At 37.3% G+C, this 72,089-nt stretch overlaps 2 protein-coding genes across 2 annotated transcripts; one reads left to right on the forward strand and one right to left on the reverse strand.

Moving 5' to 3' along the window:
- Positions 1–17,223: 17,223 nt before the first annotated feature.
- Kap3 (kinesin associated protein 3) lies at positions 17,224–32,235 on the reverse strand. The gene is made up of 15 exons (XM_019055382.2): positions 32,053–32,235; positions 31,309–31,426; positions 29,956–30,121; positions 29,149–29,346; positions 28,267–28,403; positions 27,164–27,413; positions 26,621–26,743; positions 25,731–25,909; positions 24,812–25,075; positions 23,800–24,021; positions 23,186–23,351; positions 22,330–22,449; positions 21,760–21,944; positions 20,567–20,838; positions 17,224–19,075 (listed from the first exon to the last, which is right to left on the reverse strand). Exons 1-15 carry the CDS (start codon positions 32,082–32,084, stop codon positions 18,895–18,897), a joined length of 2,613 nt encoding a protein of 870 aa, XP_018910927.2. The 5' UTR covers positions 32,085–32,235; the 3' UTR covers positions 17,224–18,894.
- A 225-nt stretch (positions 32,236–32,460) lies between these two features.
- LOC109039750 (uncharacterized) lies at positions 32,461–42,712 on the forward strand. The gene is made up of 14 exons (XM_019055383.2): positions 32,461–32,653; positions 33,375–33,419; positions 33,583–33,627; positions 34,162–34,206; positions 34,670–34,714; positions 34,998–35,042; positions 35,706–35,750; positions 36,194–36,238; positions 37,042–37,086; positions 37,626–37,670; positions 38,198–38,242; positions 38,529–38,576; positions 39,479–39,754; positions 40,580–42,712. The coding sequence occupies exons 1-14, from the start codon at positions 32,562–32,564 to the stop codon at positions 41,064–41,066; spliced, it is 1,353 nt and encodes a 450-aa protein (XP_018910928.2). The 5' UTR covers positions 32,461–32,561; the 3' UTR covers positions 41,067–42,712.
- Positions 42,713–72,089: the final 29,377 nt, after the last annotated feature.

Genomic DNA, 72,089 nt, shown 5'->3' on the forward strand with positions numbered 1-72,089 from the left:
TTACTTTACGAATGCCCCTCGTAGACATTACTACACTCTCAGGAAATGAGAGATTGTGTTGCCTTATCTCGTTTGTACTTTTTTTTCTGAATCCGATTTTTTTTTATACCTACATTTAAAAAAATTGCAAAATTTGCCGCCCCCTAAATTTGCCGCTATGGGCCGCGGCCCATGTGGCCACCCCCTAAATCTGGCCCTCACGCTAGATTTAAAGGAGGGGGACGTTCCTCATAAAATCTGAGGTAAATTTTTAATGAAGCACTGATTAAATGGACCTATCAAAGGGTCCAAGACTGAACTACAATGAACTAGGTAGGGTGTGAGATACCTACACCATGGTCAGATCTATTAGCCACCCCTTTTTCATTGGGGGTAGATTCGAGATTTACCTGCTTTTGGTCAACAAAAATTTTAGTGACTTTTTTCAGCTGAGTCTGTAGACACCATGTTTATGGGAATCAATGAGACAAAAAACTTGAAAGTTTCAGCGAAGAAGATAAACCTAGCTCATGAGAATTAATGGGAAAAAACTACTGTCTCCTCATGTTAATCCCCAAATTTTTCCTTCTATACTTTTGTCATCAATTAAAAATTCATCGTTTGTTCCTGTCCAGTTTACCGTTTTAATAACCGCTTTGTTGCTAATTTTTTTTGCAGAAACGACTCTGCAGTCAGCTCAAATAATAATGACCTGCTCTCCGTACCTGCTACAGGCACATCATCAGTTAGCAATAGTAATGAGAATGAAACCTCCCCCACTAGTCCAAGTTTTGAAGTAGATTCTCATCACCCAGATAATGCTTCAAGAAAATTAGGTACAGTATTTTTTTGGTCCATTTCTTTGCTTTATAAACTACTAAACTCAATAGATGGATTTGCCAAAACATTATCATGAACTTGGTTTTGTCACTTTATGGGATCAATGAAAAATCCTGTAAAGTTGTATAAATCATTTGGCTAAGCACCTGCAACCCGGATGATAAATATTAGTTGTAGCTCAGTGGTTACGTTAGTGCTGGAATTAAATGTTTTACAGGGACCATTTTATAGCTATGCAAGACTGGTTGTGGTCTAACTTGCATGAAAATAAAATTATTTTAAAATTGCTTTAATTTTAATCAAAAGTATTAGCTTAGTATAAAAATCAGCACCTCAAGTAAAAAGTCCGAATATAACTAGTGTGATTATGATGTTACGTTTTTAGTAACAATCTGATGTAATTTTAAACGGTAGAAACTAGCACTGCCACAACTAGCATTTTCTAGCACTCTTCTTTTGACTTAACTCTCTAAGTGTAAGGAAAATTGATAAAAACAAACCTGATATTATGTTGAATCAAGACGAATGAACATAGAATAGAATCAGGAGAAGAGTTTTTAGCAACATCAGTCTAATGAAGCAATATAGTCAATTTTTAGCGAAATCCCTCTTACTTGCTTACTGGAAAAAATGAAAAAGTATTTTATATTTTCACTTGCTTCTGTATATTATTTGTACATATTTATTCATACATACTTGGTTGAAATATATCTGAAAGTAGACTCATTAAAATGTTCTGCAGGAACATACCCTTGTCTATAATAGAATAATTGAAAATGCCTTTTCTATTTATTCACACATTTTTTACTCTCGTGACCTAAACAGAAAGAAAGAAAAAAAAATGAACAAATGTCATTGTTTCATTCCTGTATCATTTACCATCAGTATTTTCTTAATGTCATTTTTAAGAAATAAGGGCAGCTCCTTTTGTTTCTTCGATTTCATTTAACAGAAGTACGACTCATTCATAGTAAGTTGAAACTCAGAGGTCAGAGGTACATCCTAAAAAAATTTAGAAGGTTTTCTCTCTCTGAGTAAGTTTGTTTGATACCTAACACATGAGCTCACAACTAAAAACATCATCAAACTTGATTAACTTTTGAAATTAAGAGACTTTTATTGCTTAAAAGCTGTGTGAAAAATAATTTTAGAAACTGCATTGAATCCTGTTGAGATAATAATCAAATCCCTATCCTATTTCAGCTTTTAAAGGAATTTATAGTCGTATGATCTATGACTGACAGTGGATTTTTTTATATTACGCTGTAGGCAAATTTTCGCAAGTGGATTTGGTCGACTTTTTCAACTAATCTCAGCTGCTTGGTAAATTTTGGTCAACATTTGCCGTTCATCCACTTTTTGGTCATCCACTTGTCAATCCTCCTTTGGAGGTGGGTCGAGAATTTTGGATGTGGTCGTCAATGCTGCCAGCATGAAAACCTAATGTTGTAGGCGCACCGGCACCTGGAGGGAATTTTATTTTGTTGTAACGGAGGTTGACAGTTCGTTGAAAACTTCAAGCAAATCCACTGGTGAAAATTTGCCTAAAGTCATGGCTTAGCCTTCGTAAAATGAGCATTTTTGGTGTATGTGCCTAATTTATGGTGATGGGTTATAGGAAGCAGTGTTGCTGATCCTTTGAGATTAACCGAGGAGCAGAACGAATTAATTCATCCTAACCAAGTGATAATCTCGCAGAGGTCGGTCCAGACTGCAGAACCTATACTAACACCTTTAGGTATGAATTGGGTTTATTTCTCGTAATTGCTTGTTTTGCCAGTCTGTGACAAGAGGTCATTACTGGGCAGTTGTCTCTTCAATCCTGTAAATAATCTTCTTTTATTTTTTAGCTTTTGAAGGTTGTATTGTAAAAAATGTCTTAAAAATGAAATTCTTTTCTACGAGAATATAAAATCTGGAGCATTATACCTGGCCTAAGGTTTCATTTATTTAAATGAAGCATGTTCTTTTCATTTTTCTCTTTTATCTTGCGTATTTATTTTTAAATATACATTATTGGCTACTAAAAATTCGAATCATCCTATGAGAAGGATAATAGCTGAAAATTCTTCATTAGATGATGGATACATAGATTCTAAATTTTGCGATTTACCTTTTACTTTTACTCAATGGAAGTGTGCAATTTTTTTAAGTCCCGAAAAGTTTGATTTTTTATTGTTATGTGTAATTTTTCCCACAGAAAAATTAAGACGGCAAGATGACATGATAAGGCAAGCGTTAGCAGAAAAACAGAAGCTAGTGGCAGATATTTTGCATGTTCCTCATGATCAGTTCGAAACATTTGCTGAGATGGCATCAGAACCTGCGATGGACAAAGAGGCTGCTGAATTAATTTTAGCTGCTGTAAATCAAGGTTTGTAGCATGATATGATTTTTTTATATTAAATAATAAAGCTTGATTTTCTGCTCAGTAAGCCACCCCCTCTATAACTATGCACCATACAAGGGGTCCTATGAAAGAGATTTTTGAAAACTGGAAGTATTTATTTAAAAATTTACGGAAACCAAGCAAGAAAATTAACAATGCAAGGTGGGTTACTAAATCAATGAAATCACGCGTCAACGAAAAATAATTTTTATGTTTCAGATTTCTTCAGCCTTACTATTTTCAGTTTCTAAAGGTACTGCTGAAAAAAAGGCAATTTTTTTGAAAATTCAAACTGTTTTCATCAGACTTTCTCCAAGACTCAAGAGAATCTTAAAAATTAACCAGTTGAACTATTTTCTCTTTATCTGTATTTTAATATAATTAATTTGTTGTATGTTACAGCTAATCAATTATCAGCAGCCGTGAGTTCAGCGCTGTCTGTAACAGAGGAAGATGCAGTTACAGCTCATTCAAAGAGTGCCAAGTTCCCCAGTGTATCAACAACACAGTTACAAACAATCGCAACTAGTTTAAATAATCACCTTTCCCAGTTACTTGTAAGTAATAATGGTCAACTTATGAATAACTCTATTCCAAGTCAAGTTTAGAATCATTAGATTGTGATCTCATGAGTGCACCATTCTTTAATTTTTTAATGTTTTCTATTGAGATGAGAGCATCGTATCTGTACGCTTTTGAAACCACCCGAAAGGAAAACGATTTTCTTTATTCTACCTGAAAGGAGTTACATCTCATTTTGTTCATTTTGATGTAATGGTTTCCTCGTGTAAAATTAGACATCTTAATAATTGAGCAGTATAGAGAATTAAAAAGGACTACTAACGGAATACTGAGAAATTAAGCGCTGGCTAAATTCGTTGTTTTTTGATAATATGTTCACGACTCTCTGAGCATACTGAGCTTTTAAAATCAAGCTCTCCATGTGCCTATCTGGAGGAAGGTGGAGCTGAAATGTGATTTTTTTGGAACTTTTACATGCAATACCTAGTAGGAGCGTTGCAACATGGTATCGGTGATGGAGAAGATCTTTTGTTACCTTGCAGGCTGGTAAACAGACAAGAAAAATCGAATTCCTCTAAACGACGAAAGCGTCTACACATGTACATAGCAACAGTCCCACATTTTCATTTAAAAACACGTTTATACGTTTGTAGGTACTTTTTTCAGCCCTGCTTTTCTCGAAAATAGCACAGAGAATGTTCAATTTTTAATTGATAATCAGGAGATTGTGAGGAACACTGTTTTAAATAATATCAAAATTTAACCTGCGCCAAACTCTTGAAATTCTGTGCGTAGTCCTTTCTATCAGATTTTTTTCTTTTTTTCCCATTTTTCTATTACTAAAATTTTTTTCTTCTTTTTCTTTCTTTTTCTTTCCATTTACAAAAGTGATTCTGTAACAAATATCACTATTCATTTTTAAATTTTTTATCTCTGTCCTCTTTTTTGCAGAATATAATGACCGAAAGGGATGAAGAAAGGGAGAAGTTAAGGCGGGAAGTTCAAAGATCTAGGGAGCAGTTACATGCAATGCACGAATTACGACAGAAGTTCCAAAATTCTCAAGGTATTTATCAAACTTTTTCAGTTTTGAACTTGTGTTAGCTCAATGCTTCACAGTGAATAACATGACCTAAAGCGCCCAGTTATATGGCGGAGAGAAGCCTGAGCCCTAAAAAATCTTGCGGAGAATCATGAGAAGAAACGCCCGTGCTGTTACTTAGGGACATCGGTCTCTTGCCTCGAGATTTGATGAAAATATTTCTTTTTATGCTTATCTGTTTGAGTTATTTAATATATTGTAGTTTTGTTTTTCTGTTGCAAAATACTGATAAATTTGGTTCAAAAAACTTTCCTCCTGGAAAATTAACAGTTGAGAAAATGTTGTTCCTTTCAAAGAGAGATTTCAAATAGTTTTGCATTTCGTATGTCAACTTTTTTCACAAGTGGACTATTGAAATCAAATTCTAGTTTTAATACAAAATATGTGCAGCATTACAAGTCTAGGTATCGCCTAGTGTGTATATCCATTCGCTCTCGGAACCTTTCTAAGGAGAGTATACACATCTGCACGGAGAAAAAAACACGGTTATTCGACGGTTACCACGGTAATAATGTCACACGGGATTCCACGGTAGTGGAACTGTGGATTTTGGTAATATCATTGATGAGCACAGTAGCATAACCATGCTCATAATAGTATGTCTGTGCCCACAGTCATATTACGGTGAACACGGTCATGTCTCCGTGCTCATCGTTACAAGAATCAAAATCCACGGTTCTACTTCCGTGGAATCCCGTGTGACATTACTACCGTTGTAACGGTAGAATAACTGTATTTTTTTCTCGGTGTGGCACCATGGAGACCTTTAAAATTAAAAAAAGTGGCAGCAACTTGGATGGAAGAGATCTTGTTGCCAATTTAGGATGTCCAGCCTCTGCTGCTCTTGTTGCCAATTGTGTAGTGTTGGAGGTCCATGTTGACTCAAGGTTTCTTCAAGGTTATGCGCACAAAATTGGTTTTTGAACGGAGTCAACAAGTCTTATAGTTTAATACGAGTTGTATTCTTAGTGCTAGAGGCAAATAAAACCATTCTTGCCGATATTTCAAGTCATCTACCATTTTTTTTTCTTGGAGCTCAGAACTTCCATGAAATCTAAAGTAACTGAGCCAATCATCGATACATCTCTGCCTGTGTCTGTTCTCTCCCTTCAAATGCGCTCTAAATTTGCCTGGCTGAAACTTTTCGAAATTATCCATTGTGTTCGTCAATGGATTGCTGTAATTATTGTAAATATTCCCAAAACAGCCTTCAAAAATGCTCAACAGTTGGTTTGAATTTTCTTTGCATGCCGTTTTCTTGCTCTAAACAAACCGGATGCTGTGATAGAATAACATTAAAAACCGTGCAGATTCTGCTACTTGGGCAATGAAATTAGGGTTAAAACTTCATTTTATAAATAAAAATAGAAAAAAAGATGAAGTAAGAAAGTAAATAGAAAAAAATCTTGGCTTTAAGTCAAACTTTAACTTCCAAAATCTAATGGTAATCTTTGAACCCTAATTTAAGAAAAAACACTGTGCTATCATTGCATCAAAAGTTGCAATCTTTTGTTAAACATGACCCCAACATGATTTACCTTTTGTCAATATTTTGTCGTGAAAAAAAAAAATTGAAGCATTAAAAATAAGTATATTATTGAAATTCAAGCTTACAACAATAAATGCTTAAGATCTAAAGTCATCTACTTCTTCCTCTTCTTCTCAATAAAGCAGAAATTGCACCCCTGATTTTGTTCAATATTGATTGCTGCACGCTTGTGAATGCTTTGCCTCTTATGTTCCTAGGTGATGATAGTTTCGGTGATTCAACTCTCAACTCGCAACTACTAGATTCTTCAGCATTGAATGAGGTATTGCATTTAAATTAATTGACACCTCCCTTGTTAGCACCATCTTTTGTAAAAACAGCAGGCTGATAATTGAAAGTTTAACCAGCACGATAAGGCATCAAAATGCGATATATTGTATGGTTAAGATAGGACTTAGTCAAGTCTTCTCAAGCTGACATAGTTTTAATAATCAGGCCACAAGTTTCTGAATTTTTTTCTGATCCGGTTCTTTTTAGCAATAATATAACATCCATTCCTCATACTTAGATCCAAACCATTTGTATGGTCAGTTTTCTGCCCGGTTGAGAGAAATTAGCTTCTATTCTTGCTTTCGTTTGTTGTTTTTGAAAACTTCCTTTTGATTGGGTCACCCGTCTCTTGAAACCGCCTCAGCAGTTAGTGCAAGGATAAGCTTGCAATTTCTACATGTAGATACGATGTAGCTGATGGTGTAGGTTTGCAGAACTTATGCATTTTATGCTATGCAGATTGTACTTTTTTAGCTTGTAGATTTTATTGAATCCTTTTTGCATACTTGACTTCCGTGAGTTTTTCATTGTACTGCATATCTCCTGATAAATACTGCTCATTAATGCGCAATCAAAGAGGAAGCTCAAGTGAACTGAAATCATACAGAAAATTCGAGTATTTTAATTTTTTCTTTTCCTCTACAATTTTCTTCAACTTGGAATTTCCTAACGTGCCTCTGATCATTATTATCAACATCACTTCAGTATTGAGCATGGAATCCATAAAGTCTAGTTGGTTTAGAAACTTCAAATTATTATTGTTTTATAAATCGTCGAAAAGTTTTCACCATCCTGCTGAACGAAGACCTTAGTTCCTTTTCGAAATGGTATGCATTTGCAAATAAATTGTTTCCCTGTCAGAAATCAAATTCACCCTCTGTGTATCAGATAGGATTTTTGGACTCCCCCTTTCCTCCCTGTAATGCATTCTTAACAAAATTCTGCAACTCTTATTAAATGAGGCAACGCTTTCCTATTTGTTCAACCATCTGTTCAAGTTGGCATTTTGTGTTGAATTTTTAACAAGAATTGTCCCCCTTGCGCCAATTTTTTTGCCTAAATTTGTGAAATTCAATGCATTGCGCCAATTTTAGAATTATTTAAAGCAGCCCTAGACTCTCCCTCTGTCAGAGCTTTCGATATTTTATGAACAGTCTTTTACTACAAATTTTTTTATCCTTCATGAAATGTTAGGAACATGATCATTAAGTGATTCAAGCACAATAAATATTTACTATCCTAGTATTCAAACAAAGATTATTAATTTCTACAGACTTAGCAACATCTAAACAGTTGTCATTGGTTCTGGCTTGGTATAACCTAGAATCAGAGCAGGTATTTGCATTCCCTTCTTAAACGGAGAAGCAATTGACCAATAAACAAATGGACTATCCATTTTAATCGACCAATAAAAAAATGGACTATCTATTTGCTGATTAGTCTCGCGATTTGAAGCTGAAGCACGTGAAAATGCGTCCATAAGCGAAGCATAGGAGGAATTCTAGCGGATTTTAAAGGTAAATATCTCAAAAACCACCAGTGCAATTTTGCTGAAACTTTAAATATTCAAAGATCAGAGCATCAAAATGCTAATTAAATCAATAAAACTTAAAAAAATTAACTAAAATTCAAGGAAAAGCAGACTAACAGCAACAGCATCGCCCATTTAAACACACTAAGTCCGAACGATCTGGATGAGGGGATAGTCCATTTTTAGCAATGTGAGTACCCGCTTTGATTCTAGGTTACCCTAGCTCTGGCGCCTATGAGTTGTAAAGTGCAGCCTTGAGTAGCTTTTGGTTAACATTGATGTGTTTGTTTCAGAGCCCAGCTGATATTGATACGAGCAGCGGAGTTGAAGACAACCCCGAAGCCAGTGCAAAACTAAACCAAGGAAATAAGACAAAATCATGCGAAAAATTAGACGATACAACCTGAATGTCAGAAACAGTGCCATAGTATGTTGGTAGAAAATTATGCCTGAAGTTTTTCTTCTTGGCAGCCGCCGCATATCACTGTTGATTGCATTGATTTGACTCAGCGCCGTACTGTGCAGAATGATCTGCTATGTTGAGCTTTCTTTTTTGCATCAAGTCTTGTTTTGGCAAAAGATTACTGTGATATCCCTTGAAACTTCTAACAAAGTTTGGCATTGGCCTAAGTTTCCAATCACTATCACCACAGGTTTTTTTGTTGCTTCGAGTTTGTACAAATGCATTTTGGTAACATTTCTGTGCGTTTATAATACTTCCATCATGCATGATTTTTGGAATGTTATATCTTATTTATTTTGTACAATTTTAGTCGGAAGTCACGATCATTGTAGAGCTTAATTTTAGAAATTCAGAAAATTCAGAAAAAAGGCTTGAAATTCAGGTTAAATAATAAAATTGGAGCCCTGTCAGAGGCTTTGTTTTCAATTCATGTTTTTCTTTCAGCCCAAGATAATTTTAGAAACTTTAAAAGAAAAATATCCATATCTCAGTTAGATGTATGAATGAAATTTTCCTCACCAAAATATCAGCAAGAACCTTCTAGCTGTAGTAACACATCATTTCAGTCCTTAAAAACAGATCATTATTTCAATCCTTCTACAACATAGGACTTAGTAAGCCTCAAGTTTAATACTGTGAATGTATATTGCAAAGTTTCCAATAAGGTAATTTTTACATACAAATTTCTGCACATCCTATAATATCATTTGATGCAGTATATTTTTTTAAACAGTTCAGATAAATTAAAAAGAACCTTCATGTATTGTATCAATAACAGTGTCATTTTAAGCGCAACTGTTTACGAGCCTTCATTCACGGAAGCTTCTTCGTCCATGGATGCTTCATAGGAGATCCAAATTTTTAAAATAGATGTATAATCGTGAGGAATTAAAATAAGCTTCAATTTCAGCCTGTCCCTTCAATTGCGAAGAATATCTACGACATATTGTAAGGTCTTAAGTGCCTGCTCGAAATCTATTTTCATATGTATTTTTTGTCTTCATTTTCTTTCTTGAATGAAGTTTCAATTGTTACTTAAATTATCTGTTATCTATATTAATCATCAGCTGTCTATGAATGCATTTACTCAAAAATTTTAAGTGAGTAGTAAGATTTTACGCTTGTACTGTATATCTGCCTCCTCCCTTAAATTTTTTAAGACTGCGTCTAGTTTAACCTTTCCCATGGTTTGTTCTAAAAATGAGTTGAATCAGTTTGCCCATGATTCAACAAGTTGATACTTGTTACATTGATGTGTTAAAAGCTTTTATGTTCTTTCAAGAAAAAAAGGTGAAGATCAAACGAAGAAAAAAAGGTTCACTTCTCTCAAGGTATTATAGTTCTCTTTACTATAACTTAAATTCCAGTAATCTCTCTACAGATTCATCATTACTTAAATCACTTCTTAAAAGTTGATTTTTACCTTCATAGTCTCAATTATTTCTTCCTCTTACATTCTCAGTTTAATTTTACTTTTAACATTGCTCTAATAATATAAGAATTAATCGTCCAAGATTAGGGTTTCAATACTCTTATTTTTCATTTGTTTACTCGCAGCAAATGTACGAGTGTAAAATCCTTATCTACGAGCTTGTATCATCATGGATGAGTCAACACTGTAAGCCTGGATAATTCTTTTTTTTTCAGAAAGTACCAGACAAGGTTTCAATTACTAAAATATATAACATATCTTTAGTCTGGGACAAAATTTCCTTTCCAATCCGACATGTTTGAGCCATAAGTACCTGACCATTATTTGGGATGCGACTCACAGATGATGGCCAGCTACTTATGACCAAAATGCATCCAACAGGAAAAGGAATTTGTCTCAGACTAGTGAGTATATATGTATGTTTTAGTAATCTAAAGCCTTATTTTCAAAACTTTCAATCGCAACTCTCCTAGTAGTTATTCAAACCTGATTAAATGAGGCCCAGTCCAAAATCTGCCGGTAACTTGATGTAAAATTGACGGTTATGCAAAATTCTCCTTTGGGGGGCACAGAATATGCGGTTCTTTTCCTGTGAGTGGATGTCTGAAGTCCTGTATGATACTAACATCAGCCTCTGCATTTATCCACTCATTTCTAAAATTACCCATCTTGTGATTGCTGTATGTTTTTCAATTGTTTTATCTGTGGTGGCATCAGTGATTTGCCATCTGGTCCGTATAAGTGTGGTGGAAAAGAGCAGAAAAAAAAAACCAACTTCTCTCTAATGTATAATTTCAGCCTTTTGGGGCTACTGTAAATTGGATCCCACAAACTGGAGTCCTCATCAGCCCGCAGTTGATTTGATAAAATTCGAAGTAAAATCTGCAATCCAGTCATAACTGCATCATTCAAGTTTATCTGATATGGGACCAACCCTGCTTTGATGTTCAGGTGGCTGAATCCCTGAAGTCCCCACTATAAAATATAGTATTATTCATTCATCCATGTTTTTATTTATTTATTTATTCATTGTTTTTTTAAATCGAATCCAATGAAACACCTATTTATTATCACGCAGTTAGCCAGACTGTTCCATTTTAATTAACGCTGTGCTTTGTTTTCACCCAAAGTATATAATTACAGTTTTTTCCAATGTTATATCAAGATTCAACAATCAAACTGATAAGAAGAGTATCTCTTAGATAACTAAATTTTAATTGTCTCCTTAAGGTAGATCTTCCGCTACTTCTTAAGGAGAAAGGGAAATTAAAACCTAACATTGTGGCTTTTTTGTTCCGTATTCGGTAACTACTCTGAACATATCTGGACTAAAAATATTCCTCTTTGCAATGGTAAATATATATTTTTATAAAAATTGTAAACTATTTTTTGTATCGTTTGATACCTGTTTTATTATTTTAGCCTTTCTTTCTTGTTAAGCACTTGTTGTTTTAATTTTATTATGTTTTACTCTTTCTGTTAATTAACCAGTTTAATTTCTATTGAAGAAAAAGAGTATACCTACTCACTCTGTACCGTGTCATGTCAATGTTTGTAAGTTTTGTCCTTTATTTTACCTTTGAATCTTATTGTGCCTCCCGCAAAATTTTAATCTGTAAATCCCGAGTTAGCCGTGAAGGCACTCAAGTTTTATTTTGGTAACTGTGAGGTCTATGTCTGGCACATAACCTCATTGTCTCATCAATTTTAAAATATTTCCAATTTGTATCCAGCATAAATCCATATGATGATTTATACATTAACCAAATTACTCGTATTTTAGAAACAAAGCCTGTTCAAAAGAGAAAAAAATGATTTTGTAATTTTTTTCTGTTTCTGCCCCTTTTTTCAAACTTTTAAGCATCTTTTTAATGGGTTTTTAGTTTTTTCAGTGTATCAAAGAAATCCGTTTTCACTGAATATAATAGTTTTAGCCAGTACCAAACCAGCCTCCTCGGTTTTAGAGACTGATGGACAGGCAGAAGATTGGAAAGGACAAAAATTTAGATTGAAGAGTTCCAGCAGAAGAAACGTGCAGCAGTCATAAGAGAGTAGGTGACTAAGTATTTGTACTTAAAATAAATGCAGATCCTCGAAGGAGTGTGGAATTAGACCGTTCTTACAGTATTTATTTTTTACCTGTAAATAGTCCGAATGTATTTAATATTGTACATATTGCTTAGCAAGAAAGAATTGTACTCAAGAGAGGGTTTGCAATGTCTAGCGTCTAAATTTGTAATTACTTTTCCAAGTAACCCTCCTATTTCACTGAAAAACTAAACATTTACTCGGCCTAAGGATTAAAATACAGTCAAAATTTTATTACACACAGATTATTCAATCTCTTTGTTCATCTTACCTATTCTTTTTTTAGTATCTTCAAAAGCAAGTAGGTAAACCAGCACCTGATAAAATCAAATTGAGCCTCAAATTTAAAACGACTTGAACTTCTCACCGTTTAATTGCCCCGGAAAAATAATTTTTCGAAAGCTGGACATTGCACTCACTTGCATATCATTGCCTTGTTCAGTGCCTAGATAAAGACTCGAAGACTTTTAGCAATTAAACACTTGAGCAGAGTTGAATCACATTATTATCATCGTTAGTTGTGTGTGCACATTGCATTTGCTTCCATGTAATTAATATTATGATCAGAAAAAGTAAGAAATCGCGGGTTATGTCATTGTTTTCCGCAAGTATAATCGAAAATAAAAAATTTAAGGAGAAAATTTGACATGTCATTGACGGTGGCTATTTTTTAACCTCTGTTAATTAGCCGAAACTTGATACCTTGCGAGATATTGTCAACAAGTACGTATCCTGTGCTTTTAAATGGTGTATCTACAGGGAGCAATCACCTTTTGTTTTTGGCGGTTATCATGCTCATTCGACCACAAAAGCCCAAGAACAATTTGTCAATTTCCGGCCAAAGTATCACAAGCGCCATTTTCACTGAAATTGAGTTATGAATAGTTTCGAAATAATGAGATGCATTTATGTACGGAAATAATACTTTTTCTTTCGAACAAAAATGTAGAAATATGAACAAAAATCGATTAAAGTTGATGCACTTTCATATCACAAGCGCCATTTGGCAGAGGAGTATCACAAGCGCCAAGTTCAGCAACCGCTCACCTTTCTGATTGTTTACAATTTTTGTCACAGCAACCCTTGGAATGACTTGAAGCTAAATTATTTTCATATGAAAGAGTATCTCGTCATTTCAAACATAACATTTTATTTCAGAATAAAAATAAATCAATATGGAAAATGCTTTTTTGAAGTTGATGAACTTTTGTATGACAAGCGCTATTTGAGAGGAAAGTATCACAAGCGCCAAGTCGGATAATCGCTTATCTTCAGGACTTTGCTTACAATTTCAGTATCAACAACATTTGGAATGACCAGGAACAATTCGTCACTTTCCAGTCGGAGTATCACAAGCACTATTTTTATCAAAATTGAGTTAATGATGGTTTTAAATTAATAAGATGCCTCCATTTACGTACAAAAATAATATTTTGTTTTTGATTGAAAAAGAATAAATATGGAAAAAACTCCGTTAAGTTTGATGAACTTTCGTATAATCACAAGCGCCAGAGGTTCTCAGAATGCTCCGAGAACGTCGTATCTCAAGCGCAAAAATGTTTTTTTTAAAGAAATTACATTGAAATTCAAGGCAGGAAGTTGATCAGAATCCAAGTTTCAAGTCGAAAGTCCGTCGGACGTGGTCGCAAATCAGATTTTCGTGTCTCCTGAAAAGCTAGCGAAGTGGCCTTTGTTATACTTTGGTCAGAAGGTGACGAATTTAGAAGAGCAAAAAAAAAAATCCGCCACAATAAATTTTACGTCAGAAATGAAATGCACAAAAACGGAGGCTGAATTTCTCTCAAATTCCCATAACAAAAAAAGCTCACCTTAGCCATCAGAGAGGAGTTGAAAAAAGTTGCTATTGAGGTAATAATCACAAAGGCCGATGCAGATCAGGATATTGTCTCAACTGCCATTTTGAAAAATGAGAGAGGAGAAACAGTTTTGTTAGTAGGGATGGACAAAGACCTAATGGTTATGAAGTGAACATTACCTAAAAGTAGGAAACTTAAAAGATTTTTCAAAATTCCCCGAACTTCAAAGAATGGCAAGTTCCCCCTCAATCCGGGTGGCGGCCCTTCCTGTATTGTGAGCTCGACCTCTGGCCGACACATCTTTGTAGAGTTTGTTTACGCCTTCAACTCAAGTGATAGGCGTGTGCCGTGTGCTGTGGGAGAAATCCTTGTGACGCCTTTCTCCGTGGGGCTCATTGGCGCCTTCTAATCAGACGATAGGCAATTATGTACCGTGGGGAAGATCTCAGTGAGGCTTATCTCACCTGAAAGTTTGTAAGCTTAGAGTCTCTAGGGAAAAAGCTATCAAGCTGTTCGAAGTTCAGCTTTAGGAATGAACTTGAAAGTGAAAGTTGGATTGTGGGGGAAATTTCTGTTGCGCGTTTCAACAGCTGTTTAGTGACCGATTTTTTATGTTGATCTCAGCCACAGATTTGTGGAGGGAATCAACAGCTCTTCCGCGGTATTCCTCTTACCCGATAAAACGGCGTAAGTGCTGTTGATTCCACCCACAGATCTGTGACAATGATCAACAGCAAACACGCGTTTTCGGATTTGGAAAAAATGCTGTTGTGTGGCGCCATACTTTGTGGATTCATCTCAAAGTTCAAGTGATATTAGAAAAAATTTGAAAAAAAACAATTTTCCTGAAACTTTTTCTAGGCCTTCACTGCATACCTAAGAATGGAAAAAAATTAAAATCGAAAATCGTAGGGTAAAAAACTTCGCACACAACAAAAACCCCCCTGAAAACTGGGAGTTTTTTCGGCGCAAAGAAAGTCTTCTACACGACAATTTTAATTTTTTCCCTGTCTCAGGTATGCAATGGTAGCCTAGAAAAAGTTCCAGGAAAATTGTATGTTTCGAATTTTTCTAATAGCATTTGAACTTCGAGGTTCCGACGCGAAACTATGAGTTGATCTGATTGAGGTTTTTCCCGTGGCAGATAAGTTTTCTACACGACGATTTTCATTTTTCCTCAGTCCCAAGTATGCCGAGAGAGCCTAGAAAAAATTACAGGAAAATTGTATTTTTGGAATTTTCTCTACAGTCCGAAAAAAACGGGGTTCCGGCATGGACAAGTCGACCAAAGCGCCGATCTGATAGAGGTTTTTTCGGTGGAAGGAAAGTTTTATACACGATTTTCATTTTTTTCCATTTCTAGGTATGCAGTAGGGGCATAGAGAAAATTCCAGGAAAATTGCATGTTTCAAATTTTTGCTACAGTTCGGAAAAAACCGGGTTCCGGCGTGTATCAGTGGAACGAAGGGCCGATCTAATGGAGGTTTTTCCGGTCAACGGTCGAAGGAAAGTGGCCTCCGGGTTAATTTTCTTATGGATACTTTTAATAAGAAGGGCATTGGGATTGTAGGAATGGGTGTGCGGCAAAGTGTTGGGTAGATAGCGCTGCGGCGGCGGTGGCTAGAACTAGTTAAACGGCTCCCATTTCTCGCATATGGTGGGAGGCCCAGGTGCCTCGGTCCAAACGGTTCGTCGGATATACATTCACCCTTACCGTCGCAGCCAAGTGGCGCGCAATTTTAAATATCTGGTATAATTACTGGTATTTGGATACGATATTCCCATACAGTATTAAAATAGTATAAATACGTATTTGATGCGATATTTATATGTATTTTTCAGAGACGAATTTCAGTGGAGACATGGATACGTATTTTTGATACTAGGATCTGCGTACCTAACATTAGTAGGATTTCTCGCACAGTTTAAAATAGATTCATCATTTTTTTGTAGGTACCTCATTTATGCCTGGGCGATCTGAATATTGATTACAAATTTAGAATGACTTGAATTTCTTACCGTATGATTGCCCTGGAAAATTAATTTTTTGAATGCTGGACATTGCACTCACTTGCGTATCATTGCCTTGTTCAGTGCCTAGATAAAGACTCGAAGACTTTTAGCAATTACACACTTGAGCAGAGTTGAATAACAATATTATCATCGTTAGTTGTGTGTGCACATTGCATTTGCTTCCGTGCCAGTATGTCTTTTGCGTTCCATTGTATATATGTACATCTCTATTGTTATTTATGAGTTATGTATGAAAATATATATATACCTATATATATTTTTGTGTTACCTTTAATTTTATTGTACGATCTGGAATCTTCTTTTGTTAACGGTGCTCCCATTCCAGATGAAAGATAACCTAAATCTATTACAGGTCAACTAATTGTATAATACAAAATGTCATATTTATGTTAAATTATAAGTATAATATTTACACTGAAATGAGTTGTTCATCTGATTTCATTTTTCCTATTTATTATCCTGAAAAAAATAAATAAGAGCTTCAAGCATTCTTCCAGAATAATTGGCACACATGCTTTTAAAATGAGAGAAAATCTAGCCGAATTTTGTTTGACGTAACAATTGTAACTGTTTTGTGACCATTTGAGACATATCTATCTTGTTTGAGCGTTACTGATTATTAGGGATGTTTAGTTGAACTTTTTGGTGCAAGACATCACAAAACTGTCAACAAGTAGATACGTTTTGGTGCGCAATAATGGGACCATGTTTGAACAAGTTTCAAAAAAGGTTACAAATCATCATGGGGTTAACCTTTCTCTTTCTGACTATGTACTTTCTTATGGGTTGCTCCTTGATTGTGAGAAAGGGACAATTTAGTGGGAAAACATACTTTTTGTCACGTCAGACAAAATACGTCTAGTATTAGTCATTCTGAGGTTTAGATTCATATTAGCAGAAATTAAATTGTAAATATTTCAATTTTCTAGTCGTTGGGGCCCTAGACCCTGTTGCAAATGGTAAAGTAGATCCAGAGTTTCAAGAGGGCTGACAAATTTTGCCGATTCTATCTACAAAAAACATTATAGGAGCTATTCTCATTTTCTGGTAAAAAAATGGATCCATTTTCATCTCACAAAAACTTAGTAGTCCTAAATTCAAGCCACTGTGATAAATTCATTTTCGTAGTAATTTTCTATTGAGTACTATTGTTTGTATGATAGAAAACCTAATCAAACAAAATAAGGGAAAAAGAATTGTACAGATATGAGTGAAAGTATGCGTACGTTTTATTGATATGGGAACTGAGAAACTAGGTTTATTTTTAACAATCCAACAGTTGACAGGGTGTTTTTTTTTTTTTTTTTTTTTTTTTTTAAATTGTACTTGTTTACAACAACATAAGATGAGACCAAGGTGGAACAGAGCTAAGTGATTGGTTGATAATTTTTTGGGTTATTCGCAAGATGCCTCTTTGGTAACTGACAGGAATACAACTTGATAAGCACGACAACAAAAGCAAATAATGCGACAAACCGATCCCACTCTATTTCACCTTAGACTTGTTCCATTCTGTAGGCAAACAAACAATCTGCTCACAGAAAAGACTATCTTAGCGACAAGTAATTGAACAACATAAACGTTTGAATTGAAATGTGATCAGATTTTGTGGTAAACAGAAATGATAACATGGGTGCTCTTCAAAAATGTAGAAAGGTAAGAGGAGGAAAGAAGCTAATCAACCATTGTAATTAATGACTTAAGAGAGCAAACTGTTCCAGAAAAGAAAAATATGAACAAATTTTAAAAAAGTACAGATCAGTACAGATTTATCTAAATAGACTAGATAATTACAAAAATATAAATCCTCGGTAATTTTTTTGAAGAATCAGATCAATTGGTTAACTTAAAAATTAATCACACTCAAAAAATAAAGCTGACTCTTATACCACTGCACAATGGAATAGGAGTAGAGAGTAGAGAAAGAAAGAAGAAAAAAAGTCTAAACAAAGAGTTTGTAGGATGGTTCCTGACAAAAAACCTTCGGCGTCTTTGTTACATTTTCTATGTCTACTTAAAATAAGAAAAAGAAAAAACAAAGTAAAAGTATGCAAGTTCATTTTTAAAAAAAAGAAACTAGAATAAGACATAAAATCACAGATAAAAATAAAAAAGCTACACATGTTTGTTTAAGTGATCAAAAAGACTAGCAATTATAAGTTTTTCAGTCTAAAAAACTGATGGTTTCCAATTTTTTACTACTAAACTTTGTGCACAAAATAATAATGCTGCCTATGATGAATTTAGATGAGTACTCCTAAGATATGGGTGGATATAAATTGTGAAAATGCACTGATAATAAAAATATCACAACAAAAACTTACTACGCATAAGAAAAATGAAATAACGATGGATACAAAAAAGTACCGATAAAATAATAAGAAAAAACAAATGACTACATGTGAAATCGACGCGCTAAAACAAATGACTAAAAAAATGTATAAAATAAAACACAGAAACAAACAGAATTGAACTAGAAAGGGTGCGCCAACAAAAAAAAACTCCCTCCTTCCACAAAATTAAATACATATTGAAAAAATTTCATTCAAGTTCTATCACTCAGAAAAGGATTGCATTTTGTTCTAAAAAATCACATCAAATTCATAAGAGTCAAAAAAAAAGTTTCCTAGCCACGAAAAGCTCTTCTTTTTTATGTACTTATACAAGAAAAAGGAATTAAAATAAACTAAAAAAGCAGACTTTCATAAGTTTGTTGCCAAAGCACATAGGATCTAATTTCTTACACGTGTTACCCCTAAGCCGTGCTGATACATAGTGCAAAATTAAAGAACCTGCTGAATTAAGATGTCTATTCAACCAGCTTCACTCTAAATATGAATAATTTTGGTTCAATAGATATTCAAACTTCATGACAACTTCAACATTCATCATCATCTTCGTCTGTTTCATCGATTTCATAACGAACCGCCTCAACACCATTGAGCGAGGACTTCATGATAGGCGTTTTCTTCCGCATGAATTGCAAGTTTTTCTCCATTTCAGGACGCTGTGCTTGTGCTAGCTCTAAATCAAATTCGTCAAAATCACTCGCTTCATATCTGCAATCAGAAAAAGAACCTGTCAACTCTCTAAGAAGTATAAGAGACATACAAATAACTTCCTCCAATGAGGAACCTGGGTGCTACTCACTGGTCCCTGAATATTTACAGCCTGGAGAGCTTAACTGCGTCTTGCTTCTGAGGCTTTGAGGAGCAACTAGACATGGTTTGAGCTTGAGGGAACTATCAGAAGCTATCCTTTCAAAATTTCACATGAAAAACGATTTACACGACAGGAAGTTTGGAAAACAACTCCTGAACAAGATAGCAACAGGTCCTGTCAACACAAATCGCATATAAATTAGCTGATACAAATTATGTCATTTGTATTTTTGCACCGATGTTGATGGCTCGGTTGCGCTGGTCACAGAATTGTTTTGGTGCTTGATTCTTGTTGATTAGCTAAAAATAATAAGGTCTGTCCGAATAGCAACTTTCTACATTGAATATTAACCAAGATATTGCGCTTTGAAAAGTTCGGTTTAAGACTCCACCGCAATAGTGACACTCTTGGTTTCTCCCGCCTTGCTTTCATCAGTCAGGGTAACACATATTTGCACTGGTTACTCGATGTGTAACTTGAACAAGGTAGAAAAAACCAAAGGTGTCACTACCTTGGTGAATGACGTCATAAACCGAATCTTTCAAAGCACGATATCCAGATTAATACTCAACGTCGAAAGTTGCCGTTTAAGAAGATCTAATTATTTTTGGCTAATCTATAAGAACCACACATCAATAAACGATTCTGTGACCAGCGCAACAGGCCCATTGTAAACACCTAAAATCTTGTTAACGAGTTAATTTCCAGACTTCCAGAAGTGTAACTTATTTTCCTCATGAAATTTTGAGGAGAAAACGTGTGGTGTACTGTTTTAATTCATACATACATATCAAGCCGCTAACTCAGCGCACTAGAGCGCTCTGCGACTCCAAATCGCCACCGGAATCGATCCTCCCACAAATCATCGGGCAGATTACACCGTCTGATCTCCCCCTGTACTCCCTCCCGCCAACCTTTTACTGGACGTCCACGCCGCCTTCTTCCGGGAGGAACCCAATCAAATACCTTCCTGGGCAACCTACTATCTGCCATTCTCCGCACGTGTCCATACCAAACCAGCTGCCTGGTTTTGATATCGTGCACAATATCTTCCTCAACTCCCATTATTTCACACACTTGTTCATTACGAACGCGCTCTCTCCGCGAGATCCCTGCAGACCTTCGCCAAAAGTCCATTTCGGACTGTTTTAATTCATAAAGGTTAAAAGGCTTTAGGTAGTTCAGTTCTCTGTTAAAAGGATAGAGCATGAGAGAACATTAGGAACCGTGAAATGCAGTCTGGCTGAATCCGGCCATTTAATTGTGATTTTTTACTTGCCTAGGTTTCTTTTTAGGTTAGGCTTTTTTTTTGATCACAGACATATCCATCTTTATCTTTCGAGGACATACATTACTAAATAATTAAGCAAATGATAAAAGTGACTTACCTACTGTTCGGCCGACTATCCTCATCAGAGAGAGGATTGTTGGACAAAATTTCAATGTCATCACCGGTAACACCAGGAATTGATGCATGAGAACCAGCATTGAAGAGCATTGATTGCTGGAATAAGTCATAGCGAGGGAATATTTCACTATCATCATTCATCAACGACGGTGAGCTCTCTAGAGTTTTGTTTTCGACCACCTCCAGCCATTGAGAGTTGTGCCAGGTGAATTTTTCAATTTTGATTTTCTCGGCCCATTCTTTATCATATAACTAAGAGGGGGAAAAAAATTAACACGATTTTACTTTTCATTTATCTCGAAATATTAGAATTCACCAAGCAACTAAAAGAAAAGAAGAAAGCGAGTGACATCTTACCAGTGCTTCGAGCCCCCCTCCACTGCAACAATATAATCCCACTATATCGTAATTATGCTGAAGTTGTGGTCCAAACCCTCACCAACAGATATTGTTAGTTAAAAGTCTCAAACCATTGACAAGGTAAGGCCCAGCGTATACTCAACCACAAATTATGTTAAATTTTTGGTGGCTCACAGTATGAGATGCAGCTTGAGCGGAGGAACGAAAGACTCATCCATGAGAAGGAAAGAGTTGGCCTTTGAAACTGATTCTTCATTGAAAATTACATTTTAAAAATACAACAGCTGTTTCAACCAAGAGGACATCACCAAAAATTTGAAAAATCATAAAACCTTCAAGTGTCATATTAGGTGAGATGATCTTAACGGCAGAAAACTTGAAATAAGTATGACTACGTCAGTAACTTCAAATTGCAGATTAAAAACGCAGATTTCTTGTGTGTGATACAATTGATTGGCTTATTTAAAAAATAGCCCCACTCAGGATTTTTTTTAAACTCATATTTCCGCGCCAGTGACGTCAGTGGTGAAAAACCCGCCTCTGCATGGGAGTCATTGACTCATGAGCCTTGTGTACAACACTCTTGTCACATGCCCATGGCTCATGAGTGCCGCACTCAGTTGTCACATAGTTCCGTTTGACAGAATGTAAAATCCCGCTTTCCTATTTCTCCAAACGGAATCATGCCCACTAAGATTGTTTCATATGCAGCTTTAACAAGCATGCCCCACCTTTCCCACTCGTCTACAGTTCTGTGAGGCAGAAAAACGTCCAACTGTGGTGAACTCTGATTGTTGAGTAAAAGTATTTTACCTTGATAAAGTTGAGACAAGCATCACACACACGTCGAATATTCGGATTGTTGTCATGCATGAGATCAATGAGGTAGGCGGGTGCTTCGGTTGACTTTATCAGCAGGTCCCGAGTGACTGGGTGACGAGACATCTGGTAGAAAACGTAGATTATTTGAAGCACCATTTCATCATCCTCTTGTTTGGCTAAAAGAATCGAGAGTTCAGAGTTGAAAATATCATATGAAAATCATGTGACAAAAAAGAATCACATACAGGAAGATAGAGAGTCAAGAAGAGGAAGAACAGAGTGCTTGAAGAGTTACGCATAGAATATTGTGAAATTCGGTATGAAAGTTCGGCTTATTGAGATTTTTCGATTTGACAATCTTCATGATTTAAAACTGACAAAGATTAAGATGCGTGGCTTGATGATTTTACTGTAGTTATGATAATTTAATACTTTCTTGAAAATGCATTGTTTTAAAATTCTAATATTTTCCTCTCACAAATTTTTAGCTTTTCTTATTAGAAAATATTGACTTTGAGGTATTAGAACTAGGTTTAACTATTACATAAATTTGAGAATCACCTTTTAAGATATCAATAAGAAGAGTTAGAATGTTCTCTCTACAAAGAGACTCCGCGCATGAATCATCAACAGCAGCAGTCCCAATAAAAACAATGATTTCTAGGATCTTGTCATCATTATCTGTAAAAACAGAAAAAAAGTGAAAAAAAAATAAGTATGAGAGGGGAAATTTTTCTAATCAAGCCCTCCTGGCAAGCAACTAAGCATGAGAGTTACATACTGACTAAAGAATTCAGTGCCAGCAGTTCCGAATAAATTTCAAGTTCACTGATTGTACCTGCAGCCTGAATATTGAAATTTTGTTTTTGTCTACCAGGCATGACAAGACTAAGGAAGAATGAAGTTATTTCATAGGTTGGCTCTGCCAAACGTCCTCTTAACTGTAACTATGTTGGGTGAAATGGCAAGAAACTAAAGTCACTTTCTGAGTTGCCGATACTTTAACGTTGAATTCACCCAACGCAGGCTAAACAAAGAGGGCGACATACAAAACCAACCAATCACATAACTTCATTCCTTTTTTAGTTTTACCTTGTTCAGTTGGCAATTATTACAACAATCTGGCTGCTACTTTAAGAATACTTTTCAAAATTATACAAATTGAATGATTGAATTATAGAGGTAAAATTTAAACATTTTTACAATCAAGCACCATAGGTGAGAATTGCAAGTGATGTGATAGAATCGCAAGTTATAAAATTTCCAGATGAGGATGCAGAAATTAGAGTTAGCAACTGAAGAAAAGTAATCAAAACCAGGATTAAGAAATTAATGGGTAATGCTTTGAGATTCTAACAGAGAGGATACAAATAAAATAAAATAAAAAGATCATCGAGAAATCTTATAATATTGTTACCTGATTTTAAATACTTTTTTATCCATGGAATAAGATGGTATTGTTTGATCAGCTGATCAAAGTCTAGTTCAGGAATGATCATGTTACTTAAAATGCCACAGCAGCTAAACATAAATAGTTCATCGCTACAAGATGTCAATACTTTCGCCAGATCGCCTACATACTCCTAGAAAGAAGCATAACAAACAAGCTTGAGGATGGATGAATTTACGAACAATCGTGCAGCAATAGATAAAAGTAATTCTAACAAAACTAGAAAATCATATATCTCTGCTTTCAGCATAAAAAATTTCCTGTTACTTATTATATTTTTGAAGAATGACTGAGCAAGATTATCCCATAATTTTTTTTGGCATTCTTCTTTCCTCTTTTAGAGGTCTAGTACAAACTTCCTAGCAGTATTCTCTAGAAAAAAAAGAAGATTTTGACAAGGAACAATCAAGATATGTCTTTTTGTCACCGTGAGATTTTTTCTGTCTAATTCAGGAAGGAAAATAAAACTCATGTATTTCATCAGTACCAAACCTAATTTAATGCATAGGATGGGGAGAACAATTGGGCCGTGAGGTTTCATCGTAAGCATTTTCCGTTGATAAGGTATCTTTGGTACTCACAATAAAATTATGTTTAGTTGTGGAATGTTTGGAAATATTTCTAATCAATTGCATCAGTAATCCATTTTGGTATTCAAATGCTTGATGCATTAGTTTCTTCAGACGACCATTCTCTATCATAATCTCAGCATTGCGTGTGTTGAGCGCTAGATTGATACATAAAGCAATCAGCAAAGTGTCAGGTGGTTCATCAGGTTTTGCATTTATCAGCATATCAATTATCTGAAAAGCATAAAAAAATAAGATTTTAATTATATACTGAGCAAACCTAGAAACTCTTTAATATTATAGAATAGAAAAAGTAGTGAAGATGCTGCAGTATCACATTTCCTCTGATAAGTTAGATTTTTAGTAAGATTTATACTAAAGTTGAAATAAAAAGCCTCCCAAAATTTCCACCCTTTTCCGGTATTCGATTCGACCATCGAACCAAGGTTTAAGTGGAAGCTCATAATAACTGAAAACTCAGGAAAAAATTTCAAGATGAGTGTCGGAATCGTTTTCGAGTTATGGGGGGGCAAAGTGGTCAAACTCCGGCCTTATTTTACGCTATTTTCTTGTTGAATTGAATTGTCTACAGGGTTGTTATCATTGTTCACACATGTTATACACACTGGTTCTTACATATTTTTACACGCAAAATCGAGTTTTAATGTTGACGAGTCAATATGTCGATCGGTTATATCGATTTTTTTAGATTCTTTACGGAAAATCGACAATTTTTTGAGATTGAAATTGTTCATTTTTGATTCATGGATGACTAAATGCACCTAATATGACTGTAGTGCACCGACACCTACGCATTTTTTCTTGTAGAATCAATTTTTAACGTTAACGAGTCAATATATCAATCGCTTATTAATTTTTAATTTAATTTTTGCGATTTTTCAGGAAAATCAATGATATATCGGCATTGAAATTGGTTATTCTCCATCTGAGAACAACCAAATTTTGGGTTGGAACATTTGAACATAGTTGAAAATAGAGAGAAAAATTAAAATATATTGATTACCAAAGGCACACAATTAGTGTAAGCAAACATTGCTTTAACGCGATCATCAAGACTCAGATGATACATGGTTCCCATAACAAACATAGCATGTTGGGAATCATTGAGTAGAGTCACCAGTTTTTGCAAGAAACCATCTCTTATCATCTTCTCCCGAAGAAATGAGTCAAAAGATAGGTTGTACACTAACTTGATTGTTGCACTTTCAAGATTCTTGTCTCCAATCATGAAAAGCCTGGGTAGCTTATCAATAATGTTTAGTTCCGCCTAAAAAAAACAACAAAAGGTTGTTCAGTATTAGTATTGGCACGTACTTAGGAGAATTTCAGCACATTTTGGTACAAAAATCCAACTATGTTGAACCCTACTGAAGTTTTATACTTTGCAGTTCACATTTAGCAGTGAGGAGTACTATATGAAGTTTCTATTTGCCACAAGCAAGGCTGAAACTTGCCAGACTGTAAAACAACTTTACACCTTCTGCATCCACAGTTCCCCAGCCTGTATAGGAATGAATGTGGAGTATTAGAACTTAAAAAAAAATATATTAAATATTTATGTGGAAAAATGGTCACTTCAGAATAGACTGTGAATAAATCTGCAATATGCCAAACGTTCACATTGGAATTAACTATTTTTACCGTTGAAATGTTAATATCATTTAGGTTCCTGTGCAACCATTAGTGCCTGCTCAAACGAAGGGAGTAGCAGATGAGGAAGAGAAGGAGAAATGCGAGAAGATTTCACAACTTGCCAACAAAATTGTCGTGTGTTTTGTTACTGTGGCCCTGGAGGTTCCATAAGTATTTATTCCACAAAATATTACCTCTATAAGATTTCTAATGCATCTAAATGACTCAAATAAAAAGGTTGATTATCATTTAGCCTTCTAACAAGATGCTTGGGCATTCAGGGCACTTACCATTTTGTCTTTGTTTTCACGATACACTGATAATTTCATTAGAAACATGACCACCAAAACTAATAGCTCGACTGTGTTTCGATCCAAAGTTCGGATCAACAGCCCCACAATGTTCTTTTTGCGCATCTTATCCTCCACTTTAGTGTTTTCTGAGATGTTAAGCAGCATATAAAAACTAACTGAAATCAAAGAGGTAGAAATAATGCAAAGAATTAATGACTGTTCAATATCCAAATTGACCTGGTAGACCAGTAAGATTCATTTTTGTTTATTCAAAATTTTATGATGCAAGGTAGTGTTCAGGTAAGTAGGAAGGGCTTGTCTTTGATAACTTTTCTTTTTCCTTTCTGGCGAGTAATAAATCGATAAGACTTGCAGTTAGTTTAGTTTTATAATTAATTAAACGATTAAAAGACAAAATTTTCGTTGCTAAGTTTCTGAGTTAATAAAAACCACAAGTATTATTTATTTATGGTATAATAGTCATTATTAACTTTGTTTTTTATGTTGGACCTATTAGGAATTATCAAATGATTTTTTAGCAAGGATCAACTCAATATTACTACTAATTTGTATCCATATGTTTCAACAAAGATACTTATAAAAAACAAAAATAGATGAACAACAAAAGACAACACACAGCTTACACAGTCAAAAATTGTGCTGATTTTTTCATAAAATCAGCAGAAAAATTAGACATTTTCATTTAGAAATTCTGAACAGATTAATAATAAAAATTACTTTTGTATAAGGAAATTTTGTAATTTTGAAATGAAGTTACGTTTGTTCTTTTGAGAAGCAATGTTGTACCGAGTGCATATTACGAGGTCAATGGAGTTTGAAAATGGAAAATTCTGATAAAACCTACATGTCTCTCAAAAGGAACTTACTTCGGAGAAGTTGGTCTTGTTTCCGAGCTAGGGCTTCAAACTTCTGAGCTGATCTCTCATTTTTGTCCCCTGCAATTTCCGTGACTGATGTGCTGAGTTTCAGACCTTCACTTTGCCGCCGCTCTGCAAACAAAGGGCAGAAAAAAAATTAAGATCTTCATTTAACCACAGTAAATCTAAAATGATAAATCTTAGATATCTTTACAAATCTAGATCTCCCTTTTGGTTGAGCAATACTGCTCATTGCACCAATCAAAAGGAAGAACTATTGAAATTTATTGACGGAATGTTTGATCCTCATTTTGCTCCATGCAAGATGCAGATTCTTTTGAAAGAAATTTGTCCATTAGAACCTCCCTATTAAGTTTTTCAAACTATGAATGTGCTCTTGGATGAACTAAGAAGCATTCAAGCACTCTCCGGCTGCCTCAGACCTGCTACATAACATGAATTCACTGAGTCCCTGAAGCCAATACTATTTTGCTATATATAGTTTGATTTTTCAATCAAGAAAATTTAGACGAAAAATATAATGAAAATTACCTCCAACTGATACAGGAGAGTTGGACCTGGATTTATCATCTACATGCAATGAGTGTCTTCGTGGGTCTGTTTTCATGATGGGAATACCGGAACTTTTCGGTCGTTTTGTATCGATTGCGGATTTGGTCATTCGAACAGGCAGACGGGATGGTTTGGGTTCATCCTTTTTCTCTTGGTTTTCAAGACTTGACTTCCACTCATCATACCGTTTCAGTTCGTAATCAATTATTTCAATACACAAAGAGCCAACCTGTGTCAAGAAAAAAAAGAGAAATCTGAAAATTCTTATTTTTTAAGTTCTATAGTTATATTACTTGAATTTCTGCTTTCATAAAATCATAATTATGAATAACAAAGGTTCAAGTCCTCATAATTAATCCTGTACATAAATATGCTATTTTTTTTTTTAAAAATTAGGAGAATCAGGGAGGTTTTAAATTATAAATAGTTTAATCAATTCAAACTTACTAATCTTGTTCCAGAGGTGAGACAAGGAAGAGATTAAAAACTTTGTTAATCCTTTCATTAGAACGAACGCATCATATGCGTTCCGCAAAAGCGTATCCTTCCCACAACATTTCTGCCTCAACTTAACAGCCTCAAATCGGTTGTGATCACGTTTGTAACTCTTTCTGTCAAAGAAGATCTCAACTACAACTTAAGACACAGCCTGACAGAGTGCACTCCAATTCATTTGCATGAGAACCAATCTCTGTTGCAATAAATCGGCATGCAGAATCTAGCCTGGTAATGAAAGGGATGATGGAAAGGACATTTGATACCTACTTTGATTACTCATGGGAGAAAAGAGAATTCAACTCATTCTTTCAAGAAAGTACACTTTTCTCATGCAAAGGAACTTGTGTGTTATCTGCTGTCAGCTCTGACTCTTGAGTTTTTTCTACATATGTTATCAGTTTTGGGAGGGATAGTGGACCCAGTGGAGCATAGAGGCTAGCTCAACAAGAATAGCACTCTTTGGAGTACTGTAAATGAAGTAATTCAATACGTAACAAATAATGGAAATTTCATACAGCTAGTGAAGCATCCAAGATTACTTGTTTCATTCAAAGTTCATTTCTAATAATAAGAGACGAGCATACCTTAAATTGCATGATGATAGGATGAAATATGCTGTACGTAGAAAAGCAGAAAAATATATAAACAATATTTGTGCTGAGCTCAATGCTTTTGCGCCAGTCTTCGCGAAGGACTCGAGAGAGAGCACTCAGGACAGAATCTGTGGATAAAGTAGATTAAACAGCATTTTTAGATATGATACATACGATATTTAATAATTATTGATTAATTTATATCTGACCATGATTTAATAGCTTCTGCACAGTAGGGACAAAATCCAACTGGAAAAAGTTGAAAAAACTAAATGAAGTTCAAACACATACATCTAGTGTTCCACCCCTGAAGTCCAAAGTCAACTTGGAAAGTTACAGATCAAGGATCGCAATAGTGCACGTAAAAAATATCTTTCTTTTCATAGAAGTTGGCCACTATCTACTATAAGGGTGTCTATAAAAATATCATTTTGGATTTTCCAGAAATAATCCTGCTTTTTCCTGATATTTTAAAAGAAATTTTTTGTGCAAATAAATTAACATTAGATTGATTGAATGAACCAACATATTTAATGAACAAAATCAAACATTTCACTTTAGCATGTGCCAAACAGTATGTAGTTGAAAAATGCTTGATTTACTCAGAATTTCCTGATCCATGACCCACTTTTCTGATATTTTCCTGATGAAATCAAATTTCTTAATATTTTCTGGTATTTCTGGTTTACATTTACAGTAGACATTCTGTACTTGCAGAGGACAGAGCTTCAAAATTAGTGAGAAATTTTGAAGCGGAAACATAAATCAAAATGCTTAAAATTTTAACTGGTCTAGTGGCCCATTGTTTTTTTGGAACTTATTAGAAAGAAGACATTCTACTTCTTTCCATTAAAGCACATTGATCGCAATTACCTCTGTTAGACAATTCTTCAAGGTTGTTTGGCTCTTTGGCAAGTTCTAGAATAAGCGCTGAGCCACGAACTTTCTCTTGCAGATCCTCATAGAGTAACTCTAAATAGTCTTCCATATTGTTAAAGCTGGGTTTATCACCTGGACCCAGTTGAGAATTGATGGACATATTCCCTTCTGAGTAAGTTGCCGTGTTTGAATCTGGCGGAAAGAAAAATAGTTTTTAGACTTTGAATTGGTAGCTTTCCAATTGCACTCTTCATTTTCTTTTTTTCTTTTCTTCTTTTTTTACTTTGTAAGACAAACACAACTCGATAACATTTTTCCATTACACTTTTTGGTTTCTGATATTGTAAAAAACGCAGGGAGAGGTTACCTATCCACTTCTCACCCATAACCTCCAAGAGGAGTTAAAGTCAAAGAAATTCAGACAAAAATTTGACCATCATAATTATTTTTTATTCTATTGGTTACTCTAAAAAGAAATTGGGAAAAGATGAATACGTATTCTTCATTTGTAAACTTACACTCAGTTGATTTCTTTGCATTAGATTTGACTTTAAAATTTTTATTTCCAAAAACACAAGTGTTTTTTAAGCGTCTGCTATTGAATTTTCTTAGCAGGCATTTAGCATATTCTTAGGTATAGGATTAAGAATGTAATAGAAGGACTAGATTTTAACATGAATCATGTAACACAGCCATAAACGTTTCCCACTCCTCTTGTGATACTTGCATAATGTAGGCTTAATGCTCAGACCACCTTCCTACCTGGAACGTTAAGTACTTTAAAGGCAGTCCCTTACTTACCTGTAAAGGCATTCTGCTTTCTATTTTTCAGATAGTATATCAGGTGTTCCACTTCATTCAGCTTTGATTTGTGTATTAGAGCACATTTGTCTACGACTTCATTTGCAAGGGCACGGCAGTTGGTGTTAGCGTGTAAGCTGCGAAGTCGAATTAGTTTCTGACATTTCTACAAAAAGAAAAAAATTAAAATATCTTCAGTATCAGAAGTAAACATGATCTCAGTGCAAGGTATTGTGGTTGTTCAGTTCTGGAGCAGAAATGGAGATCTATAAAAAAATATATTTTCTAGATGCACAAAGCCTAGTAACACATTACTAGTAGCAGTGGAATAATGATCATAAATCAAAATAAATCTAATTTTTTATGCAAACATGACTTGAAAATCAACATTCGACTCTTTACCTAACAATGCACTTAAAACTCACCCATTATGTGTATCCAGTGAATGGAGATGTTGCATGTGTGAGGAATTGGCGATTTGACTGATCATTCTTATGCAAAAGTTCGCGAGAAACACAACGGTGCCTCTGGTTTTCTCTGAAATCAACTCCCAAGTTAAAAAAAAACTCTCAAGTTGAGGCCAAAATGGAGGGGATATCCCACGCTATCCTGAGAGTCCACCTCTACATCAAGACAAACTCTCCATGCAAAGATAGGGAGCAAATACTTTGACAGGGCTGCCACTTTATTTGGGGACTCAAAAATTGAGAACACGGCATCACTGCTAATGTTCTTGCTCCCTATCTTTGCGCGGAGAGTTCCTTTTGATGTAGAGGTGGACTTTCAGGATAGCGTGGGATATCCCTCCATTTTGGCCTCAACTTGAGAGCTTTTTTTGGGCTGAGGAGTTGATTTCAGAGAAAACCAGTGGCACCGTTGTGTTTCTCGCGAACTTTTGCAAAAGAATCAACGGTCAAAACGCAAATTTCTCACAAATGCAACATCTCCATTGAGTCTATTTAGAGACTCAATGAAGACTGAAACTCAATGAACTTTGAATTACTTGATGGGTATAGGCGCATACTCAGACTTCCAAACACATTCATGCTGACAAGACTAGCCCACGGTTCAACATTCTTGCTGATACATGCCACAAATCACAGTCCAGAGTAATATTGATTCAACAGCGAAAAAATGATTTAAGATTGTTACTCATTGCCTTTCTGTGACTTAATCGCCTCCCAGCAAATATCCTCTAATAGTATTTAGTGCTAAAAATTCTCCATTATTTGCAATTTTCATTGAATGATCATTACTTACAGACAAGAATTTTCTTACCTTTTTCTCCATTAAATTCATCAATACACGCTTTAAAACTATTACAAGGACACTTAACTCAGAAAAGATACTCACTTTGCTTTCTCCGAGAATTGGATCACCGTGTTCACCTAAGATGAACGCTTCCAGTTCATAGTTGACAATAAGAGCTTTCTCTGTTGGATGAACGTCTATAGCGCCAGCTCTAAATCTCCTGGAATTGATCAAGAGAATGACATGAAGTGATATGGATCAAGAACACATTCAACATATGAAACTAGACAAAGTAAAGTTTAGTGCTCTTCTTACCCAAGGCGGATGACTAAGCGCAACATCGAGCTGTAACAAATTGGTTAGATATTTCCTCAATTCCACTAGATAGTATACACTGGTTATTTAGGTCTTGTGAAAGTGACCACCCTTTAATTTTCTGGAATCTATACTGAACAGAATTGAACATTTTCAGACTGCGACAGAGGATTTGACATCCGAAATGTAAGTGCATACATGGATCAAGACAATAGATCTCCTGACTCCTAAAAATAATTTCAAACCAATTCAGCGTCGACTAAAAGAGCTGTGAGAGCCAGCCTAATGACAGTAAACGATTGGGTCTGCGACGGCTAAGAGCTCGATTCTACTTGCCACTGTGTGAAATTTATTCGGTCAGTTTCAAATGGTGATGTCATAGCCAGACCATACTCTAGGTAATATATTAAGGAGTTAAATAACTCGAAATGCTCAAGAAAAATCTATGGTTAAATATTGAAAAGCTATGGAACGGTCACATCCGAGTATGTGCTGAAAAAAGTTCAAATGAGTATGTCAAAGACCACTTACTTTTTGATGAATCTGGCATCCTCAGATTGCATTGTGATTTGAGATTATTTGAATTTTATTTAGCACAACGCGGAAGCGTCAACATCACTTTACTTTCATGGTAAATAGTAGAATATTAGACTTTTTTTTGCAACCGCTTCTTGCAAAGTTTTGATAAAAGATAAGAGGCTTCCTCTTGTTTACAATTTTTGCAAGGAGGCAACATGACAAATCAAAATAGTGTGAGGATTGGTTTCATTTTCAAGGACCCTAATTCTGTTGATCAAATTACAAATATTACGTTTTCCAATCTCAGTAAAATCCTCACAGAGATTGATCTGCTTGTTTCGAAATCCCACCAAAAACTGAGGGAGTTTACAATTTTTTAGGAATCTGAGTTTTTGAATGTTCGTCAAATTTTTTCGGTTCAAGGTTGGCAAAATATGTTTACCAATTTCTCAACGCAAATGAACGTGAGTTATCATTCTCTTTCTTAGTCGCTAAAATTTAGTTTTTTAATATTATTTTCAATGGCTGATAACGACTACGAATATAAAAGAGCTCATAGGCATCATCACCATCATCATCGACACCATCATCGCCATAAACGACACAAAGTCAGGTAATAATCGCCTCCTTCTGAATTCTCTACTCTTTGAGGTTATGTCTCAAGAACTGTTCCTTTAATCCCCTGCAAAACATTACTAAAATTAAAAATTTCACCATGAATTGGACTGAGGCAGTCCTTTGTACCCTCAAATCAACAATGATAATCGCAGAAATGTTTTGTCAATTCCTAATAGATCAGGTGAACTGTCAGCACCAAAGACCCACTTCCTGGTTTGGAGCATCTGTCCATTTTCACTCTCGTTCCCTCCACGATCCATTTATTAGGCTCAGAGGTCAGTAATAGTCTACCTGATGAAAGCCTCAAACTACTACGTATGATTCTGGATTTTTGTCGATGGAATTGGTTGCTAAGTTTTCTGGTCAAGTCCTTGACCTTTTATGTCACTGTGCGAAGATTGCCAAACCAATTCTGCAGTATGCACCATTTTACACAGTCAGTATACAGTCCTCGTTAGATTAAAGATTGTCCTCAACGATATCGCACTGACTCAACTTTTGTTGGAAAGCACCTCCCACAAAATCTGAAGTCAGTAGGAGTCTAGCTTGCTTCCTCTCATCTTACATCAGGCAAATTGCGAATTTTCTTACTGCCTCTTTTCCAACCCAAAGAAATAGGAAAAAAAGAGTGAAGCATGATTTATTCTATGATGTTAGATTGTCAAGCTTCATTAATTCTTATTCTAATCTAATTTTCTGGTTGTCCTTTCTTTTAGATCGCACGCAGATGAACCGGAAGAAGAGCTTTACAGACACAAAAAGTGAGTGGACTTATGTTTTCTTGTTAAATATATTTTAATGTTTATCTTATGGGACATCTATCAATTCAAACGTTTGTAAGAAATTGTATATTCATATTGCTTAATATACCGATGCAAGCCATTGGCATTCCATTTATTTCAATTCTCTTGTTTTTTTTTTCAGGTTGTGTATAGATGAAGTCGTTGAAGAGTCTTATAGGCACAAAAGGTAAGTTGCGCCCTTCATTCATTCATTATATCCATTCATATTCATTCATTCATTCATTCATTCATTCATTAAGGTTCTCAGATGTTTGATGTATGGATAAATATTTATTTGTTATTATTTTAATTTAATTGAAAGACTTAGCTCTCTGGAGATTTTTAGGGTAGGTATCTACCGAATGGATGTTCTTACTTTCATTGTATTAGTCGGAGAAAAAACTGTTATCTATGAAGATCATGGTGAAATTGTGCTTGAGTAAGCAAATATTTTTAATGGTAAAATTGATGAGAAAAATCTCCTTCAGCCTGTGGATTGGCCATTGGCAGGTAGATTTTTATAAAAATTCATAACTCCCGCTTTAGCTCATTTCAAGCCTCAGGTCAAAATCATAAATAGAGGTAATAAATAAATAAATAAATAACTAACAATACCATTAGATTTAAACAATAATAAATACCTAATAACTATGCATAGGGTCCTAAGATCCTCATACTGTTCCCAAAACTTTTTTTATTTTCTTCTTGTCTTATCTCCTAGGTCGTATGCAGTTGAGCCTGAAGAAGAACCACGCAGGAATAAAAAGTGAGTAGTCTTACCGCTAATTAGTCACAGTTAAATTTTTAGGCAAAGTTGCACTCAGGTCATGTTAAGCTGACTGAAATTCTAAGGCTCTTAAGTCATTTTCTTCTAGAGTCCTAGGGCTGAGCCATTCCTTCCAACTTCCCAAGGTGTCACGAAGGATGTACCAAAAAGAGAGAAGAAGGGAAAAAAACAAAAGAGAAAGAGTCATACTCCTCCTAAACTTGTGCCAACAACTCTCATTTCCTCTTGCTTCCTGTACCTACTAAGTGCTTTTTTCTATGTTTCCTGTACAACATGTACAACTATCAAACACCAATAGTGACGGTTTAATAATAAATAGTATTAAATTATATTTAAGCCCATTTTAAGCTGCAAGTAAAATTAACTTACAAACTCATAGTGGGTCTGTAGCTCCTCACAATATTCTGAAAGTTTTTAATTTCCTTCTTATCTGCTCTCCTAGGTCTTATGCAGATGAGCTCGAAGAAGAACCTCGCAGGCATAAAAAGTGAGTAATCTTCATCTTTCTTGTTTCATACTTTTCTCTCATTTTGTCTTGCTTTCTGCACTGAGTCTCTGCCAAGTGTTTTGGCCCATGCTTTCTACACAACATTTACAATCATTGAACACCAACAATAATGGTTTAAGAATAATAGCGAGTTTTTTTTTTATCACTCAGCTCATTTCAAGTCTCAAGTAAAAGTAATAAATTCCTAAATGTTACGTATCAGATCTCACGATCCTCATGGTATTTAGAAGGTTTTTAATTTTCCTCTTATCTGCTCTCTTAGGTACTACGGAGATGAACCTGAAGAAGAACCTCGCAGGCATAAAAAGTGAGTAGTCTTGTCTGTCATTTTTAATACTTAAATGATCAGATGAAGTTGTGCTTGGGTCACATCGAGCCAACTAAAAAGGTCATTAAGTCAGTTTCCTCCAGGGGCCTCTAGATGAACCATGTCTGGGGTCTTTGCTTTTACATTTATCCAATCAGTCTATCAATTTCATTTATTAAAAAAAAACAGCGAAAAAAAAATTGCAGCCCTGAAATTTTAAATATTTTAAACTTGCTCAGAAGCCTCTAAGGTTGAGAATTTCTGCAGAATTTAGTAAAATTTCTTCAATATTGATCAATCCTTAGGATAATCGAGGGAACCAGTTGAAATTGCTTTTATCCTAGTGATTATTTAAGCTTTTCTCTGACAAATATTTACACTCTCTGATCTCACAGGCCACAAAAATGATGCTGGTAAAAACCTGGAAAAGTCGCCTGCCACACCTTTCTCCAGCTGGCGGTTGGAGTCATAGCGCATTGCTCAATTGATTTTGTAGACAGCAGTTAGCGGTTCTGCCTCATGAGAACCTCAAATTTTGAATGAAAAGCAGTAAAAAATTAATGTTACATCTGGAAACATGAATTTAGACTTCAAAAATGGCCAAGTAATGCTAATAGTATTTATGAGGTTATTAAGTTTTTTCTTTGCTTCTCCCTCTTTCAGGTCCTATGCAGATGAGTCAGAAGAAGAACCTCGTAGGCATAAAAAGTGAGTAGTCTTACTTCTTATTTTTTATAGTCAAATTAGTGCATGAATTTATGCCTGGGTCTTATAAAGCCAACTGAAATTTCAAGATTATCAAGTCATTTTGCTCTAGGGGTCTCTGGCTGAATCGTCTCCTCCTAGGCGCTCATGCCACAGATGTACATGAAGAGAGAGGAAAAGAGGAAAAAGGAAAGAGTTGAGTACAATCCTCACTAACTTGTGTTGACAACTTTCACATACTTTTGCATCTGGCGTTGAGTGTTTTTGCATATGCTTTCTGCACAATATTTACAATCTAACACTGATAGTGACAGCTTAAGAATACGATTGAATGTATTCTTTAGCTCATTTAAAGCCGCAATTAATGAGGTATCGTAAAAAATTGGGCCCTGAGATCCTCATAGTGATCAAAAGATTTTTAATGTTTCTCCTGTCTTGTCTTTTAGGTTGTATGCAGATGAGCCTGAAGAAGAACCTCGTAGGCATAAAAAGTGAGTAGTATTACCTCTCAACTGTCCCAAATTATCAAATGCACATATTAATTATTATTTATTTCACGATCTTCTTTCCTCATTACTTAACTTTTTTCAGCCGGTTATGCTCAAAATAATTTTCAATTACTTGAACTTTAAGTAAATTAATTTAAAATAGTCATGACACCATTTGTTACACAGCAGAAAAATTGCAAGCCTTTGCAGTAGCTGCAAGACGTCATGACCACACTTGTCAAGCTGTTTGGTCGAATACGATGTCATTTTCGACGCCTATGATCTGGCGCACTCTATCATTGCGGAACGGATCTCTTCTAGGTATTCCAGCCGACCTTCTCCAGATATCCATCCCCGTTCCTCCTAGTATACCCTGCGTCCTTGTGTCCTGTTTACCTTGTAAATACTAAGCACAAAAAAGGGTTTATTTGCAGAATAGAATCTCGATTAGCCTCTTTAGGCTTTTTCCACTTAATTAAAATGAGCACCATTCGTTTGACTTTTGGTATGTACCTTTATTGAAGGTAGTAATTATTTTTTAAATCCTTTTGGGGGTTTTGATCCGGTTCTTAATTAATATTGACTAGTTTGAAATTTTGTCCATTCCGAAGTTCATGTCTTAAACACGAACATTTAGAATCATTTCTAACTGGATTCCAAGAAATGTATGGTAGAAAAGATTGCCTCATAGCACTGTAGCTGTACTGTAACTGTAGAGCTGTTACAGAAGTGGAATTTTAAAATCAAAATATAAACTACTGTTCTAATTTGTGGCTAATAGTCATCTTTTTTCTTCTCACTTCTAGGTATCGTCATGAAGAGCCCGATGAAGACCCATTGAAACATAGAAAGTAAGTGTCACTGATGGTTAATTTTTTTATCAGTATTCGAAATGAGTAAATCCTGAATTGATTCAGGATGAAGGAAATGTGGAATTCTCTTGCCACAAAAATAGTGGTTTGAAATTATTTTTTCCCTTGCACGTTGGAAGCTAGTTTATCCACGGCCATGATTATGGTATGATCACCATCCAACTAACTAAGGCAGCCCTGGGGAATTACTTTTTGTAGAACTTTCTTTTAATTGACCAAGTTTGATCATTTAATCGGCGTAGATTTATTTTTCACTGTTGAAGTGACTGATTTCTTCTTCATCGTATATTTTTTGTCATCATTTCATAATTTATGAATTTTGAGAGAATCTCTTCATATAAGGCTAATGGGTCTTGGATCTTCTCAGCATGATCATGCTGTGTGTAGCGGCACTAACTCTCATCTCAAGATTTTATCCATCATCAAGAACTATATCATTCTTTTAACCTGTTTTACTAATTGTACATCATGCTCAAAAATCTTGAGGAATTTAATCATGTTAACCTTTTCATTTTTAGGCTCCGATATGAAGAGTTGGATGTAAAACGAGAGATACCTAAACAGTAAGTATCTTTGATGGTCAATTATGTGCCTTTTATTATTTGTGATACTAATTAAAAGAATCTAATTTTTCCTTTCAGTCAATTAACTTAATTGGCAGGGAGAGAGGCTTTTGTGCATAATACTCGTTCCTGCAGTTTCACCCTTGCACAAATATTGTAACATCAAATTTACTCTAGCCAAGCAACTACACGTTTGTCTTAAATGTTTTAAGTACTAAATGTATGGCTTATCTGAATGTGCACTACATATTTTGTTGATCTAAATGATTTACTTATTCTGTGATTATTTTGAAAATGACATGAAATATTCGATAGTCCCATAAGGCTTTCGTTCCAAGCATAGGAGGAGATGAACTTCTTTAAGCATTATCAAATTCCTCTCAAAGATAATTTCTAGGAGTGATAAATGGGTCTTTTTTACCATCCTCAGTAAAAGCTATTCTTTTTTCTTTCAGTAGACCATCAACCAAAATTGAAGAGTATACTATTCCAAAAGTTTCATCAGAATTTTTCTTTTCTCATTACAGATATCTACCAGTAAAGTCGGACGATGAATCAGATGGGCATAAAAGGTGAGCGTCTTCTGCAGCAATCATATTCTCTCTCAAAAAATTTCCATAACTCTTGAAATTCGTGTATATGTCGGTTTTTGCATAAGAAAGTTTTTGATGAAAGCACTGTAGCACTGGTTTCAGACAAATGAGACCTTGTTGTACCATTGCTCATGAATTGACGATCAAAAATAGATTATGTGCATTCTTACCTGCAACACTTAAATTTCAGTCGTTACTATAATTTTTTCTCTGGTCCATGTTTTTACTATTATTTTCTCCTAATCCACAAATTTTTCTTTTGCAGGAATCTATCAGATGAGTCTGATGATGAATCCAGTGGGCATAAAAATCCGTAAGTTTTTGCGCTTTTTTAATGTGTTTTATAATTTTATTAACCATCTAAGGACTATTTTTTGTAACATTCAAAATTGTTGCATCATTATTCGTTTTAATATTTTTAAATTGTGCCTGTCTATGAGTGGAGGGACATAAGTCTACAGAGGCACAATTTTCAGTACAGTGATTTTTGATGGGCTTGTAGAAAAGGTGGCTTCTGAGATTTCATGGGAAAACTCCCTATTATGTCCTTAAAACCAGATTCATCAGGTTTTGTTCATTTTTGTGCCCAAAGAAGGTTTAAAATTGCATCACAATCCAGCAGTTTTGTGATCTAAACATGGCACACTAGAATTTGAATCAGTTTTTCCTCGATACAACGTTTTTAAAGTGCAAACTTCAAACCATCATAACTCCAGTCAGATTCGACTATTTTGTCCTAGAATGTTTGTAGACAGCTCCTCTGTGCTCTGGAAGTAATAACTCAATTTTGAGTTATTGTGAGCCACAGTCTAATCTCTCAAGGTCGGCTACAATTTATTAATTTTGGTGTCAAAATTTAATTTCAAATACAGAGGAAGAAAAGCAGGAGTGCAAGATTTCCTCCTGTGCCCGGCAACTTGGCCAAGCCGGTCGCAAAGTATGGAAGTCTCTGCACCCTTGATGAGAAGGAGTTCTTAATATCCTTTCTTTCAAAATTGATACTTACTAGGGTTAAATAAAAACCACTCTAATTCCACATCGTTGTTGTTCTTGTTGTTTCTCTTTTTTCATCATCTTAAACATCTCAATTCATCAATGAACCAATCGTTGGTAAAAACTGTAAATGATACATCGTAAAATTTAGGCTTTGGCTATAAATCTAAGAAATTTTGTTAGTCTAGATTTTTTTATAGTCGTTTATTTTGTTTCTTTCAGTCGCTCTAGGTCAAAGGAGAAAGAAAAAGATAAAATTAAGGAAGAAAAGCACAAGAAAGAGGACAAAAGCAAGATCAGAGAAGCTGCAAATGAGGATGGAGTGAAAGTTGAAGAAAAGGAAAAAGATAGAAAAAAGGAAAAGCACAAAGAAAAGAAAAAGAAAAAAGAAAAGAAGGAGCGGAGTCGGTGGCAAGATTCAGATGAGAATCAAAGAAATCCTGCGCAGATCAAACAGGAGCCTGGAGTTCCTGAGCCTCCAGGAAATTCTAACTTGAGGTAAGAAAGCTTTTGAAAGCGATTCCTGATCACCATTTGAAAAGCATTATTTACATGACAATTTTTTTTTGCTTTGTCAAAGTCTTTCAAATAAAATGCTCATCAGTTTCTTATTTGAGACTCTTTTAAAGTCAGTAATTAACTTCAATTCAAGTGTTATTACAGTCTACAAGATTGGTGATTGGTAATTGGTGACCAAAGAGCAGGTCAGAGTCAGGTGAGCGGTTGGATCATTATGGTTTTGGGGCAGTTGGGTTGTTGTTCAGGTCAGGGGTGTAGAAAATTCCCAACCATGTGCCTGTCCGGACGCGTGAAAATGTGGATAAGCCCCAAAAATGTGGAAGGAGGGAATCTCTTGAAGGCCCAAAAGTCAAAAACAAAGGAAAACAGAAGAAAAATTATATCTTTTCTTAGAATGGTGGGAAATTTGGTGGAAAACTGATAAAAAAAGTTTGGACAGCTGGCTGGCGGGCGGCTGGGCGTGTGAAAATGTGGAAGCTTGGAAGATTCTGCACCCCTGGCTCAGGTTTTTTATTAGCTTCCACGCTTTCTCACTACTACGTTTCATGTCCGTCATAGCGATTAAGACCACAGTAAAGACAAGAGACACGGAAAGTTCCAAGCTTGTTTACCAAATAAAAGTGGCCTCTCCCATCATCTCCCTAAAGATTAATTTAATAAAGTAAAATAATAATTAAAAGCTTTTCTTGGCATTGTTGAAAATGATTTTTTCAGAGTTTCTTCATACTGTGATGATATTGGTTAGTTGTTAACGTTTAATTTGAGATACATACTAATAAAAAACTTAAATTTTAATTTTTTCAGCAAATTTGAAGAAAAGTCTGGCAAGCTTGCAGAGGACACTAACACGTACAATGGTGTTGTCATCAAGTACTCCGAGCCGCCAGAAGCGCGGAAACCAAAAAGAAGGTGGCGTTTATACCCGTTCAAAGGTGACCAGAGCCTCCCCATTCTTCACATTCATCGTCAGTCTGCATTCCTTCTTGGCCGTGAGCGTCGTGTCTGTGATATTCCAATTGATCATCCCTCATGTTCCAAGCAACATGCTGCACTTCAGTATCGCTTAGTACCATTCACTCGCGTGGATGGAAGACGTGCACAGCGGATTCGTTTGTACATTATTGATTTAGAATCGGCTAATGGAACTTATGTGAACAATCAGAGGATAGAGCCGAAGAAGTATGTTGAACTGCTTGAAAAGGATGTTATCAAGTTTGGTTTCAGCAGTCGAGAGTATGTACTGCTTCATGAACATAGTCAAGATTCTGAGGATGATGATGATGCGAGATAAGTAAGGTTTATTTTTAACTAAAACATAAGACTGATGGAAAACGCTGGCTCCAGGTATGCATCCCCCTCAGAAAAGTGTGATCTATTCTTAAGGCCCCTCTTGAGCCAGATGAAAAAAAAAATTATTTTTATTGATCATCGATGAACCAGTTATTTTATGGTTTGTGTAAGTGCTACGTTTACTAACTTGAGTGAGTATCATCCAATATGTTGACAATCTTTGCATCCTGGTCACTAATCCTTTTTAGAAGGACTGTACAATTCTTGCAGAGTGTTGAACACAGAGGAGAGTATAGAACCCTTTTTTATTTTTTTATTCTATTTGTAAAAGTGGCGCTCACATCAATCAGAAAAAACAACTCAAATGTTCATACCGTAAACCTAGTAAAAATGGAACGAAGTTATATTGGACAAAAACAATTTTTGCTCAGCAGCAGGATGAAATCACTTTTATGATACGTCGTTTTACGTTTTACGTCTGATTGATATTTAATCTTTACAATATCAGACTTATGAGTTTCTGTCTCATGACACAACTCAGGTGTAAGTCATTTTGATTTATAGAGAAAGGGATTGATAGGGTTTATAGAGCAAGAAAAAACATGGAATTCAGGAAAATCAATCCTGTATCAAAGACTCATAGCGCTTGTTTTTTTTTTTTTTAGTATTATACTTATCGCAAAGAGTAACATTTTAGTCCTTTGTCAAATGCAAGTGACTTTCAATGTATGATGAAAATCACTGCTACGCAACAAGACAAAACCAACAAACTAAAAACGGGAAAGTAAGTAAAGTAACTTCAGTAGGAACATTGGTGCAAATCTTGTTTCTTTTCTAAATCAGATTAACATCAATTGCAAAAAATAATCCTTCCAACCTTCACAATTTTTTTCTTGAAATTTCGAAGTCTAATTTTCCATAATTTTCCCTGCCTGTCGTTGCAAAAAAAATTCACTATCAAACCTCAAATATTTTATTTTCTTTATTTACACTTAAAATATTTCTTTATTTAGTCTTGCGTTTTTCTTCTTTTCCCAAAGCAAAATCGTATTTATCTTGGCAACATCATTTTTTTAAAGTTTCATGGTAGTCTACCTATCAATAGCGATTAAAATTTGTCTGAGATCTCCTATAAATTCTGAAGGAATTTTCAAAGAATAATGAGATGCGCATCCCCTTATCCTCACTTGTTAAATTTTCATTTTAATATTAAATGAAACCCTCTTCGTAGAGTTGAATGAAATCTTAACTTGGGAAGAGTTCCCTTCCGCATTTCCTCCTCTTATGCATCATTCAAAGTTAAAACCTTTTCTCAACCCAGGGTCAGAGAAATTATCTCCATCAAGTTTTTCAAAATTACCAAAAATTGTTAAATGAAAAATACAACCTGTATATTTCATGTAACAATTCAAAGCATTTATTATACAATTTTCCTTTTTCGAGGATTAAAATTTATACCTACTTGCTCTTTTTTGTAAACCAAAGAGGGCAAGAAATATTAATTGATAGTATTTTTCAATCATTAGCAAATCAATGCTGTCCTTCAAGAGGTTTTTATTTCCTTTGGACTTTGTTTGTACTTAGAAATCTATAGCCTTTTTTGTTTCTCATGAACATTTTCCGAAAATAAATGCCTTTTGTTTTTTATTCTATTGTATTTTTATTTTTATTTTAAGAAACAGACATAGGCCAGATGCCAAAAAGTCAGGATACGAACAAAAAGAACGAAAATCTAGAAAACTACACAGCAACATAATCAATAACAATATTAGAGGGTTACAAAACAATAACCGACAAAGGAAACTAACAAAGTGGCAGAATCAAAAAAGAACGTACAGAGTGTATAGTTTAAAAAAAGAAACTAATAAATAAACAAGGTAACAATAAGTAAAGGCAGAGTAAAAACAAAAAAAAACAAAAAAAAAAAACAAGGAAAAGGAAAAAAGCAGGCTTCACTCTCCTCTATTTTCACCGCATTTAAGACCTGCCCCCTCCATTTCTTTTGACTTATTTCAAGAGAAACTCTAAGATTCTCTGTTGAGAACCTAACAAAATCAGAAATAATCACAAAATCCTCTGTGCTGAAAGTAAAAGGTGCAATATACAACTGTTGTACCCTCTCCCTCAATCTGCTCAACAGTGGGGTAGAAGGATATTTCAAAATTACATCTGTATTCTTACCAATCTCACAAAATTTTAATTTGTTTGCGGTTTTCTAAGTTTTACTTGCTCATAACACCGAAGGAAACCGACACCGAAACCGAACACCGAATGAATGTTTCCTAACACCGTTGGCATCATTAGTTGCTGTATTGAAAGCTGTTTCTTATACCGTTCTTCTCTTAAGAAAGTCGCCGTTTGATTTACATTGTAATCCCTTAAGCGCCAGAAATAATAACACAAGAAAAACATTAGAAACTGTAATAATCGACCTGTTATAAATTTTAGATTATACATAATAAATCATTTAAAAAAAATAAATAATTCATTGATTTAACATTTCAAAGCTCAAAAATCTAGAATGGGTTAATTAAAATGTTTTTTCCTGTTTTTCTCATACCTAATTTTGTATCCGGCGCTTAAATCTTTTTTAGGATGACCGGGTAAACGATGATTTCCCTAAGAAAAAATAAAGTTCGTCTGGAAGTCTGCAACGTCGCAAACGGAGATACGTGGTCTCTCGTTTTGCCCATCAATATGAAAAAATATAAGGCATTTTGACTTTCTTCGTGATACTTGCATTCGTTTGTTTGTAGCGATAAACACTGGGACGCTCTGACGACAGCAGCGCAGCGCCTTGATGCAACTATTCAACCTCTACGGATGTCCGTATTGCATTACAAAAATTGAAGGCGTTTTGACTTCCTGCGCACTCCCAAGTAGCAGTGATCGCGATAAATAGCGATTTTATAGGTTGGTTATCGCGATTATATCGGTAGCAACATATCGAGATATTATCGCATAAAAAATTGCGATGTATGGCGATTAAATTGCTACACATCGCAATTTTTGGTTCGATAAAATCGTGATCAATCTTCGTCGATCTTATCGAGATTAAATCGCCATTTATCGCGATTTTTATTTCGAAAATATCGCGATAAATTGTCAGGCGATAAATGCGCGATTCCATCGCGATAAGATCGAGAATAATCGCTCAGATGATGATGATCCTTGCGATTTTATTGCCGATAAAATCGCAATATACAGCGACTTTTCCGTTGAGAAATGCTACTTGGGAGCTGCAGCCGGCGAGCTGGGTCGATCGACGGATGCTTTGGCGACAGCGCCTCCATGCAATTTTTAAGCTTAACGTATATCATATCTCAATTGTAATTGTAATTTTTTTTTAAAAAAAAAAAAAAAAAACATCAAAGTAGCAATCGGAGATACGCATTTTTCATCAGTCATTGATATTTGTTTTAAATTTTAGCCAAAATTACAAGCCATTCAAATATACTACGGTTGTAAACTCTATCTAGATCAGAAAAGCGTCTAAGGTGTTCGCCTTCAATTAAAGTGGATACTTCCTACAGCTACTCAGACGTTAAATTAGATGCATCCGAAACCGTGACCATTGGCGGATTCAGCGAATTGGCAACATTGTCTTTTCTCCATTTAAACATATGGAAATGTATCGACTTTTGGAGGGGCCAGGTGCTCCGTCAAGAATCGATTATTTAGCATAGGTTTGAATGGAGGAAAACCGGTGCTGCCAAATTGCTGGATCCGCCTCTGACCGTGACCTAATCCCGCACGGAAAACAGCCTCATCGGTACTTATGTACACATCTTAATTCGCAATCAATTTTCTATGCGAAAATTTACATTAGCCAAATTTGTTGAATGATATGATTTATTTTTAAAACACAAGCACCGCAGCAAAAAGTTCCATTGCACTACGAATGTACATAAACTCTATCGAGATCAAAAGCGTCTACAGTTCGCCTTCAGCAAGGGTGGATACTTCCCAACACCACTTAGACGTTCAATAAGTTGTATTCTGAACTTTGACCTAACTCCGCGCGGTAAAAGAGCGACGGTGAACACCTTGGACTCTTATCTGCGGGCTGATTGTTGAAATTGATAGACAAAGAAGACAAGAGGGATATGGAGGAATCCAATCGCAATTGGAACCCTCCATATGTATATGCGGGACTCGTCTCTACTTATTTTCTACAGAAAACCTCTTCAGTTGATACATGTTTTTTTCTTGATTAGTTTCAACAATGTATCACCATTTAGTCTATTAGAACCACCCATTTCAGCCAAAAGGATCGCTCCATACTAGCTGCCTCCTTTGTCTATCGCTTTGTCTATCAATTTCAACAATCAGCCCGCTGATCCTGATAGAGTTCTCAACCGCTGTCAGTGTGGTAACATACACATGCACCGCACTTAGTGACTGACTTAAAGATCCAGTTAATTTTTATATATATATATATATATATATATAATAAATGAGGGTAGCTAAATCTCGATAAAGAAAATTTTCGTCTAATGCGGTATACATCCATCCGAAGTAAATAAAACAGCTGCGCCGATTAATCGGGAAGAGGAGGGTTGTATTCACCCTAAATACCTGTGAAGTATTCACAAAAAATAAGATGGGTTCAACGTGAGGCCCGGGTGGTGACCGACATGAATTAAGGCATTCAAAAGAAGAAAGTCACAGAATCGATCATCCTACTCGAATTAAGGACACAAATAAATTGAAATAGAGCGCTCTGCTTTGTTTTAACCCATTCGCATCATGGATTCTGAAATAATAAATAGTGTCCCTTTTGCCCGATACACATTTAGGCTAGCTCGTAATCTATACTGCCGTGCTAAGGAAGAATGCCGTATGAACATTCGAGAGTTGCCCATTCCCTTCAATAAAATATTTATTTTTAGGGAAAGTTATGAATATTTTATGTTGAAATTTTCAGAAACTATATGCGAAATTGTGAACAACTGAAAAATTAGAAGGAAAATATTTATGAGTTTACCAGGAAATTTGTGTTTTGTCAATCGAAATTTGGCAACGCCTGAAGGTTCATACGGCGTTTTTCCTTGGCACGGCAGTATGGAGGAGCTTAATCCGGAGGGCGACTTTATTTATCGGCAGCTTTATTATTAGAATTGTTTTCGCATTATTAGCCTCTGCTGCTGCCCTTTTGACTCATTTTGTCTGATCTCCGAAATCATTAATTTTAACAGATTTTTCCTTCTACAATCCGGCCCCTGAATGGTTGTCTTCTTAATTTTATTATGGTGGATGTCGATATTCGGATTTCGCGCTGTCGCTGACGTCAGTGCCGGAAAATGAGCTTTGACGTAATTGTTTTGAAAATTTTCTCCGCCAGAATTATGCCTCAATTTTGACGAGGAATTCTTTTGTAATAGGCAGTTTTCCAATCGCGTAAGCGACGTTATTTTACTCATAAGTATCAATTGAATCAGTGAGAACGGAAACCCACCAACTCGGTAACTTTAAAATCTTCAATTTTTATTAAGGACAGTCAATTTTCATAAAGGTCACTGAAGTTAGCGAATCTGTTCCAACTTGGACCTTTAAAGTGTCCTTAAGTACTTGTCTTCCGGCACCAACAAGTTTCTTCTTGGACTTACTTCTTCACCTATAGTGTGCAGTTTTGTGTGTGTCCTCATTATTTTCATATTTTCGAGTTGATGTGTTTTCGTTCTCACTGATTCAATTAGATAGAATTCATCTTGGACGTTTCTGATCCTGAGACAGTTTACCACCGCAGTGTATTGGAATGGCTTGTCGTTTTGGCTATAATTTAAAACAGAATATATCAATGGCTGAAGTCGAAAAAAGCCTATCTCCGATCGCCACGTTGATACGTGTTTCTTTCTAAAGAAAATAAAAATGGAAGCGAAAATTTTGAAACACTGTAATGGAGGTACGTGGTTTCACACTTTGGCCATTGATATGCGGTACGAGCATCCGTGAAGTTAAATCGTTGCTGGAAGGTTCTGTCACCAATCGACCCACCTGTAGCTAGTGCGCAGGAAGTCAAAACGCCTTCAATTCTTTTCAATGCAATACGGACATCCGTCGAGGTTGAATAGTTGCATCAAGGCGCTGTCGTTGACGCCTCCCAGTCCCAGTCCCAAAGTTCGCCGCTATATAGACGAATGCAGCGTTAGCAGCGCGATAGGCAAAGTTTAGTACCAGACGTTGCGTAGTTTCCTTTTTATATATGTTATAATTTAAAACTTCGTAAGTATATTTTTCATAATTCAGGAGAAATAAACAAATAGTATCAAGGTACTATTACCTATGCTGCCGCGCTAGGCAAAAACGCCGTATGAACATTCGAGAGTTGCCAAATTTCTCCGGATAAATATTTATTTTTAAGGATTCCATGCGTATTTTTTCTTGAAATTTACGGATATTTTAGATGAAACCGCGAACAAAATTGCTTGAATTTTTTTTTAGAAAAATATCCATAATTTTCCCAGTGAATTCGTATTTTACTGAACGAAATATGCCAACGTCTGAGGGCTCATACGACGCTCTTCCATAGCACGGCAGTGTGCATGCTAAGTTTTCCTGTGAAATAGTCAAACATGCGAGAAAGCAAGACAATGTGGGAGAAAGTTAGGGTGATTCTAATTAAAACCGTCCAAAGTTAACACCGAAAAGAAAAACAAGAGGAAAACTTGCAAACTTTTGAGAAAATACAAGACTCTCCCTCTTAACACCAAGCATCATGCGAGCGATCATAAGTAGCTGGAGTAAACATTTCACCCCGAGACGCAATGTTTACAATCCGCAGGGGGCAGGGGCCGTCGACCGAACGGGGGGCGCAAGGGTTGAACGAATTCCAAAGCGCGGAGGAGGCGGGGCTGGGGGCGACTGCGGACCCGAGCCAAGGGAGGACTTTTTCGGAATCGATAATACTGCACAGCGCGCGGCGGGACGCGCGACGCTCTTCTAAAGGGTAGTGCACCAGTTCAAGTCAGTTCGCGCGCGGAAATGTGCCTCACCAGGCCTGCCGTTGGTTCCCTGTTGACCCCAGGTCCACGCGAACGCACAATTGCATTTTTTCCTAGCTCGTCGAGCGGCTATGAGGTAAGCTATATATATAATCTATATATATATAAAAGTTTTCTCTCTGATGATTGAAAGAACAAGATCCTGTCAAAGATTGGGGACGCGCGCTCGCGACCCACTGAACTTGAGTGGCTTTTTGATTCGATTATTCTCAGTTCATCGACCGCGGTTTTCCACGCACACTTGTAATTCCATGAGATTTTCCTTCACTCACACTCGCCTACGTACTAGGCTCCAATCACAGTTATTGTCTCCCCATCTTTTGACGAGCTTTGATGCTGAGCTACTCACACTGTGCTCTTTGTTGAAGTCCGGAATTAGGTTATGTTTTTGGTTTGCTTTGTGTTTACCCTCGGGTCGACCTGCAAGGGAAAGGCCACCTGCTGTAGATATTTTCGTAAAATGTCTAGATCGCAACTTCGATGTTATCAGTCTTCAAGGCTTTATTCAGCAATAAATCTCTATTTTCTCTGCAGACATGACGGGAGCGAAGAAACGTTGTCATTCCAAAAAAGTGATACTATTAGTACACAAGTGATAGTACAGGAAAAGTTACCCTTCAGTACATAATCAAACCACACTATTAGCTATCAATTGTTTTTCTTCCAAATGGTGAGCTCATTGAGATATGGAGAAACGATTCATGAGAAATGATCATCGGGCATGACTTGGCGAATTCTAAAAATTTTAGGTATCCTCCTAATTTTCAAAAATAATTTTCAAAATATTTTTTCCGATGGTAGTGGCATTCCGAATTTTCTATGACCACTTTAAATAAAACATTCCTAACTTTTGAAATAATACGATACAATAAATACTAATGTTGAGACTAAGACCTGAGAGACCAAGTAAGTCACATGTCGATGGTCGAAGTGCGAGACCGCTTATTTCCGTCTGCGACGTTGCAGACTTCCTGTCATACTTAATTTATCCCTTGAAAAACTAGTCAACGTAATTTCCTCTAACATTCCTTGATTTTTCTTCGATGTCGGCAGAACATTCTGTATAAATTAATTTCAAGCTATGAGGTTACCTAACTTGTTTCTCTTCGAAAATTAAACTTAGTGCGGAAATGTTGAAATCCCGCAATGAAGAAATGAATTTGATAAATGCAGTTTTTCCACAACATTTGAATCATTTTAGTTCTTTTCCTCGACTTAACCGTAGCTATTTTGCTACACCAAAAAATAAAGTTCGTTTGTATGTACCAAGTTCGGTGTTTCATATAATTCCAACGAATTCGATTCAACATACTAAATTTTCGGTTTGTCAAACCGAACTTATGCGGTAAAGCGAGCTGACGAACTAAGTTCGGTCATCTAGCAGCATTGCTTACATGAGGATCTGCTTGCTAGTTTAAATATGTCTATTTTTGTAAGAATAAATCAAAAATAAAAGAAGAACATGTATGCCGAACGTTAGGTCCACATGACCGAATTTTCTTTTTCAATGTACAGAGCCACCCGGTCATGAATAAGGGATCAAAGTTTTCCCGGAAAAGTCAAATGCCGGGCAAGGGAATAGGATAGGAGCTCCCGGAAACATCTCTGAGGACGTCCCCTGGCGGGGATTTTCAAAATGTGAATGATTATCGTTCGTATGTGTGTGTGCGTCCTCCTATAAATGTTTCGCAGGAACGTAGATTTTAGCAGAAAAGGTCCCGGAAATGTTGCCACTCACATCCCCAGTCACGAAAAACAAAATTACATTCCGCAAAGCCGACCTGAATTTCTTCCATTCCTGCGATCAACATGCAACAGCTCGACCGCCCGGTATTTACCGTCGTGCGTCCGTCGGCGTGGGACGGTTCTATTTATTCAGTTCGAGGCAGATTAACAAGTCGAAGAGAAACATTGATTCGCCGACGGTAAAGACTGTTAGCAGTCCGTGGCGAGGGGTAATTCATTCAAATTGAATTTGTTGGCCGAACGGTCGTGGCAAGACCGAGAGGCAGGGATGAAAGAGAGAGAGGGTGGTGCGTCAGGTGTCCTCATCTATGTCCCGTGTCCTGGAGCTTAATGAACGACTAGCGATGACATCCGCCAGCCTCTCTATCTTATCGCAACGTCGATGTCGTCAATTCATGGCTGGAACTAGGGTGGCATGAGGACTGCCTCCCCTAAAGTTTACCTGACCCCTCCCCGGAAATATAAATACTTTTGCGGAGTAAACGTGAAATTGTATTTTAAGCAATTTTTTGATAAATTACTATGAAAGCTGCAAATTTTTGCCCGCAAATTTCTCTAGAAGTCGGATTATATTTGCATTTTCCCCATTTCTGGGTGCAATAGCTTTGGTGTAGAAATTTCACATTATGCATCAATTTTTAAAAAGCTTTCTTTTTTAAAAAAGCTCAAATTTTAAAAGCTTAGATGATCATTCGATGTATCAAAGCAGACCAGACATTAAGTGTGATGAACGCTTCAATCCAACTGCTAGTATATGCGCTTACGAACTGTTCTGTTTTTCTTTCGTGCTTACTGAAATTATTCCGGCAATTTATTCTTTTGGTCTCCCATTATTTATCTAACCTAGATACTTTGCCGTAAAAATGGCACAATTAATGCCGGGTTGAGAACGAGTTTCGGTTTTCTTTTTGTTACATTCCATGACCTAAAATAACAAACGACTGCCTTGAGTCACATTTAAAATGAGTTGGTACTTTTAAATTGAATCGTAGATTCTCTCTATCGAAAACATCAAAGACCAGGCACATTTTGAACAGGGTGAAGATGTTTCCCGGTTCATTTCTATTAAACTCGGTGCATCTAAACTGAATTATTTTATGGTATCTCAATTTTTTTTTTTCATCATCACGATGGTGAAACAAACCACGTATCTCGGTTTGCGATGTTGTAGACTTCTTGTCATACTTTTTTTTTAAAAATGAAAAACTACTCGACGTCAGTTGAGGGGCTTGGAGGACAAGGCGCATGGGTGCAGTTTTTGAAAAAAATCGGGTATCGATTATTTTTATAAAACTAGTCTTAATGCATATTCTGTAAAAAATTCGCTCCCAAATTCCACTTGTTAAGCGTCAAAAAGTCATTTTGAACCCTCTCCCCACTATAAGGGTCCATGTAATTTCAAAACTTCAAACACGTACTTATTTTTTGAATTAGCAAAAACTGCACTTATGCGCCTTGTCCTCCCAACCCCTCAATTCTTGAGAACTTCAGTGTTTTTTCCTTCTCTATGCGAAGAACACTCTTAGAAAATTTCAAGATGATACATTGATATTCTCTCTTTAAAAAAAATAAAATGCCAGCGGATATTTTCAAACACCACAAACGAGATACGTAGTCCGGTAGTTTCATCGTCGATTTTAATTTGAAAGGGACCAGGTTCATTAGAAAGGATCCAACCTACATTAAGTTGAAATTGAGAAAAAGAGGTTTGAAGTTTTACTCCTGCATAAGACTCAATGTAGAAAATAAACTTCAACCCCTCTTTTTACAAACTAATTTCTGTTTTTCGACGTCCAGTTTTTGACAGGAGATAATATGGACCGAGTTAAGCAGAAAGGAGCCAACCCACGTTTTGGAAAAAATTGAGTTACGAGTGGTTTTGAACTCAACCACTGCTCTACTATCTATCGCCAAAAATTCAAAGTTTTTGTTGGAGCAAATTTTGCAGAAATTGAACTTGAAGTTTATCTTTCATACTGAGTCTCACGCAGGAGCCAAACTTAAAACCTCTTTTTCTCGGTTCCTGTGGCTCGGTTCCTTTCTGCTTAACTCCGTCCATAAATGGCTAGAAGAACTCGAAAACACTCTTAACTCAATTTTTTTCGAAAATATGGGTCGGATCCTTTCTGATAAACTCGGTCCAAAAACGTCGTGATAAAACTATTTTGGCCGCATCATCATCAGAGGCCACGGTTCCCATTGTTTTATCCGAGGACGGACAAACTGGAAATCTTAAAAGCGACACGATCCGGTGGCGGTTCGCCGCGATATAGCTGCGAGTCATGCGAACGGAAAACCGGGCGCAGGGAAGACACTATTGATCCGCGCGCGTCCATGCCCTCACGATGCACCGCGCGGCGGGCACCGACTGGATCGGGCCCGCGTGCAGTAGAAACGCCTGCCACTTTGCATCCCTGCAACCCGCTTCGCTCGTCCGACTCCACGCCTAGCCCGAACTTGTTACATGCGGTTTACGCGTGCATCTTCCTCCTGGCAATTAGGTCATGCACTGATTTAACGGCTCCGCTCGGAGAAAATGTGTTACGGAGAACCCGCACTCCCGATCTAATCGATGTAATCGGGTGGGGCAATATTTAGGTTCGGAGATCAACGCTGCGTTTCGCCTGGTTGATGGGTGATGGGCAACTTGTTGAGTAGTAGTAACCGATGAACATCGGACTGAGCACTTTGCTAGGTGAGTCCTTGTAAATTATGTTAAGCCCTGGATAGACGATCAAATTCCGAACCAATTTCGATCAAAGTAGACATGCTGATGACTGATGGTCACCATCTACCATCAAATTTTGACGGGTCGCACTATTTTGTTCAAAGTAATATCAGGATAGAGTGCCACCATTCATCATTTCCTGCCACAGGGAACATTTCTGCCAAGTTTTCATTTTAAAATTAAGCAAATTAATGAGTTTAAGACTGATGACTCCCGACGCTTTGATGCTACTTTGATCGGAATTGGTTCGAGAATTTGATCGTCTATCCAGGGCTTTAGATCTCCTAGACCAATAACTCAACACTTGGGCATCAGTCATTATCAAGCAGATCTGAGCGTTGACCTCCAAACATGAGGTGGCAAGTCAATTTTCCTAAAACATTGTTTTCTACTGCAAGATTTCTTTTTTCCGATTCATTTTTTGTCCCATCACAGTTAGCCCTACGAATGAGTGGGACAGCCAGTGGGACATCTCACTCGTGGGACTTACTGTAATGAGACGAGAAAAGAAAAGGAAAAAAGCATTAGGAAAACCTGATGTAGAAAAAACAGTTAGGAAAACCTGATGGAGGAAAAAAATTGGGAGAAATGACCTAGCACCCAAACATGACTATTATACCAGTGGTGTGGATTTTCAAAAGTATATTGTCTCTTGCTACGTCATTAGATTAATATTGCTGTTTGATGGTTTCAATGTACCTACAGGGTGTTCAGACCACCAGCACCAGGCGTTTTTCTCGGTTGCTTTAGGTCGCACGAAGTCAGGGTCCGAGGGAGGAGTAGAGAATGGACTTCAAAGAATCCGTATTATATAGTCCCGAACCCCCCCCCCCCCCCTCCCCCGCATCACTTGTGGGCTAAAGGGGGGGGGGTCATGATTCTTAAAGCTGGGTTTCCCACCGAATGGAGAATTTGCAAGGGTCTGAAATTTGATGAATTTCCTGTTTAAGTGGAATCCTCTGAGTGAACTGAACACGAAGATACCCTTGATTCATAAATTGAGCAATTATTAGAGGAGATATGACAAAATAAGCGATTCTGCTAAAATACATGTGTTTAAATGGGAAATGCCGCCAGATGACGTCACAAGGCGGCACATTTTCTCACTTTTAAATCAATTTTTCTCCAATTTCCCATGTCAGAAAAAAATTATGAAAAATATTGCGAACTCAGCTCATTAGGCACTTTCAGATGAAGCAATAAAAAAATTGCGTGCAAATTCTCCATTGCGATTCAATTGCATCAGACTTAAAAAACACAAACATTTTCACGTTAAAGCGATGCCTAATAATCCAAAATCGGCCCACGTTAGGCCCAAAAATGACCACCTAAAGAGGACGGCAGTGCCCCTTCCACAAATTTCTCTTTAGTCGCATACTTGACATAGATTCTGCGGAAAAAGGTGGTGCTCTTAAAAAGGGACTCCAAAAAATCTGAATTTCATGGTCCGGAAGCCCCCTTAGCCTCCTTTGAGAGGTAGACGGGAGGGAACCGAATTTTAAAAGTTGGTACTTCCTTCCTAATCGCAAATTTATTTCATCCAAATTGAAGAGCACAACAACTTTAAAAATTGAGGCTCCAAAAATTGCCCTGTGGTTGAAAAATTGACATAAATTCTTTGGAAATAGGGATTTTCCTACATAACAGCTCTCCTGACTTCTCTTAGGAAGTGGGGGGGAGGGGTTTCGGGTTTAAAATCGGTCAACTTCGAAGAAAAGTCTTAAAGTCTGTGTGATTTTTTATAATTTTAATGATAAAATTTCAAAATCTTGAGGAAAACCCGAATTAATTGTAGTGCAGCTCCCCCTAAACTGCTCAAGAGAGGTAATAAAATTCTTCCGAGACCATAGAATTCGATTTCCTACTCAACCTTGCGGTCTATAACTCGTGCGACCTAAAACAACCGAGAAAAAAGCCTGGTACGGTGCTGATTCTCAATGTGCGCACAACCAGTGGACTCCCCGCTAATTTGAAAATTGGCGGGTAAATTTGTATATTTTGCCGAGCGCGGCGCTGGAATTGGCGGGAACCAATGGGATTGGTTGTTTCGACTTGTTTACATTTTGATGACAAGTTGTAAACAAACGTGATTCTTCATTATCTCGTGCGTGTTGTGAATAAATCCTTTGATATTTAAAGTTAGCCGATGTTCTTGACTTTTTGTATAAGTGCGAAGTAGTTCCAATTGTTTATCTTAATCTCATCTTTCCAAAGAGTAATTAATTTGGGTTCCCCTCGTTCAACCCCATGTTGAAACAAGCCGACTTCTCAGTGCAGTGTGCTTTCAAAGTATCATTCTGTAAGTTTTCACCAACAGTTTATTTTTTCCTCATCGCAGCTTCACAAGCACTGTTCTGTTTGAAATTATTTAGACTTTCAAATTCCAGGAAGCTTCAAACCTTCCATTTTGGTTCGTTTATTAACTTATTGCTTATTTATCACCTGGGATTCACCTGTCATGTGGTCTACCTTCCCATACTCCAATGTCTTTTAATGTCAGTGTCTCATCAGTCTATTTATACTCTGAATCACCTTAAAGAGGGTTGTCTTAGCTTAGAGATGAAATATACTTCTTGCCTAGAAATGAGACTATGCGGAAGGTGTCAGTCACATTCAGAGTATTATCTATTGAGTATTGTCTATTACGGGCAAGCCAAAGTTTGATTTTCCTACGATGATCATGCCTTAGAACTTGTTGGTTACATGCCTTAGGTGTTGCAGATTCAAAAATATCCCCCAAGGATGGATAACGGGATGCAATAAATATTATTTGAAGCCTTATAGCCTAGGCATTTATTATTAGAGAAGGGAAACAGAAGATGATCTGACAATAGACTTGCAGAAATAACTGAGCGCACACCGAGAAAAAAAAAACATAGTTATTCTACCATTACAACGGTAGTAATGTCACACGGGATTCCATGGCAGGAGAACTGTGAATTTTGATTCTTGTAACGATAAACACGGTGATATGACCGTGTTCACCGTAATATTACTGTGGGCACAGACATACTATTATGAGCATGGTTATGCAACTGTGCTCATCAATTATATTACCAAAATCCACGGTTCCACTACCGTAGAATCCCGTTGGACTTCATTACCATGGTAACTGTTAAATAACCGTGTTTTTTTTCTCTGTGCATTAAGGCTGCCATGATCATTCAAAATATTAAAGTTGATAAGTTTCAGACCTTCTCTCAGTCAAATCTATTTTTTCCCCTCTGCTCATTGCACCTGCAGCAAGAAGATAATCTTCACAGGTAGAACCTACAAGATACATGTATGCATTTTATTTATACCAGCGTCCAGAGTTGTCCAATGCGTTTAAGCGTTTCTCGCAATCAATATTACTCTTGTTTGAAGGGTCATAAATCTTCTTCTAGTATATAAGTACAAGAGTAATGTGCAACGCACAATGCCTGAGGAAGGTGAAGCGCTTCGAGGGGTTGAACCACAATTTTTTTTTTTACCAATTTCAAATATCCATTCGGCTAATCCCAGTTGTGGACATAACACCCTGTAGTTGATTTATAATTTATTAATGACAAGTTTGTAATGAACTATTACAATAAATACTCAACGCAAACAGATTGTTGAATGAATAAAATGAAATTTTATATTCCATTTACTTATTGATTAAGAAATTAACTGCACCACTTGCAGCATTATTTTTCGGGCCAAGAGGAGAGTTTTTCATCCAAAATCTAGAAACCGGAATCTTCATCCAACTTGACAATATTGTTGTTTTGATCAAACTTTGCCAATCTATGAACCTCAAAACTATACATCTCTTAATTTTACCATACTTAAAAAAAATCGAAACGTCTGTTTGGTTTAAAACATTTTGGTGTGTCAAAATGTCTGTGAAAATTTTCCTGAGCAGCAGCATCTAATGGTATTCAATTTGTTGATTAATCGATTAATCGATTTTATATAATCTATAAGGGTTATCGATTACTAATCAAATCGAATCAAAATTAATCGATTATTCGATTATTTTATCGATTATTCGATTATTTTATCGATTAATTTGTGTTCTTTGAAAATAAATCGAGGGCCATTGTAAGAGGCCGTTCATCATCATCATTTCCATTTTGATTTTTTAGTGCTGAGGTCGCTTTTCCTGTGAACGGTCTCATTTCACGTTGAACTATGATATCCAAGTTGTGTGTAGTTGATCTAAATTTGGATAGCTACGGAAGCCCTATGAAGAAATGGGCCGCGTATCGCCTGGAATGACGTCACAGACAGGGAAAGCCGTTAATCGAGTGACATTGATCCTCTGCGTCCTTCATGTCAGATATGTGTGATGTATGATTTCATTCAGTGCTGGTAATCTCCGGTCCACCCATTGCTCGTAAAAATACAATGATAGCAGATCAGAAACACCAATCATAGAATTGTGCTTTCATGGTTGATATTTGTTTGATTGGGGAAAAACCATGGAGTACATAGAGTCGTAATGTAAATGGGAGAGCTGGCGCCATGTTCTGCTCGACGAGTTCCGAGCCCGGTGTGCGCCGAGTTCGGGTAACTTTTTCGATACATGTTCGATCCAAAATGGCGGTGTGGAATACGTGGTGATTCCTATCTTCTTTGTTTACATCGGATGGCCGGGTACCCGTGTACCGCAAACAATCGATCATGTATCGAAAAAGTGACCCGGCGTCTCGCAGGAGTCTCGAAATTCGGGACCTGGAAAATGCTTAAAAGTGGCGCCAGCTCACCCACTTACATTACGGCTCTATGTATACTCTATGGGAAAAACGCACCGAGTTAAGCGGAATGCTCTAGCTGCATTTTCGAATGAAATGAGTTGGGAGCAGTGTTGAATACAACTTAGAGAAAAATATTTGGAACATGAAGTAGTCGTGAAGCTTCGTCTTTTACATTGAATCTTATAGAGGAATAAAACTTCTAACCTCCCTTTCCCGGTTCAAATTTGATGTGACGCAGTGGCGCACAGTGGATTGAGTCAATGGGGGAGGCCGGACAAAATTTGGAAATTTTAAAGCTCATAATTCATTGGCGGATCCAGAAAATTGGCAACACCGGATTTCCTCCATTTAAACCCATGCTGAATAATCGATTCTTGTCGGAGCACCTGGCCCCTCCATGAATCGATACATTGCCATAGGTTTGAATGGAGAAAATACAATATTGCCAATTTGCTGGATCCGCCACTGTTATAATTCTGCTGAATCAAGACTTTAGGATTTTAAAAGTGGTTCCATTGGTTTCCTCGTGAAATTTTCTGTTCGAAGCGTCCCTTGAAATTGAAAATGTGACGAATTAAACATTAAAATTTTCAATTTTAGTTCAAAATTTCATATCCGACCTCTTTGATTGACCCGATCCACCGTGTGTCGTGACGTGCTTTGCGATACATCGATTTATCTGCCATTTAAACCTATGGAAAAGGATCGATAAACAGATTGTTCGCAACGAACACTTTAATAATAGATTCTTTACCTTGGCTTCAAATGGGGAAATAGTCGACTATAATTCACGCCCCGCCACTGACGTGACGCGGTTACGCGGTACGTCACTGAGTTGAATCTTTTGAGTTTTTACGTCCGATAGCGTAGTAGTACTACGTTTACTACGTTGATGCAGTAGATGATTTATAGTAGTAGAGCATGAAATGGCATGGCTGGGCATGAAGTGACATAGCTTGGCAACAACGACGTGCAAGAATCTAAGACCTAATAATTTCTTTAATTCTTGGAGGAACCAAATAGGCGGTGTAAGTCGGCAATCACATAACTCGGTTTGCAACGTCGCAGACTTTCTGTCATACGTTATTTTTTAAACGGAAAACTACGCAACAGCAATTCTTAAAAACTGCCGTGATTTTTCCTCTCTGTGCGAAGAAAATTCTGCATAAACTTCAAGGAATGATGTCAATTTGTTCTCCTTTAAAACAATTACAAAGAGGCGGAGATTTTCAGACACCGTAAACGAGTTATGTAATTGCGGACTTACGCCGTCGAAATGCGCTCTTACTTAACGAGACAAACATAAAGGGTGCTGTACTGCATGTTGAAAATAGTCTCACCGAAGGACGACGCTCAGAGCGCATAGTTTAAAACGAAATATCCATGTCAATTTTAGATACCACTATTGTTGCTTATTGGGACGCGTTTTGCAGATCCTCTTAAATGAAGGCGAATCCAATCCCACAAATGCATCTCGTCCATTTCTAGGATTTGAGCTTCCTCATATTCCCTGGCGGAAGTCCAATCCTGTTAAAGAGGAAAAACGAGTTTTTCTATTATTTTCTACAATCTCATAAGATGCACCCCATACGTGCGACCGTCCGCAGGAAGAGGAACCTTAGTTCCGACAATCACTCCAAATATTTGAATTTTTGGTATTAGAGCTTAGAGAAGTGTTTCAAAAACATTCTGAAGGGGATCGATCTAGAAAATGTTAAATCTAGCACCGCGTCAAATATTCAACCTTTTCATTCAGAGAGATGCAGGCTGGCTAATCTGGTATTGATCAGAAGGAAATTTTTTCCCCCAAAAAAGTGACCCATACAAAATGATCCAAAGAACCTTCACAAGTACAAATTGATTGGAAGTGTGAAATGCCATATCCGCATTTGCACATAAATGATCCTTGATTGTACTGAAAGCGTGAATTTACAGGTATTAACAACGGGTAATTTGAAATGATAGATTGGCTATGATTGTGGGGCCTTCATATTCGCGGAGGCATCTATCGGTAAAGTCGCTGATGGATTTTAGGGATAACGGAGTTGTCCATACTTTCCCTGTTCAGGTATCTTGTATCGTACTATGTTTAGTATTCCATTATGATTCCTCTACTCCCTGTCCTTGATTTAGGGCACAACGTTGCAACCTCGACTTGGTCCACAATTTTTTTCGTTGGCAACGACAGCTTGCCCATTGAAAGTAATGTGTTTCTTGCACGCCTCGCGAACTTGTTGAATGTGTGCACAGGCGCACAATGGATCGAGGCGATCAGAGAGGTCGGACATAAAATTTTTAACTAAAACTGCAAATTTTTATGTTTAACATACAAAATTTTGAATTTTCAGTGGTGCCTCTGAATGACAATTTCACGAGGAAACCAATGGAATCACTTTTAGAACCTTAACAGTTTGTATAAACGAAGTTATAAGCTCTTAAAGTTTCCAAATTTTGTCCGACCTCTCCTATCGACTCGATCCACTGTGAGGCGGTTCCGGTTGTCGATTAGCAAAGAAAGCTCTCGTTAGTTATACTCTGCGGCGGGATCATCGAGGTTCGATTCCCGGTTTTTGCGTAGTGCGTGAATGGCGACGTTCCAAACAACTTCCGCACATGCCAGCTGGTGCCGATGAGGCGTCGAGTTCATTGACAACTTCATAAGTGCTTGCTCGGCCACACCTGGACTCAGACAAAAAACAGGGTTCGACTGCTAGAGCTGATTCTCAGTTCAGATACAACTCTAGGTTTCCTTTAAGAAGAGGAATGATATGCCATTCCTTCGAGAACACTTGGGGTTCTGCCGGTTGGCTGGAGAAAATAATAGACTATCCAGGGTCCGCACACTCTCGATTTAGCCACCGTAACAAACACAGAGGAACCAGTTTGCGTAAGAGAAACAAAAAAAATGGGCCATCTAACATATTTCGGGTTTTCATCATATTTACTATCTTTCTGCGTCGCAGCCCTAAACCGGCAGGTGTCAAGTGAAGTTCAGAAGAGAGCAAGTGACGTTCACTAGTGACTGCTTGTATCCGGCACAGACTTATATTCAGTTGAGAGATGGGAACTGAAATTTCAAAAAGACTCGAATTTTCACAAGTTTGAAATTTGTTAATTATTTCGGAATTATTAATTAAATCTTCGGAAGTCCGGAAACGTATCAAATGGTCTGCCTGTTTATGTGACACTGTGGCAGTATAGTCATCCTACACAGTGGTCTTGAAGCAAAAAGAATGGGAGAACAATGTACCCAAAAACGGTTTGCTGGGTGTGAATCCAGGGTACGTGTAGACTTAAAATCGCCAAAAATATATATCTTGGCTGATCCTACTTTCGGAACATAGGGATTTTAGATTTTCACTGTAAATGCAAGTAATCCACTCACTGTTAAAAAAAACCTCTTGGTTCAAGAGTGCAGTTTCTTGTCGCCGGATTTAAGAGTCTGGACTCTTGTTTCAATGCAAAATCTGCTTGAATCAATGCAAAATCCGCTTGAAACAAGAGTTCAAGACTCTTAAATCCGGTGACAAGAAACTGCACTCTTAAGTCAATGCACCGCGGCATTGGTCCAAGAGGTTTTTTTTACCAGTGTGATTTTGATCCGGCTTTTCATTGAATTGGAGAATTTTGGTCCATTGAATCGGTGTCGATCAGTTCACATCCATCGATTTACAACCATCGATTAACGTTTTCATTTTTCGTTCGATACATGTCGATCGAATACAAGCCCTCTCGTTGCATGCAAACTTTTCATCATACTCTTGTTTTAACTGAACAATTCGCCTTATGCTGCGTCTGCAGCAATTGTTGTTACGAATATGGTGTGCGTGCTGATTTCGACTCATTACATACTCGACTCTCTGAAGGCGTTTTATGTGCACAAGTAGCGCAATCTGTTGGAAAACGAACGAAGGAGGGCGATCTCACTTCTGTTCTTCTCCAACAGGATGCTCCACTTTCGCACATAAAACGCCTTCAGAGAGTCGAGTATGTAATGGGTCAAAATCAGCACGCACAACATATTCATAACAATAATTGCTGCGGACGCAACTGAAGGCGAATTGCTTTCGCACATAAAACGCCTTCAGAGTGTCAAGTATATACAGTGGACTCTCGATAATTCGAACCTCGATAATTCGAAAACCTCGTTAATTCGAAGGAAAGTCCGTTTCCCTTAAAAACCTCTCGATAATTCGAAGAAAATCAATGTATTTTTCTCCCCTCGTTACTTCGAAATTTTTAAGCTGGCGCGGCCCTCTATAATTCGAAATTGCAACGTAAATGCTCTCTGTAATTCGAATTTTGGGAAGTAAATATGGTCCTCCCTCTATAATTCGAAATAAGACGGTACATTCCCTCTACTATTCGAAGTCAACTGTTTATGTACCTGGGTGTCTGAAAGAGCTGATAGGATTGTCAAAATGTAAACATGTAATTAATAATTTTAAAATTAAATATAAATAATTAATACTTAATAATAACTTAGTGTAATTTTTACCTCCGTAAAGAAATAAACTGATATTTTTGGTTCCTCTTGACGTAAATCCGTCCATTTGCCTCTCTACATTCGAACCTCTCTAATTCGAATTTTCTCCGCATGAATCTCTTTAATGGAGAATTTGCACGCAATTTTTTTATTGCTTCATCTGAAAGTGCCTAATGAGCTGAGTTCGCAGTATTTTTCATAATTTTTTTCTGACATGGGAAATTGGAGAAAAATTGATTTAAAAGTGAGAAAATGTGCCGCCTTGTGACGTCATCTGGCGGCATTTCCCATTTAAACACATGTATTTTAGCAGAATCGGTTATTTTGTCATATCTCCTCTAATAATTGCTCAATTTATGAATCAAGGGTATCTTCGTGTTCAGTTCACTCAGAGGATTCCACTTAAACAGGAAATTCATCAAATTTCAGACCCTTGCAAATTCTCCATTCAAACTCTCTTTACTTCGAAACCTCGCTAATTCGAAGAAAAAGCCGATTCCCTTCAATTTCGAATTATCGAGAGTCCACTGTAATGAGCTGAAATCAGCACGTACAATAATTCGCTTTATGTTGCGCTTGCAACAATAATTGTTGTTACGAATATGTTGTAAGTGCTGATTTCAGCTCATTATATACTTGACACTCTGAAGGCGTTTTATGTGCGAAAGCAATTCGCCTTCAGTTGCGTCCGCAGCAATTGTTGTTATGAATATGTTGTGCGTGCTGATTTCGACCCATTACATACTCGACTCTCTGAAGGCGTTTTATGTGCGAAAGTGGAGTACCCTGTTGGAGAAGAACAGAAGTAAGATCGCCCTCCTTCGTTCGTTTTCCAACAGATTGCGGTACTTGTGCACGTAAAACGCCTTCAGAAAGTCGAGTATGTAATGAGTCGAAATCAGCACGCACAACATATTCGTAACAACAATTGCTGCAGACGCAGCACAAGGCGAATTGTTCAGTTAAAACAAGAGTATGATGAGAAGTTTGCATGCAACGAGAGGGAATGTATTCGATCAGCATGAATCGAACGAAAAATAAAGGCGTATCGATCGACACCAATTCAATGGACAAATAAATAAAAAACCGTATTAAAATCAGTGGAATACTTGCATTCACTATGAAAATCTCAAATCCTGTTCAGCCAAGATATACATTTTTCGCGATTTTAAGTTCACACGTACCCCCCTGCGACTCACCCCCTGCAAACCGTTTTTGGGTGCATTTTTGTCGCATTTTTTTTTGCTTCATGACTACTGTGCCTAATAAGGCGCTATACATGGAAGGGGGCACAAAGAGGAGTATAGCGATTTTAGCCTAAACCTAATCTACAAACCAAACGAAAACGTTTGCAAAGCGTGAATGTTTTAGGCTTGGGGTGAAAAATGTCAAAATCGGGAATCACTGTTGCTAGACATTTCTGTGCCTCCTGAATGCATCCCCAAAATTTTCATGAAATTTCATGAAATTTCCCAGCTCTGCACCTATAACAATTCAACTTTGGTAAGTCAGACAGCTTACGGTAATGTAACCGGTGGTTGTTATGACCTCAAGCCCGAACTGTAAAGTCGCGAATAGTTTCCGAAGCAGTTGAATGAATCCCCGAGAGCAGGTTATAATAACGCTTCATTCGAGTCTAGAAGTGCGAGAGGATGTGACGGGGGAGGGGGGCGGGTCGTCGCTCGGTGATTTCATGCACGAGACTTTAATTGGCCGAGCGAGCTTGGAGCACTTTGAACTTGACCTCCCTCAGCGTCTGCGGCGCCGTCGTCGACCATCGCCTTGCGCCAGGTCACTCGCCATTAAGTCACGCCACGCCACGCACTTCGAGCCCCGGTCCCCCGAAAACACCGGACAGGCCAACTAACGCCGAATCTCGACGGAGAATGATGACGCCGTTTAATTTACGAGCAGTGCGAGCACCCATCCATCAAAGCGATGACGGAGTCAACGGAGTGTATGCAAACGCCGGTTTTTTATCACCTCCCGCCTCGGGCGCAGCGTGCCGGTGAACGTCGCAGGGATCCCTGCAGAAGAGCCAACGAACTATATACCCCGAGGTCCGAGGATCGCTACCAGGGCCGTTCCCATAGATCAAGGTCTGTGGTCACCCTAGAAGGGTATTCCATTGGAATTTGGAATAGAACCTAGTTCTATCAATATCGATGGAAGCGAGAAGCCCGTGGTTGGCTGCAGAAGGGCAAACTGCGTACCGTGCGTGCATGGGCTGGAAGCGAGAAGCCCGTGGTTGGCTGCAGAAGGGCAAACTGCGTACCGTGCGTGCATGGGCTGGTTACGGAGGGCGGCAGGAGGTGGATGTAGGAACCTAGGTAAACTCAGGATCGTATCAATAGATGTTCCTTCAATAGCCTCTTCTCTCAAGGAGGCCCTATCAGTGGCGTAACACCCACAGCCCCTGGATGGAGTAAAATTTTGGCTATGGATTATAATGCAGTGGTCACTGTGTGCGTTGTGTAGGAGGGTGGGATCGTATATGACTTATGACTGTTGGGAAATTCCACGTTACCCCCCAAACGAAAATTTGTCAGAAAAAGGCATTTATGTGATTATAAAAATGGTCGGTTAGGGTGGGTCAGGAGGCTTTTCGGGTGTTTCGTTAGGTTAGGTCAACAACACCCCAATCCCGAATGTCCCACAACTTAGGTAGTATTTTGTGAGAGTCTGTGTGCGTGTGATGGTTTTTTCCCCTACAACGGTAATGGAATATTAAGCCGCGGCATCCCTCAAATGTTAAATAACGCACCTTTGGACGGGAGAAGATGGTCGGATTTTTGTTTTGCCACATTGTGATGGGAAGGAGCTGAACCCCAGCGTTACGGAACGATCAAAATTTTAGAAAATTGCGCAATTTTTTTTTCAGGAGAAAACGAGTCATGAGCCTCTTCGGGTCGCTTATCCGATGAGAACGGGATCGAAGTTTTTCTACAATTAATTTGCACGGACTTCGTTAAACTTTTGATTCACCGTTTGACCGTCATTTGCAATGATGAAACATGATTTATTAAACAGCAAAAAAGTGGCTTGCTATTCAAAATGTGATAATAGTAGTCTTTTGGTGCACGCTATGAATGAATATCAACGTGTGAATCCGCTCTTTTTGTCCCCCATTTGACGTAAGGACATATCTGGATTTCCACGTAAGCCCTGTTTTACGTATAAACCTATGCTTTTCAAAGCTCACGCAGAAGCCGAGATACACCCTTACGCTAGAGGAGTGACGTTTTGTCCTGAAAAAGGGAATAAAAATATAAGCCTATCTAGCGTTGATAACCTTTTATTAACACGCGACAGACGCGACACGTATAAAATGTCGTCAGAGATTACACAACTTTAGCATGATGGAAATCTCAGCGAGGGCATCCCCCAAAATTGGCAACTTTATGCCTACAAACTCATGAAACTATGTGGGCGACCTCAGTGACTTCATCAATGAATCCGACCTGAAAAGAAAGGGCTCGACTTGAACAGCTGCCAATTGATGAATAGGGAAAAATTAAACCACAAAGAAAAGAAATTAGTAATTTTTTTCCGGTTGAACTGGTCACGGCTCTGAGTCATTCGAGGCGTATTCTCATCTGTCAAAATTTATTTTCGGCCAGGGACGAGTTCTATAGGACGCCGTTCTGTTGTGAGCGGGTGATTGCAGCGCATTCTCGCGTAGGATCCTAGTCAACTCAGAGGATCCTTCCCCCCGAACCTCGACTCATCCATCGCCCGCTCCAAAAGTGAGGTTAAGCTGGAGATTGAAAAATAACACATAAGGCGGCTGAATTCTTGAAAAATAAGTATATTTTTGGCGTTTTTCGACCCCTTTCGACTAGGAAGGGCCCGCCGCATGAAATAGTGCGGTGAAAAATTCGATTTTTCGCAGTTATACGCGATCCTACGGATTTTAATGAAGTCCAACAACTGATAACAGCAGTGAGTTGCGAGGATCCTACGCGCGATAGCAGCACTAGTACCTGCTCACGAATTTTTACATTGACTCTTACGGGAGTCCAGGGTCCTATAGAACTGGTCCCTGTTTCGGCCCAGTTTTTAATGATTTCAACGAAAACGCATTATCAATGGAATCTCTCGCCCAATTTTGAGAGATGTTCCTCTTTGTCATTTCGTGTATTACTCTTAAAATTCGAAACAGCTCTCAAAGCAATTTGAAGTGTAACAGTTCTTTTCCAATAGATCGTATTTGATGGTGGTCCGATGTGTCGTTTGGTTCAGAACATAACCTCAATCAAAAATTTTGAGATTTAAGTTAGAAAAGCTGACAACGAGAAAATTCCTAACAATTTCACTTTTCGTCATGCCTTTTTGCATTTGCACTCATAAAAATAAAAAATCTATCACAAATAACATGTTCCCTCAGATTACTTCATTGACCTTTGATGCTATATTTACTTGTTGAACCAATCGATACCGACAAAATCTCATATATTTGATGTACGCCCATCTGCAAACAGACGATTTGCAGAGCGAAGAGAAAATTTCGCCATTTTTGTAATATTAAGGGTAGGTTTGCATTTTTTTCATACATTACAGCATTATCGAAGCACTCCCTTACAGAATTGGAAAAAACTGAAATCATCAGCTTCCGTATTTTACACTTTAGAATGCAGCAAATTCGCTCATGATTTTTTGCTAAAATCGTCAGTTAGGCGATATCTTTCATTAGCCCTCGATGAAGAATCCATGGCACCTTCGTGGAAGGATTTCCATACGGATACAATATGGAAAATTGAAAATGGAAGGTAGATTTCCATATGGATTCAATATTGATTCCATTCCATCGCAACGCTTGGATAGATTCTAATTTTACTCCTTAGAATACGTCTGAAAAATGCCTCCAACGGACCGCGGGTAATTCGAATCGCGAATAACTGGACCGCGAATGAACAAGACTCGACTGTACACTGGCGTGCTAAGGAAAAACGCCGTATGAACATTCGACAGTTGCCAAATTTCCTTCGATAAAATGTTTATCTCTGCGGAAATGTATGCATATTTCGCCTTGAAATTTTCAGATGTTTCAGATTAAATCGTAGACAAAATCCGTCTAAAAAATTCGTTGTAAATTATTCGCAATTTTTCAAGTCAATTCGTTTTTCATTGAAAGAAACATGGCAACAGCTGAAGGTTCGTACGGCGTTTTTCCTTAGTACGGCAGTGTAACTCCTGGGAAAAAGTTACCTGATTACGTAATTTTCCCCTCTTGTCGGCAAATCGAGTCTGCTACATTGAAAGGTATCAAAACAAAACGTGGACATCGATTATCACTCATTTTACGCAGTCTCCAATCACCACGTGACGTGATAGCTCGATAGAAAGAATGCGCGTCTACTGAGAAAAAAATTGTCTACAGACATATTGACTATTGAATTGATCCCTGTAACCTTTGACTGATTGCGTAGATACTACTGTTTATCTGGCTGGGTGTTATTCCTCCTCAACACTTTGAAGCATTATTTCCTCGAGTTTTATGGTAAACGCAATGATTCTCTCTGCCCAGTAGAGGCGTGCTTTGCGATATCGGTTGATCTGCCATTAAAACGTATGGAAAAGGATCGATAAAGCGGGTGTTTGCAGCGAACACCTTAACAATCGATTCTTTACCACAGCTTCAGATGAGGAATGTCGATAATCGATCATTCAATACTCGCAATTGCAATACTCGTGACCAAAGAGATTCTGTTGTTTCTTCCATGAGAAGTAACATTAAAAAAATAGAAATCTGGAAAATATTTTCTCGGTCTTCGAGTTTTATATTCTTTCTTATTTCCACCATATTCCAAAGTTGTCCACTCCAATTTTCAGCTGACCTTTTAAATTCCGTGGGTAAATTCGTATGTAGAGGCAGTAAGACATAAAGGTAGCCCGCTTACATTTAGGAACTCAAAATTTAATCGCAGTATTTTGCGAAATAGAAAATGCATTTTCTAAATTAAAAACGCCGACAACTTTCATTCAAGAGGATTATTTTTACTTCATTTATGTGCATTGATTCTGCGTCATTGAGCCCGGACCTTTGGGAAAATTCGACCACAGAGGCAATTTAAAGTTAAGGTGATTCGATGGACGCCATATTTTGTGTCAGAACGGCATGCGATTTATCGCATCAATTGGTTCCATTTTTTCAGCTACTCGTCATTCGTTTTCTCCAATTTTGAGATCGCAATTCTGTTGTCAGGAGACTAAAGCACTCACTTACAAATTGTAACAAAGAAATTCAACGTAATAAAAGCGTGGTTTTTTTAGAGAGAAAATATTGCATTCGAGTGCAGTTTCGATATCAGTATCGAATGCGATGTTTTCTCTCTAAAAAAAACCACGCCATTATTACGTTGAATCTCTCTGTTAAAATTGGGAAGTCTTTAGTCTCCTGGCAACAGAATTGCGATCTCAAAATTGGAGAAAAATGACGAGTAGGTGAAAAAAAGGAACCAATTGATGCGATATATCGCATGCTGTTCTGACACAAAATATGGCGTCCATCGAATCACTTTATGCAAGCTTCAAGGTTGCAATGAAAGATGAGATGGTGTTCCAAGAAACCCTCAATTTTTCCTAACTACGTAATTAGAGTGCCAATTTTTCTTTCTGTATGCACAGCGGATATGTTGGTCGCAGTGCAGGGTCCCGGATATTAATAAAAAGGGATAGAAGAGGCAGAGAATCTCATAACTTTTTTCGAGTTTGGTAATGCCGGAACATGCTTTCCTAACCGATGTCGAGGTCCAAGGTCCCTTACTCCTTTGTCCCTTCTCTCTCTCTCTCTGGCCAAAAGCCAGCATCCTCCTGTTCAACATTATCCGCGGTTTGCAATAAACATCAAACAAACAAGTAGAAAAACTTTCAGGAGGATTGCCACGAATTATTCACTCCGCCGGAATTTTACATAGCCCTAAATTTTGTGTTTAAAAGGACGTTCTTTTGCGGGACATACCTGGAGTATAAAATGCACGAAATTGTCATTCGAGAGGGTATGAAACCGCAAAATATGACTCGACTCTATAACCAGGAGTATTCAACTCTCTGAGCGGTTTGTGTTTGAGTAGTTACAGAGAGAGAATATTGCTTTGTATTGGGCGCTCCTCAATTAGCTCACTAGTTTCATTCGAAGACCTTTCATAGGGCTTTTATGGCTTGGTGCTAGAAAACCGCAAACTCCGATGTAATAAATCAGAGATGAAAAAGGCAACGTATTTTTCAAAATTTGTTTTCACGAATACGTAATTTTAAACGTTTTAAACTGAAAATTTCTTATCGTGTATAAAATTCTATCGCCAGCTTATTAGTTCACATTGATCCTCAGATCTCCTGTACCATGCAGGATAATTAAAACGGCAATTCTGTCTCTTTCCAAATCGTTGGATTTGCGTTACTGGCCTGGCCAGTCTGCTAAAACCTGGATGTTCTGGGCAGAGTAACAAACTATAATCATTGTCCAGCCAACATCTTGAATGAGTGAATACGTGCTTCTCTTTGCTGTTGAATTCTTAATAATTTAAGGACGAAATATTTTTCTTTCCTCTTACGAAAAACGAAATTTAACGGTAGAAAAAGAAACGGGGAAAAATATATCTACGTAAATGAAGATGTGAGTAAAGAGAAGAAGAAAAAGAATTTCATATTAATAATTAACAATATAATGCAATGTTGTAATGACGAGGAAGAGAGCAATAGATTGATATTTCCTTCAGTTAGTGGGTCATGTGATGTGAGTCACGTGGAAGTTAAAATACTCGTATCTCTATTTTATATTCAGTGACAGTTTGACAACGTAGCAAGATGACACAGTGTGTGAAATTCCCATAGAAATGAGAATATGGTCCTATAAACTTACCAATTTTTCTTATTATCTCCTCACGATTTTTCTTCGTAAATTTAGTGTGGTTCTTTCTTTCCTTTTACGATTTGACGACTTCCTTACAGACCGATTTTAAGTGTCATTTTCATATCCCTGCAGTATCGGTGTATCTATAAATGAAGAAGAGAAAAAAGGAACCAATAAAAACAATATAAAAGAAATCAAATGAGTTTTTACTGTGTATCAGTTTATTGTCTGCGCCTATGAATGGCATTCATTCCCTCCAAGTTTCCTCTCCCTTCTTTCATCAGAGGCGCTTTCCTCCGTAGGCAGTTTTGGACACTTCTATTTCCCCTGCAACTGATTTGGTCAGTCTGGTCTGGCAGTGGCCCCTCTGGTCATTCATACATTACAGTTACGTATGTGTATGCATGAGCCGCTTTTACGGCGCGCTAGGGCGCTCTGCGACGCCTATTCTCCACAGGAATCTGTCATGGTAGAGATCCTCCGGAAGCTGGCATCTCTCCATCTCTTAATGGATGCCCTCTACCCACCGTTTGGCTGGACGCCCTCTCCGTCGCCTACCTGGGGGGACCCACTCCAACACCTTCTTCGGCAACCTGGTATCAGCCATTCTCTGCACATGCCCATACCATACCAATTGCTTGGTCATGATATCGTGCACAATCGTCCCCTCAACGCCCATTATCTCTCGGACACGTTCATTCCTGACACGTTCTCTCCTCGAGATTCCAGCCGATCTTCGCCAGAAATCCATCTCGGTCGCCTTGAGCATTTCTTGGGTCCGCTTCTTCAACTGCCACACTTCACTGCCATAGGTGATAATAGGCTTGACAACCGAGTTGTAAATCCTCTTCTTGTTGTCTTTGGAAATCCTTTGGTCCCAAAGGATCCCATTAAGCATGGCGATAGCTTTCCTTCCTAGAAGATTACGGTCCCGAATGGCCTGATCCAGCTTCCCATCCGAAGTCAGCTTCACCCCCAGGTACTTGTATTGTTCGCAACTTTCTATATGTTGAAATGTTGACCATCCTCCAGGACTATGCTTTGCTGAGCACCTCCAACTGACATCTTTTTTGTCTTACGGACACTAACCTCGAGGCCCCATTTGCGGTACTCCTCCACCAACTTCCGGGTCATATACTCCGCAGTTACAGTTACGTTGTTATTGATATAAACTCTTCGCCGCTTTACCACTCAATAATGAATGTTTTTTGTTTCGCGTTAAAAATTTAAAAAAGAGAAAAAAACTATCGATCTCTAGAGAGAGACAATTTCTTAAATGAACCGAAGAAGAGAGAGATAGGAGTAAAAAAAGGTGCTTTTACGCATGACAGTGGTGAACAGAGGTCCAAGAACAACTTTTTGAAGCATAAACACTTTTCTGTGAAATGTTCACCTTTCTGTTGACATACAGGCGCTTTATCATCCCTATGTGTAACTCCCTTAGAAGCGATGGTCGGTTCGATTTTTAGACATACGCACCCTTTATACCCCTCTTGAGAGACCTTTAAACATATTTCTATGACTATTGATTTGGACAAACCATAGCATATCTCGGGCAAACTTAACCTTCATTTATCTCAAAATTCAAAAATAAGAGACTTCTAAAGTGTAAACGCGATATAACTATTCGCGCAAGATGGATGTCCACATTGCATATGAAAAATGTAAGACGCGATGGCGTGAGTTGTGAGCTCGCAAAGCTCTGTTATATGCTACTAGTTTAGAGCACTATTACGAATCAGACAAACGCATACAAACACAATATGGAAATAAAATGAGGGAAAGGATGAGCGTTAACGACGGCGCAAAGATACAACTATTCGTACTTGATGGACGTCCGTGCTGTATCTGAAAAATTGAAGGCGCGTTGACGCGAAGCGTGAGCTCTCAATGCTCTGCTATATGCTGTTAATGAGGTGTCGCTCAGATTCGGGAGTAAAGTTTAAAAAAAGGCCCGAACACATCTCTCCTACCTTCGGCTGTGTTACTCACGTAGTGCTTGAAGCTCCATTACGAATTAGACAAACGCAAACAAACACAATATGGAAATAAAGTGAGGGAAACGATGAGCGTTAACGACGGCGCAAAGATACAACTATTCGTACTTGATGGACGTCCGTGCTGTATCTGAAAAATTGAAGGCGCGTTGACGCGAAGCGTGAGCTTTCAATGCTCTGCTTTATGCTGTTAATGAGGTGTCGCTCAGATTCGGGAGAAAAGTTAAAAAAGAGGCCCGAACACATCCCTCCTACCTTCGGTTATGTTACTCACGTAGTGCTTGAAGCACCATTACGAATTAGACAAACGCAAACAAACACAATATGGAAATAGAGTGAGGGAAAGGATGAGCGTTAACGACGGCGCAGAGATACAACTATTCGTACTTGATGGACGTCCGTGCTGCATCTGAAAAATTGAAGGCGCGGTAACGCGAAGCGTGAGCTCTTAATGTCCTGCTATATGCTGTCAATGAGGTGTCGCTCAGAT

This window comes from Bemisia tabaci, chromosome 7 (genome assembly GCF_918797505.1).
Source record: "Bemisia tabaci chromosome 7, PGI_BMITA_v3".
Lineage (NCBI taxonomy): Eukaryota > Metazoa > Arthropoda > Insecta > Hemiptera > Aleyrodidae > Bemisia > Bemisia tabaci.

Coding starts and splice junctions, on each gene's coding strand:
- Kap3 (XM_019055382.2), bottom strand. CDS start 32,084: ATGCAATCTGAGGATGCCAGATTCATCAAAAA. Junction 31,427..32,052: donor GATGCCAGATTCATCAAAAA/GTAAGTGGTCTT, acceptor GATCAATTCCAG/GAGATTTAGAGCTGGCGCTA. Junction 25,076..25,730: donor GTGAAAACAAAGACAAAATG/GTAAGTGCCCTG, acceptor TGTTTTTTTTAG/GCGGAACTAAACATTATTGA.
- LOC109039750 (XM_019055383.2), top strand. CDS start 32,562: ATGGCTGATAACGACTACGAATATAAAAGAGCTCATAGGCATCATCAC. Junction 37,671..38,197: donor AAACGAGAGATACCTAAACA/GTAAGTATCTTT, acceptor TTCTCATTACAG/ATATCTACCAGTAAAGTCGG. Junction 38,577..39,478: donor TCCAGTGGGCATAAAAATCC/GTAAGTTTTTGC, acceptor TGTTTCTTTCAG/TCGCTCTAGGTCAAAGGAGA.